General features: G+C 47.3%; 1 protein-coding gene and 1 long non-coding RNA gene across 7 annotated transcripts; one reads left to right on the forward strand and one right to left on the reverse strand.

The window, feature by feature from the left end:
- Positions 1–24,657: 24,657 nt before the first annotated feature.
- On the forward strand, positions 24,658–47,538 carry VEGFA (vascular endothelial growth factor A). 6 transcript variants are annotated; one of them, XM_051783282.1, is made up of 9 exons: positions 24,658–25,363; positions 31,211–31,262; positions 36,343–36,539; positions 38,282–38,358; positions 38,773–38,805; positions 38,969–39,100; positions 41,518–41,589; positions 42,715–42,846; positions 44,911–47,538. In XM_051783282.1, exons 1-9 carry the CDS (start codon positions 25,298–25,300, stop codon positions 44,930–44,932), a joined length of 783 nt encoding a protein of 260 aa, XP_051639242.1. In that variant the 5' UTR covers positions 24,658–25,297; the 3' UTR covers positions 44,933–47,538. The 6 variants fall into 6 exon arrangements, with proteins under 6 accessions (XP_051639242.1, XP_051639243.1, XP_051639244.1 ...); XM_051783285.1 differs by lacking the exon at positions 24,658–25,363 and adding an exon at positions 28,739–29,227; XM_051783283.1 differs by lacking the exon at positions 38,969–39,100.
- LOC127469225 (uncharacterized) lies at positions 28,615–31,167 on the reverse strand. Its single transcript, XR_007903903.1, has 3 exons — positions 30,370–31,167; positions 30,164–30,300; positions 28,615–28,739 (listed from the first exon to the last, which is right to left on the reverse strand). It is a non-coding gene; the product is annotated as an uncharacterized LOC127469225 (long non-coding RNA).
- Positions 47,539–70,595: the final 23,057 nt, after the last annotated feature.

Genomic DNA, 70,595 nt, shown 5'->3' on the forward strand with positions numbered 1-70,595 from the left:
ATACCAGGTGACTACAATAGTTATGCAAAAGGCACAGGGAACATCAAGACCACTTTGCTGAACTGTTTAGAGCTGTTCAGGAATAGATCCATTTCCACCTTCAAGCTGAACTCTTTGTTATGTTCTAAGATAGAAGTGAGGTTTTGCAAAGCACCCCACTGTGCGTGGTTTTCAATGCCTGTGGGCTGACAGACATGCAGGACCATAGGAGGTCTTGGTTTGTCTGGCATTCTTTGAAATAGTTTGTGACCATATTTGGGGACATTCGATTTCTCTAATTTATCTGAATGCAAAACCAGTAACAAATTAAACCACTTGGAACTCCTGAATCATTAAAGTAACAGAAAGGAGACATCTCCTGGCTTCATTTGGGAAACCCATCCTTCCTTCTTGGTGAAAATTTTGTTCCAAGCTCTTTCTAAAAGCTTTTTAATAAGCTACTCCACAAACAACTAATCATCCTACCCCAATCTGTGCTTTCTTTCTTTTTTTCTTTCTTTCTTTTAAACAGGCTGTTGGTGCAAGTGATGTCAGGATCAAATTTGTTGTTAGCATGGAATATAGAAGAGCCCATAGCTGTGCAGGGAGAACAGCCAGGAAAGGCTTGAGCAGCAGAGGCCAAGAAGGGGAGATTAAGACTGACAGCTTGTGGAAATGAGAAGCTCAGATCCATAAGGGATGAAGGAATGGCATGCAGTGCTATCAGATGAGACCCCTGTTTGCTTGCTAATACTGCACTTTTATCTCTCTTTGAGCCCTGGGAACAACTTCAGGGATCACTGAAATGTGGCTCTGCAAAGCTAGGAGGGAAATTGTGAACAGGAAAATCTTACCTTTAAGAAGTGATTTCCAGGAAGAGATTCCAGAACAGGCTCAGCTGTGCAATACAGTATGTGTGTCAGCTCCTCCAAATTAAAATGAGCTAAGAAATAAGTAAGGCACATTATTTTCTCTCTTTAGTTCTGTAGAATTTTGTTTAGGTTCTTTTTCCTGCTGTTCTGAAAGCATAGTTTTGTTTTAACCCATGCTTTGTGAAATTCTGCGTGCTTTTGCTGCCTGAGTAGAACGTTATAACTGTGAGTGGTTAGGTCTGATTGAAATCTTCTCTGTGTTCAGGTGTAATTAACATGCCAACCTCAAGAAGCTGGCCAATGGCCAACACGCTCTGCAGCACTGCTAACATCTGTCACCCTGGCTTGTCAGGAATCAGAGATGTTTCTTTCCCCAGAAGCCAAAGAGCTTTACTGACATCAGGACTCTGCGTGGTCCAGAAGGGAGAAACAAGTCCCCAAGACCGGTCATTATTCTCAAGGACATCATTTGGTGGGGTCCTCTTGACTTACTTCCCACCCAGTCTCTATTGCTCTTCTGCTCTCATCACAGGGCAAAGCAGAAAGGGCAGAAATGTTTCTCTTGTGTCTGAACTCGCAGAACATTTAAAATTTGGGTGAGTGCCTAGATGGGATGGGTTCGGGATGATCCCATTCTGCATTACGATTCCAGGCAGGGCAGAGTATGCGCTCACACTGCTTGCTGGGATGTGTGGAGTCACTGCTCAGATGGCTGCAATAATGTGGTACAGGTTGCCTGGTTTACTTGTGTATTGTCTTATATGGTCCCCATCACTACAATGTCTGAGCAACATATCTTATAAAGCAGAGGAGTTGGTAACCAAGGGATCCCTGTTTATTAAAGTCAGGGTGATGCAGACAGATGCACACATTAGCATCCTTTTATCATCACCTATGGCCCAGAGATGCCTATCTTGAAACTCCAGAGGGTAGTACATCCATTGCTAGGCTTTGCATGTTCCCTACACTAACTGGTCCCTGATTGGGTTGCTTCAGATAGCAATGGTGAATGAGAGGGATGTGTAGGCCCTGGTGCCTCCAAGGCTCCTCCAAGGTACTCTTAGTTTCACAAAAGACACCTCTGGGACCACAGGCGAGTATCTGGCTTCTCAGGAAGCTGAATGTTGCTCTCTAGTACCCTCTAGGGTTCAGAAGACACAGGACCTGGGAACACTTGGATGTGGGATGGAGTCCACAGGAGCAGAGCCACGGATTGGGCAAGAGTGCGGAGGAGACACACTGGTCACCTCACAACTACTCCCATCCAAAGGGCTCTAAAGTACTGTGTTTGGCAGGGGTGTAACTGGTCCTTGTCTTGCAGGCCAGCCTGAGGCCCTCACATCACCTCTGTCCCACCTGCAGGGCTGACCCAAGCAGCAGATGGGAGGGAGTGACTCACCACCCCACAGCCAAGTCACTGAATCATAGCATTTAGAAGCAGAGGCGTGGTAAGGATACTTGGTCTAAATCCCAACTCTAAAACAATGAGCCTGAGGGGTCTTTATTGTCCATCACAGCGCAGACAATAATATTTTTGTTACCAGAGCAATTGCCAGTGGGATGTGGGGACAGCAGCCCTCTGCGTACCAGAAGGCACAAGAAAATATTGCTCAAAAGTTGTGTCATGTTTTGGATTGCTAGTCTTGATTTATTGCTTCTCCCTGCCTCTGGGGATGCAGTGTTGAGGCAATCCAGGAGTAAGGATGCTGCATTTTTGGAGCACAGTCAGGGCTGGACCGTTAGCATTATTTGTAAACACAGCTTAGTTCTTCTCACCAGGAATAAAATCCACTTATCCTGCAAACAAAGCTTGTTCAACTGCAGGCCCCTTACACTGCCACTTCCTGTTTCTCCCCTATTTCCTAAGAAGAAGATAAACTTAATCCTGTTCATATTTCAATGATAGCTAACTTTTTACTCCCTTTTCCACTTTTCTTGTGTTTGGACTTATAGCCATGAGACCAACTCTACGCTTCTCTACATTTGTTCCTTCCTAGAAAAAGCGGGTTGGAGGTGTTCCCAGGAAAATTCAGCCCCAGCTCAAAGCAATAAAAAAGATGTCTCTGAGCTGTCTCTTTTCCTTTACAGAGTCTCCAGGAGGAGTGTCTGCCTCTGGTCTTGGGGGAGAATATACTGGGAAAGAGGTTTATGGGGAAAGAATAAGGGAATGCCTGGGAGGAAAGTGGCAAGAGGTTTTGCTGTAGGCTAGCAAGGAGGGAGAGTACTGGAGCGGGCTGAGCTCAGCCCCTGCTATAGAAGGACACCCCACATGCCACCAGCAGGACCTATTTGGATGCAGGCTTTAAGGAAGTCAGATGGATGGGCTGCTGTCCTTGAAAAGATGGGGTTGCTGAGTCATCATTCTGGTGAGGCTAAGAGAGGGAAATGTAGGATCTGTATTAAGCCTCCTGTCCTGGGGAAAGAAGGACGAAGGAGGGTTATGGCTTATCTAGAGGTATTACATCCCCCATGGTTCAGGGCAGCTGAGGCAAACAACATACAGCTAGATCTCAGTTGTTTGAGGGGCAGCTTGAAGAGAAGGAGAAAGCCACAGTGGGAGAGAGCAACCTGAAAACTCAATGCAAGCTGGGGTGCAACACACGGTAGAGCCTACCCTGACATGAACAGGAGCAGACTGCTTGCTTCCATGCCATGTACCTCAGTGAACAACTTGCCAAGGTGTGAAAGACCCTGCCATGATACAGGAGACAGAGTTGGGTCTGAGCCTTGAAACTGAAGAAATTAGATGCGTAACAGGAGGGAAGCAACACTGAGAAAGAACGAACTTGAAACCATGGAAACGGGTCTCCCCCCTCCTTCACTTCACTCCCATCTGTATTTCCCAGAATAGATACTGAACTCTGGTTTCTTTTGATGAGACAGGCATTTGGGTCAGTGCAGTTGTGAGTAAAATAGTTATTGCCAGGCTAGGTGAAGCAAAGAAGCAAAACACTAAAGGTCTTCCTTGCTTCTCCTCCTGAAGCTGCCTCATCATCTAGAGGCAAATTAACAGTCCCTCTGGGTCACAAAGTCAGAGGCAGGGATTAGTATGAAGAGCTTCTAGGCAAACAGCCTAACTTCCATCATCTCCTGCTTATCTTGTTTGGTGCCAGTGATTCATTTTCTCAGCTACAGATCTATTGGCCTTTTGAGCAAAATCCTGACATTTTAGCTTGGCGTCAGAATTTCCCTCAAGATTTTGTTTCTAAGTGCATATAGACCCCACTGCCCATATCACAGATCCAGTAAGATTTCAGCAGCCACTCCACCCACTGCTGTTCACATGCATGAGGAGAAATCTGCACCCTAAACTTTTAAGTCTGGTAGGGCTGGGGAATGTAAGTGTGAATGGTGTCGGGTGGGTAAATTGAGAGAAATATGGAAGGTAACTGATGAGGGAAAGGGCAGCTAAAACCAAGGACGAGGGACAGAGGGAAATGGAGGAGGAAAACCTGAGTATGAATACGTGGAAGAGATTACTGAGGCCCTCTTGGATTCAGCCTTTAGAAGTGGTGTGTTCATCCATAACTACTGAAAATGATCAGTTATGCTCATGCAATATTTGAAGAAGAGGGCGGCACTGATGGGTGTCTTGCTTGAAACTGTACAAGGGTAACACTGGACTCCTGGGAATGGCCACCTGGAGGGGTTATGGTGACTGCAGTGACCATAAGTCCTCCTTTTCCTCTGCTTGGCTTACACTAGCCAAACATCAAGCACAAAAATTGTTCCACCACAGCCTCTCCTTCCCCCACTAAAAAAAAGAAATCATCTGTTCAGAACAGCCTCTTCATTCTGATGCACCAAAATAAGTATACCACTAAGGAGACAGATATATAATCCATTAAAAAGCTCTGTACTCATTCATCTCCATCCCCAAGTATGAGATGCAGAGAAGAGGAATCTCCTTCTGAGGAGGTGAAAGGATAAAATCAAAGACCAATGAAACAATCTGAAGATGAGACTGGGGATACAGTGAGAGATGTCTCCACAAGCACGGAGGAAACATTCCTCCTGGAGATCATCAGATAGACACATATCTGCTTTGGGATGTACCAGATCCTTCTGGTACATCCTGCAGACAAATATCTAGAGGGGGGTAATTTCTAGCTAAATGAGGTTCCAAACTGAGGTGAGTAGTTTTCTCTCTAAGCAAGGAAGGAGAACACACTCTTGCTTATTTCAAGGACTCTGGTACTCAAGAGAGGTAATGAGAACAAGGAGAGCTCCTGCATACGAAGACAAACCATACTTAACACCAAACACACTCTGTTCTTGGCAGTGCTTGAGCTTCAGCTGTGTTGAGATCAGGCTCAGCTGCACCCCTTTGCAGTAATTGCTAGTGCAGATATGCAGCATACGCAGCGCTGGGACTTTGTGAGGAACACAGCCGCTTAGATGGATGCTCAGATTGCAAAACTCCATACTGAGCCCTCCCGTTGGTTCCAGGAAGTTTAGTGTACAAAGCGTTTTCAAAAGCTTTCATCATGATAGACACTACAGGGGGCTGAGGAATAAGCCTGTGATCACACTAACCTGTGCAAGCTGGGGATCTGTGGAAAATATTATTTCTGGTGTATGGAAAGGGAGCCTTCCTTCCTGCAGTGGTATTTCTGGCATGGTTACAACCCCAGAAGCAGCAGAGAGATCCTGGCTGGAATGTCGTGGGCATCTTGATACTGGAGAGAGCAATAAAACTGGCTAAAAAGCTCTGTTTTATGTAAGAGCAAGCAAGTGCTACAGGTGCCTTGCCAAGTCAAAATACAACTGGGTTTATGGCCTTGTTTGTTTGTTGACATTGTGTGATCAGGACAAGAAAGAAAAATGGGAAGAGGGAATGGTTTGCATGTTTCTAAGACAGAGACAACAAAGTTGTTGCCTTGGTGTTTTCCTTGATTTTGATGTATGTTTCAGAACCAACAGATGTCCCATGTCTAAATTTACAGAGTTATTGTTAACAAAGATACTGTCCTTTCCCTGTGTTTATTAGATGCCAATATTAAGAAAAAGAAATTAATCCTTTCATTTAAATCCCTACATGCTATTCTCTTTTTCTTATGATGTAAGAACTGACAGTAGTTCTCACACCATCTCTTGATTTTCAGCTTAAAGGAGTCTAAGTACAGAAAAGAAAAGAAATCACTCCTTTTGAAATTCTATTAAAGCATTATTAAACATCTACCTCTTAAAGTCTATAAATTCAAACAGGTTTTCTTTGGAGGTTAAGTTTAAAACATTCTTAAAAGTTGATGCTGTAATTCAGAAATTTAGAGGAAGAATCACATTTAGAGGCAACCAGAGGCTTTGAGCACTTGTTTTTCCCTGCTTGTGATCCCCTTTATCCTTTTTTTCCCCTTCATATCGTTTCTGTTCTAGTTTTTAATTCCTTATGGAGGTCAGACATTTGAGGCATCCAATTCTGATTGATTGCCGTGGAAATAGCGATGAGGCAAAAGTGAGAGCAGTGACATCATGGGAGAAACAGATGGCAAGAGCTGATGAACTTCTAAGAAACAAAGACACTTCTGCCAATAAGTGTTCCTAGAGAACAAGAAAAACAAAACTGAGAAAAGCAATCCTAGTTCATAATGTAAAGAGAGAGTGCATTATTAAGGAAATTACTCCTTACCAGTAGACTGTCTGAAAGGAAGAAGAACTAGTACTGTGAATGGCTTTTTGGACTCCTCTAGGCCTTTAACTCAAACTAAATTAAAGCAGTGTTGAATACTTGAAGAGCAGAGAGTAGGAGATCATTCAGGGTGCAAAATCTCCCAGACACTTCCACATTATTTCTAAGATTGTTTGGAGCACGAAACTCACAAAAAACCTCCCTCTTTGCTCAGGCATCTTTGGAACATTTGCTTTTAGGGAACAAGACTCCCCACAACAAACCAGGCTTTGCAGTTTTGGAGTGGTATTGGTGTCTTTAATAACCTCTTTGAGATGCTGACATTGTGTAAATGTAATTAAATTTGGAAAGGATTATGGATAAAGTGACAGTCAGCCCTGCTAATAAAGAAAGGATAAACCAGGAATATGCACCAATGTTTGTCTGTTGTCTTCTAGTGTGAAGAACATGAAGAAATAGTTGATTTGGGGAGGAGGGTGGCAAGGCTTTTGAGTTTCATTATACCACCTGTCATAATACTGGCACTGCAATTACTCTAGTGTCTAAATATGAGACTATTTTGTGATTACAAGCTTGATTAAAAGCCTGCTATCCAAGGTTTCTGTTCTGTCTCTAGCTGCATGATCAGTAGGGGTAGTAGTTGCGATGTCTACTTTTCACTTGATTTGGAGAGGATCTGAGTGTAATGAGTAATGAAGGCAATTGAGTTGATACACCTTTTTGATATAAATTTAGAGATGATGAAGTATTTTACCTCACATTACTTTGGGGAAGTATGAGCTGGCATTATGGAAGACTGCATCTTATTGGCATATGCTTAGTGACACCAGACAAGCATCTCTTCCCTTGAATGAAGTTTGCCGTGAAGTCATTCTTCCTCTTGCTGAGACAGGGCAATCTGATTCCACTGATGGCAGCAGAAATACTTGAACTGAAGTTGTTGGGTTTAAGGCTGAGGCTTAAGCCTAGCTGTCTTCAGGTGAGTGAGTAGATACCTCAAAGAAGGACTAAAGGGTTGTAATTCCTTCATAGAAAATACCCTTTCTTTTTTTCTACTACTATTTGATCACATCATGGAAAACACATAGATATTACTTCATGCACTACAAAGATCCAAATCCCAGTGACTATTGAAGTGCCTTTCTATTAGGCACTTTGAGGATCATACACTTTCATCTCCCTTAACTTTTGATGTTTATGTTTGAACTTTTGCTCTAGGCAAACTTTATAGCCAATGGAAAGAGATAGGCACTTCCAGGACTTGGTTCATCTGAGCGCTTTTCAACATCTACCTTAAAATGAGATTACCCATGCCCCAGAATGCCTGTTTCTCTCTGCTGACTGTTAAAGTAAGTCTAGACGTCTAGCTCTGATGTAAATGCCAACATCTGGACAAGTTTATCCCACCAGGTTTGTCCCCTGGTAAAATCCAGTACAGAGAAGAGTGAGGCTGAAGAGAAATCCAGGGAGAAAATGATAAAGTGATCAAATTCCCACACCAATTCAAGGCCAGTAAGGATCAGAATCGGTGCAGAGGCCTGACTCACCCCCTTATCTATGGGTTTGTTGGGAAGAATTTTTAGATTTCAGAGGGAGGAGACCAGAGGATCTGAATGTTTTGACAGGATTTGTGGAAATAAGCTAGTAAGTATTGGCCCTGTATGTAAATGAAGTTATCCCATTAGCCTAAACTCTATGATAGTCTTCTGGCTTTAAAACATGAGCTGTTATATGCAAAGGATCTGAACATTGTGGGGAAAAAAAACAAAGAGAGAAAAGAGGAAAAATAGTACAAAGGAAAAAAAAAAAAAATAAAAAAAAGCTTTTGTGTTCTAGAGGAACACAGAGCCGCTATGGGCTAGGTCATCCAGTGACAACTGTCCTCCTTATCCACAACCAGAGCAAAAAAGCAGTGCTAGGTGGTGTGTCACCAAAGAAAACCGCTTCTTTTATCAGATCCCTCAGAACAAAGGAGCCTGTAGATAGCTGTTTTCTCACATACTTGAGAATACTTGACGATTTTTAAATTTCTTTCTTTTCTACCTCTACTCATCAAACCAACAGACACTGAATTCTGTCTCTTTAAATTTGGTCCCTTGAGATACTGGAGCTTTAGAGTTACTGAACGTGACCAAGACAGCATAACACACTGTTTACTGTTCACTCATACATATTTTTCTTGTTCTTCTTTTAAAATTTCCCTCTCAAACATTAAAGATGCATCTGTTCTTAAATTTTCAGTGTCCTGTTGCTGCTTGCAAAGACAATTACTATTTTGTGTGAGGAACGCCCTCTGTGTGACTGTAGTATATATTTATTACTGAGTTTACTGTAATAAAGTCAGTTAAAATTCATTTAGTGCAAGGACTAGAATATCAGTGTAGCTGGTGGAAAGTGAACCAGCAACAAATGTCCTACATAGGTGTATTCATATATGACTTGTTATAAAATACAGCATAAAATACAAGAGGAAGAATGTTGCTGTAATTAAAAACAAAGGACTGGAAGCAAGAATATCTGGTTTCTTCTTTTGACTGTGTCACAGACGCTCTGTGTGGCTCTGGAAGGATCACTTCTCTCTTTCGTGGGTTTCCCCATCTGGAAAACAGTCTAATGATACCTTCCAAAAAGGTGCTTGAGAAGCATGACTCATTAATATTTTTAAATATCCAGGGATCAAAGGGCCTGTAGATATACAATGTAACATATTATTATGCTGCTGGGTTTTGCCAATTTCCCTTCTCTGTAAGGATGAGCTCTTTGAATTTATTGCTTTTGACCCGGGAAAATGGCCCCACGGGACCCTGTGTTTTTATTGACTCCAGATGAAGTTTTCTCATGTTTACAAATAAAGCGATAACTTACTGACCTCCAATGCCCACCACACAAGCCCGTCCTTGGATCTGGCTCCCAAAGATATTCTCCCTGGTGCATGGCAATAAGCAAAATGCCACATTTTTGGTGAGCAGAATCAGTTTTCTCTCTCACAGCTGGATGGCTCCTGTGGGGATAGCACAGAGGGAAATACAGTGGGTGGGAGTTTCAAGAGTAAGAAGCACAAGGCAGGCACAGGGAGCTCAGCTCTGACATAAGGAATGGTCACGGCTACAGACATTTTGCAGACCATGATATGACGCTGTTCTAGTAACGATTAGGCCTGTTTTCCCTGTCCTGGGATGCAGACAGTTTTCAGTTGTTCTTAGGAGGCAGGCAAATCACTTCTGCAGCTGCTTTGCTGAGCCAGAAGAGCCAGAAAGCAGCTATTGCAAAATGTTTTCTCTAACTGAAGAGAATGTATCACCAAACCAAAAGGGTCTTGAAAATAACACCAGAGTTATAAAGTTCCAGCTATTTGAGTATGAGAGAGAGTCTGAACGTGCTGGAGTCTACTGGTAGATAACATTTCCAGAGAGTGATCCTGCATATTTACAGTCAAAATGTTTCATCAGCCCTTAAAAGACAGAATTTACTTCAAAATTTACTTATCGTTATTTTGTTCTTTGGGGACAGCTGAAAAAGTTTTCAATCTGGTAAGACAAATGGGTAGCTTTTACTTACTGGAAAGCTTATGTCTTTTGGAGGTGGATGGAAACTGTTTCGCTTAAAATAAAGTGTGTGAGCATTTCAGATATAGCTGTATTTCTCCAAATGCACTGTATGACCCACTAGAGAAGAAAGAAGTGTGATGGCCTAAAGCCAACATTGGCTAAATTAGGGACAGAAGTTTTACTCAGGGGAAAACTGCTTTAGTTTTGGGTAATTTTAAAAAAAATTATTATTCAAAAATGTTAGCTTCATGGGAACAAGAGGTTGCAGGAGAGGCCAGGGCTGGCCACTTTGAGCAGGAAATTATTAACGATTCTTATCTTCTGGAATTTGAGTAGATTTGGTTGGTGATCTTTATAGAACAATATTTATCTTTCCCTGGTGGACTTTCTCTTTCTTTCCACCACCTATCAGAATTATAACCTGGCGTTCTGCATGAGTGGTCTTGTAACTGTGAGCCGAGGGACCCAGGAGCAAAGACAATAGAATTACAGTTATGGTTGGCAAATTGTAAAAACTTTTTATTTTAAGGTTGGATGGTAATTACAGGAGATTGGGTTTTCTGATTACTCAGAGTCCTTCAGTCCCCTTTCCCATGTGAGTCTTTGCCTGTACAGAGCTGCAAGAAATTGCATGGAGTGAGACTTTTTTTATATGCTGTTAATGTGATTTAAGATTTCGGCGTGTTTTTCCCCTCCCCGTGTTCTATGTTTATGAAGGAGAGGAAAAACACAAAGGTTCTTTGGAGATCATCTGATGTTCAAAACTTTCTCATTCAAATTCATGTCTTCTTCAATCTCTCAACTGCCTATGGCAAAATTTCTTCTTTTCTTCCTACACCACCTTATCTGTCCTTCCTCACTGCATTATCTTGTCCCATAAATATCCCAGAATCTGTATGTTTGTATGACTTTTTCTTACACTATCTTGAGCTATTCCTGCTGCATATGCAATAGTGAATGATAACACAAACTGATGGTGGTTTCTACTTTTTGTATATAAATGTGTCTAATCCCAGTTGTTGGAAGAAGTTGCTCTTCCCTTTTTAAAAATTGGTAGTGTTGTATGGGCTAACAGTGTGAGAAGTGTCCTACCACAGAGGAAAGCAGTGCTGGATTCCTTACCAGATAGGCCAGAGATATACTAAAAGTTTAACTTATCACTTGTGTGGGGCTGTCCTGTCCCTGTTACAGCAAGGTCTGTCGTCCCTGCTTTGTTTAGGGTGGTTTGTTGTGATGTACAGCCCACAGACTAGATTGCACACTGGCCTGTTGTATTGGTAGGCATATCAGAGTCCTTTTGTGCAAAAGCCTGGGATGTGTTTTTCCTGATGAACCAAGTTCTGAAAGAGAGATTAGTTTGGGGTAGAGGGGAAGCTTCAGCAAGAGTTGCAGTCTCATTTTTTCTCGAGCCTCAGCTCTCTCTAACAGGAGTATAATCCTGCTTTTCTTCTTTGGAGTTCAGCAGCCTTGGCCCAAAGTCCTCCACATTCGAAGAAAATGCTCAGAGTAGCTTCAGTGTGCTCAGGGTCTGGCCTTCTAATGGCCTGATGGGATCTGGGGAGCACAAGAAATATGAGGTGCAAGGCCAGTTGCACTTCACTCTGGAATTTTTCCATCTTCTCGCAGCTAGAATACATTTCCCGGAAAGCCCAACCAACATGCCCCTCCATTAGCTGCATGTTAATTATTACCAGCTATGTCAGAATGGAACACTTTGCTCGTTTTTCTCCTTAATCCCTATCTTCAGCAGAAAAGTCTTCAAAGAGTGTCTGTCAGGAGGAGACAGGCCATTCCTTTGAGTTAGCACTCCTCTATCTGGCTTCTCTGTAATAACAACAACAGCAATACCAATACGTTAATTTTTAGCGATCTCTTTCTGCTGGTGTTATTACTGTACCGTGAGAGGGTGCAGGTAATGAGATTGCACTTCCGCTTCCAGCTATGACTCACGGAAGGTGTTAATGACATTCCTGTTCACACACCTGCCCAATGGCCCTCCTTCGATGCTGTTGAGTGTTTCCTACAGTGGCATTTGCAGAGAGAGGCTTCCCTGGCTCGGGTGACTCTGTTTACACAGGCTTCATTTTCTCGCTAGCATCAGCCAAAAAGAGGCATTCCTCATTGCTCCCCTCATCCAGCCTGAAACTCATGCCCTGTCGAAACACGTGGATGAAGGATATTTAATCCCACGTACCTCCAGGCACCGGATCAGGTGCCATTGTGCTGTTTTTTGGTATTTCACCTCCAGCATCTGAAGTAACCAGAAAGCTAATGGAGTCAGAAAAGGGGCAGGCTGCAGCGGCCCAGCGCGCTGTGACCAGCAGGGGGGAGTGTGGGCAGCACGAAAATCCAGTCGCTTCCCCCTTCGGGGGAAAGAAGACCAACCCACTAAAAATGGTAGAAGGGTTTGAATGCCGGTGCAGGAGGCGGGTATCTGTGCTGGGTCCCTTCTCTGCTCTGCCATAAACCTGGAGTATGACACGGGCAAGTTGATCATCATGGGAGTTGCCTTACCTGCTCAAAAGTTGCCTTTAGCTGCCCCAAAATTGCCTGTGACTCAAGTCTCAGGCAGTTGCATAGCTGCTGTAGGTAGCTGAAGAGAGAGACAGAGGCGCCTTTCCAGGTGTCTGTAAGGTCTTTCTCCAGAGACATCCCTTGGGATTGAACAGTAGGAGTAGAGTAGGGAGGAATGTGGAGACTTGGGCACAACAGGACAGGAATGGAGCTGTGGGGAGCCAGGAGTGGCCTGTGAGATTTTGAACCTTGTGGAAAGCAAGAGGGAAGGCAATGAAGCAGACTGTTGCTTCTGGCTACAGCAATGAAGAAGGAAAAGAGGCTGTCAGGAAGGGAATCACTACTGGATGTGGAGAAACAGCGCTGACTGACCAGCAGGAAGGGATGAATCCCTATTGCAATCAGAGCAAGCAACAAATACACCCACAGAACCTGACTTTTATAACAGATTTAGAAACATAGGTCAGAAGGGACTGCAGTGATAATATCATATATATGTATATACCATATATATATATATAACACCTGCCAAAGAATCATCCTGAATTTGTCCCTGTTTCAATTAAGGAGAAACATTAAAGCTGTTTTCTAGAAAATAAATGGCAGAAAGATTTCCAGTTTTCGAAAAATCCACCAGAGCTTCTTGTAATTTTCCTCAGTTATATTATTGCCTCATTTCTAATCTCCAAGATCGCCTTGCATCATTTTCCCTCATTGGATCTTTTAAAATTTTCAACTACTAGACCAAAGAGAACCTTGTTATTGCATTGCTGGAGTATAAGGACTCTTATATGCCATTACTAAATGACCCATGACCTTCTCTTTCATCCAATGAATAAGCTGTGCCCTGACAAGTTACTCCATGGCATCTTTTCCAGTGCTGCAGTCATCCTCTGGCTTTTCTCAACACCCTTCTTACTCCTCCCTGCCCATGCAGTGATGCCAGTAGCAGTATTCTTGGTTCTAAAGGCTGGGATAATGCAACCTCCCTTTTCCTGTTTAATATTTCCTGTTTTGCAGCCCAGGATCTTGTTGCCCTTGACACTGTATTTCACCCTGTCAGATACTTCCATGACCTCCAAGTCGTCTCCAGATTTTTGGCTTGCTTGGGTAGAAATCCCTTTCTGGTAGGAGGGCTCCTGCTTTCTGTTACAGCTGTGAGACATACATTTATACACTAAAATGCACTGTGTTTGCATAACCCAGGCAATCAGTATTGTTCTGCAGCAAAGACATCCTCTTCATTACTTAATAGTTCCATCTTTACACCATCTTCAGACTTCAGTAGGAATCATTTTGTTCACCTTTCTGAGTTGGAATTTGAATGAGCTGGGCCAAAAGCACCACCTGCCAAACAGTGACTCTTCACTTACAATATCACTTCCTAAGACCTACTAGTTACCCAGTTTTTAATCCTTTTAATAAGATCCATATATATTTTCTATCGTCATATGGCATGAACTAGAAAGGCCTGAAGAAATCAAATAAATTACATTAACCCTTTTACCTCTGTCAGGCAAACTCATAATCTCAGTGATAAAAGCTGTCATTATTCTAATTTGATCCATTTTCTGTCCATCTAGACTTATTGATACGAATTATGCTATGCCCTTTAATTCATTCTTTCTAATTGAAAAGCACAGGAATGGAGACTTCACCAGGTCTCTGGGTATCTTGCTGCAGTGCTACACAACATTCCTTACTTACTGTAATACTGGTACAATGCCACCTTGTTTCTAGGCACATGAAACTTGTTTTCCCAAACTTATTGAAGCCCCTCAGAGTCTTTTTCTGCCAGGTCTTTTTAGAGTTTTTCAGGATTTTTTCTTTTTTGGTGTGTGTTCAATCTAAATCATTGCCTTCAGGTGTCTTACACTTCTGTTACATTTGTAAAAAACCCCGTAGTCCCTACTGAGAAGAAAATATGTGTCGTCACTGTCCAAAGTCTACAACAGTCATATTTGTTGGCTACCACTGTTCTCTGTATCATTATTGGATAATTATTTCACCAGTATTTCCAGAAAATAATTGTCTAGAATTGTTTTATTATATCCTTTCGTTTTACTCTGCTCAGAAAAGCTGTCTTACTGCACTAAAATATCCTGTCCACAAATATCCTACTGTGCTTTTGCTCCCCCTATCAACTTTATACAGTTGCAAACAATGAAATCATATTAATTATTGGTAATAGTTTCTCTCTTTCCCCCCATATATACATACACACAAATCCATACAGAGATCGACATCTATATATTCAATTATTGCTTTAGTTCCCCACCAAACCAGCCTTCTTTCTCAATTGTGATCTTTCAGCACCAATAAAAATATTGTTTCCTAACTATTCAATTTTTTCTGTTTGTGTTTCTCTCCCATCTCATTTAGCTCAAAGCTGAACTGTTTTCTGCTTTGGAAACCAGCCTTTTTAATACTCCAGGTTTGTACATTAGCAGTTTGGACTTTATTCTGTTTGCCCATAACAAATCACATTGAGTCATGCTCATTTGACTCAACTGATCAATAATTCATTTTTAGTTCTGTAGCTAGTAGTCTTGCTCTAGCACAGAATACCAATATGAATGAGTTTTCACCAAAGGAAAGTGTTTTGAAAGGTCCACTCTGCCTCCTTCTACCCCACTCTGATTTAGTTCTGCCTGCAGACGTGTGTACTAGCTCTTGTGGGATCACCTTCCATCTCAGCCTAGACATGTGACTAGTGCTGGTCAGAGTAAACATGCACTAGTTACAAGTCTTCTGGGATGCAACTGACTGTTTTGGTCTGAATCCTGCAGTGCTTTGGAGTTGGACATGCTTTGGTGCCTTCAGTACAGGAGCAGCCAGCAATAAACCACCCTAGACAGTTTTTTCCTGTTTACCAGAAGGTGACTGTCCCCAAAGTGTCTGCAATGATCCTCTGAAAGAAGGCACAGAGACGCTGTGCTGGCTGGCTCCAGCTGTGTGCTTGGGGGCCTCCAGCTACCTGTTGTCCATCAGTGTGCAGAGACATCCATGTGGCCCACATCCTGATTTTTATCTGGTTTCTGCTACCTGGCCACTTCTGGTGAGGAGATTGCTTCTGCGCTGGGGGTCTGCCTTAGTGATGATCCCATCAGAGACCTTTGTTCTCTCATGTGTCTGGATACATACAGGTGGGATGCCAGGAGAGAAGTGCCAACATGATCCTCTCAGTCATCCACTTGACGGGATGAGCCCCAGACCTGGGACAACCGGTTGCTGACCAATAGCTGCTCTCTGAAGCACACATGCACGTTGTTGGAGAAAAATGCAGCCAGCTCAGGCAACCTCAGCAGCTGCTTAATGAATCTTGACTCAGAACACCAAACCTTTGAGCAGTTTAAATTGGTGCTGGCTGATGCAGTTCCTTTGTTTCCACAGCTCAGTCCAGAGCAAAATGAAAGGCAAGTGCTTTTGACCAAAACCTGGCATGAGCCTTCAGCCCCTAGCCTCAGCCCTCTGCCCCATAGGATGCTGTCCAGCAGCAAGGCCAGTCTGCACATGGTCTGCACCTGGGTCAAGACTGCATGTTACTAAAGAAGACAACTCCCTTGGCAACCACTTCATTCTTCAAAATGGTAGCCCTTGGGCTTCACAATGTCTCTTAGTGAGTTGAAGGTGCTGTTACATTGAAAACTGACAGATTGTCCTCTTCCCATGGACTCCTCCAGGCACAATGCCTTGAGTGAAGAGCTACAGACCTTCCACCCGCACCTCCTCTAGGCAAGCTCTGCATCATCTCCTCATCATGCACTCTCTGCCCAGCCCAGTCTTGTGTGCTCACACCTCTCCTCAGTTCTGGAAAGGGCAGGAACAAGGGTACATGCACAGCAGATGTGTTCAACAGTGAAAGAATTAAAGTGCAGAAAAAGTTATTTCTGTTCTCAAGGTCACCTCTTCCCTTCAAAGACTCTATAGCCACCTTTCTTTCAAACAGAAAAGGGCAGCTAAATCACAGGCACAAATGGTGCTTCAGCAGAGCTTTGCATCTGGAGCCCTTCACCACTGCAGTGTCCTTCTGTTGAGTACTGTAAAGGATCAAAGCAAACTCCCCAGGTGAAATGCAGTGAAATGTGTCAGTGTGCAAAGAGGAGAGCTAGCCAATGTGTTGGAGGTGAGACTGCTGGTCTCCAGAGCAGGGCTAGCTAGCCAGGCATGGCACTTCATGAAACACTCTTACTCTTGCATTGAGTTTGCTGGCTGGCTTCATTTGCTTAATTGTTTGTGTTCACAGATAGCACTGGGTTGTGCAACCATTTTCTTTGAAAATGTAATTCAGCTAGTGTTATTTCAGCTAACTGGGCTGATGTCGAATGAAGCAAAAGTTGTTTTGCTGACAGCCCTGGTCCCCAGCCAGTGACATGTACTTGGTATGTTGCCTCAGAAAGCAGTTGTCTTGTCCCGATGTCGAGTGTGTCCTGGGGCCCAGAACAGCACAGCACTGTGCGTGGCAGCTGTGAGACATAAAAACCAACCTCTCCAAAAGTAATGGCACGCAACTCCAGCTGTGGCATAAAGATGTTTTGAATAGGCAAGAGAGGCTTGGGTTTGCCATCCAAGTGTCCGGGTCATGAGCCCTAAAAGGTAAAATGACTTAAGCATTTCTTTAGTTCAGGGTAGAGAGGGTGTTTTGGGGCTTCTGAATCTTTTGAGGGTGTACATGAGAAAGGAAGATGGAAAGAAATGGCATGCTGTTGCTTCTAAAGGGTAAGGGAAGCTTTATTGCAACTGGCCTGCTGCTCTTGTATTTGTAATTTTGTTGAGTCTGGACATGGGCTACCACATATCCGCATTTCTGTAAGAATTGTTTTATGAGTTACTTTCAGGGAAGAAAAACTGTTAGGTGCTTCATAGCAAGTGTTTTTTGGAGCAAGGGCTATGTATTTCCCTTTGCTAGGAAAGTGGCTTGATCTTATTCTGAATGCTGCTACCTCACATTGTAATGACAAGACAGCACTACCCTGTCCAGGTTTGGAGTGCTGCCCTGATGGTCCTGTGCTGCCCTGCAACATAATACAGATGGATACTAGTCCACTCACAATGTAACTCCTGTGAAACATCCAAGAAGGGGACGGGGTAAACCTGCACTGTGTTTTTTTGCTACCAGAATAGAAACAATATGTTAGTTTCCCTGACTATTTACAAACTCACATCCCTTCCTCTGTCCATCTGCCTTTGAAAGAGTTAATATCGAACATTTGGGAATACAGATAGTATATTTGGGAATACAGATAATATTGAAAAGCAACTTCTCTATCAAACTATAGATGTCAGAATCCAAGCTCTTTGACCTATAGTTTAGTTCCAGAAGAACCATTTCTTTTCAGATGAGCAGAAAATAAGCTGGAAATGATGAAACATTATATATTTGAACTTTAATTTTGTTGATGGATGGCATTTGTACAAGTAGCTGCCCCTATGGTTTTTGTTTTAAATCATCTGGGCTTTTAATATTGACCTTTCTGTGAATTGGTGACATCAGAAAACCTATTACCCAATTCAGATTTTGCCAATCTTCTTCAAAAGTAGCTTTATTTATGAATATCATATTAGCGAGAAAGGGAGCCTTTCTGACACTCAGGCATTTTAAGCCTTGGCTACATTTTGTCCTACTGGTGTAAGTACAGTTTTCCCAGAACTGAGACTAGTGAAGTGTTGTCTCAAGTTGAAGCTATTTTGGACAAAGTTCCTTCTTCCGAGATTTGGCCTCAGAACTTGGTTTTGAAATGCTAAGAGGAAAAAGGAATTTGGAAAATTATAATTAGCAAGGAGGAGGCTGATGAGCTTGGCCAAGGATGAGGAAGACTCTTTCAAATTCTGTTCTCGAGAAATGCTAGACAGGCTGCATTTCAGTTCCAGAGCTGAGAAGTGCTCCCCTAGGAGCCTGAGAGCTGGAGAATTTAGGAACCCTCTAACAGCCTATTTGCCCTAACTTTGATCTTTAATTAGCTGGAGTATTGCCCAGCCTTTTTTAGAGTGTGAAGGCGTGGCTCTGGGCAGAGAGCTACCAAGGTGTGTGGTCATCTGTAGAGTCTAAAGACAGAAGGAATTTAAGAAAACTCCCCTGCTTCGAGAAACCAAATGTGCTCTCATGAAATTGCCCACTGAACTGTATTCAATACGCTCTTCTTAAGGTCCTGGCAAAACTGAAACACAATCTTGTGTAAACTGTGATTGAAAAGAGTTATAAAATTTCCATTTATCCAAAACAATTTGTAGAGTCTGTTATTTAAAAAAATTGTATGTTTTTGCAGTGTAGAGCCAGACATTAATATGTCTCTGAGATGGAAGCCTTACAATTGTATTTATGGTTTGTGGTTTATACATCAGAGAATAATCTAGTATTAAAGTATGAAAATACTTAACTGGCATCCAGTTGCAGATTTGACTGGAGCATCCTTTGGTTGGGCTTTATAGCCTGCACAATTGAGTGGGCAGGATCTCCTGGAGAGATCAGGTCCCAGGTCATTCGTGGAGGTGAGAATGGGATGATCACATTACTTGTGGGAAAGCGGGTGGGAGGAGGAAATGGTGCAAGGAGGTCTTGAGTCACCTGTGGGAAAGTGGTGTTTGGGGACTGGGAGGTTCCCTACCTCAGACTCTAATTACTGGGGGAGAGGGGTAGGTATTGCTTTGGTGCATATACATTTCATGTCCCTTTGGTACCCTGGGATGGGAAACCACAAATGAGCGGCCAGTAGCTGCTCCCTGGCTTTTCACTCTAGGGAAGTTATAACTCCCAAATCTGCCCCTTTCATTGTAGAGGGGTTTCTGAGTCTCACCAAGCAGATCTGAGAGGAGGTTGGGCCAGCACTTGTTGGCACCATGCCTGTGTGGCCAGCAGTAATCCCACATTTCCTGAAGGGAGGCAGGAGGGGTTTCTCCTACCTTTGAAGGAGAAGGAGGCTTCTGGGTTTCTGCTGCAGCTTCTTCCTTCTAGGGGAGCACTGACGAGTCAGAGGTCAGAGAAAAGATGATTTGTGACAAAGTATATCCATGATCCTGTTTCTGTGTCCCCAGCATTTAAGCTGACTGTCAAGTCTATGGGCAGGAGGGATTTTTTCCTTGATCAGGTAGACACTACCCGTTGGCATTTGCTACCTTTCTCTTTGGAGTTGACAACTTCTGATAGTTGTGTGAGGCACTGGTGCAAACCACAGCCTGCCACTGCTGGGACTTTGGAGAGAGCCTTGCCCTCTTCTCTTTTTGTGGTGCATCATGTTTGTGGTATTTGGTCTTTGCTACAGTTCTGAAGTGCGGTGAGAGGGCTGGGAGGGACTTCGTGGCCCATGGCACACAGAATAGATGTTTTGCAGGTTCCTCTGGACTGAAGTCCCATTTGCTTGTCTTTGCAGGCAACTGTACATGCTGACTGTCCCACTTCTGAGTCCCTCTGTTACTGTGGTAACTCCTTCGGTGTGTCGTTGATGTGATTCTGATTTGATTGTTGCATAAATTTATTTATTGTTCAAGTCAATATTGCTAAACACCACTTGATTTTCAGGGGAGAGATAGGCATACTTGAGTTTAGTTTTATTTTTGTTACCAAAATGTTGAAATCTGAGATCAAGCCATACCTCCTTAAACAAGCAACATATGTCCAGCACCTGGGACAAACTTCAGATGATCAACCTCAAACAATAGAACAGTTTTCCTGAAATTAGCCTTTGGTTCTTACACCCATAGCCATGAAAACACCCATTCCCTCCACTCAGAATGTAAAATATGAGCTCCAGGACAAATGATAGTAAATGAGTCCAAATGTATTCTCTCCTCCAGGAAATGATTTAATAAGTAAGGCTGCCCCATCAGATGCTTCTCCGGGGAATGTGATGTAAGTGTAAGTGAAGTACTATCACAATAAGTGTGTGTGCATATTCCTACCAGCTCTCTTAGCTGGGGAAATGTAAGTTGGGGTCAAGATGACTGTACCCTTAGGCTGACATTACATATAGTTTTGGCAGGAAGAGCTGTTTTGAGTACCTTGATCACTCTGTAGATGTTAAAACAATCCTGCTGGTGGTTGAGGACCTGTCCTGTTACCTATCACTGCCTCTGCTGCTTGCTGCAAAAGGATGATACAGGGATTCAGTCACAGACAGGAAGATAGAGAATACGGGAAGGGAAGCAACTCATGACCTGCTGTGATTATTGACTATGGGAGAAGCACCCAGGGTACAAAATCAGCCCAGAAGGACAGAATAAGTAATGGTACTGTGTATTTGTGAACATTTTTCTCCCTTTCCAGAAGCTGAATATCTTTGGGAAACTCCTGAGTGACAGAGGTGAGTGAAACTGCCAGTGGGTGGTGCATGGGCATCTCTAATGCTTGCAAATCGAGCAGAGCACTGCCCTTGCCCGTCACATGTATTCTATTTATGCCACAGTAGAGGGAGCGTTGGCAAAGTATCTTAGAGGAGCAACCTTTTGTTATACCTACAGCTGCTCCTTTCCCTGTTAGTGCAACTGATACAAAAATAATCACAATAATAAGGATCATGCAGTTAATTGATTCATCATCTTGTCATCACTGCAGCCAATTCGGCCATAGCTTGGTTACTGCATCTTGTGTTCCTGTGATTTCTTATAACGAAAGAACCACCTGAAATATCTCAGGACGTTTAAGTTTTGTTCACCTGGCTACTTCTCTCAACAGCTCACTCCACTCTGGCCTTTTTTCCATGTCTGCTAGAAGGCCGTATCGAGATGTTGATTTTTCTTGTGCTGTCCTCCATGCTCAGCACTGAGGAACTGTGTTTGAAATCAGTGAGTGAGCTGTGTGTTAAGAAATAGCTCTGGCACTAAAATGTCTAAAATTACTCTTTGTTTCTCTGACTTCTCTCCTAATTTGGATTATCCAAATCTAGATTCCCCCCAGACTTGCCCACAAGATAGAATACTAAGGAAATATTGTTTTGTTTTGGTTGTTTTTTGACGTCCATATTTCTCACATTTCCTGTTCCAATTTCAAACTGGGTCTGAACTCCTCTACCAACATTACTCCGGCTGTTATTCTGGGGATCTGAGAGAGGGGATAAAAAATAAACAAAGTGCAGGTGATGCGTTTCTTGCCACAGGTTCTCCTGGACGAGTCGGTAAAAAGTTACTGACATTTGTCTCTTTTCAGGTTAAATAGAGGGATTAGACAAAGGGTACTACTAACATGGGACAAGGTATTAAAAAATGGATGCCTAAATTTAGACTTCTAATTTTGTATTTTGAACCCCTCAACAAGGGCTTGATCTTATGCCCTTTGAAGTCAATGCTAAAGCTTCCACTGAATTCAATCTACAAGATGAAGTTCTAAATTATGGTCGGGTTCTTAAAAGTTCTCAGCATCCCACAGCTCCAAAAAGTCATCACCCAGCCTCTTTGCAAATCACGCGTCTTCCCTTAAGTGCCTAAACATGGAGCTTACGCTTTTAGATATTCCATATTTAAAATCCTGCCTGTTGATGCTGTCTTTCTTTCTGTCTCAGGGGCCATGGACATGGGAAAGACAACAAGGCTAATAAAGAAGTGTAGCCAGGACAGAGATTGATTTGCTTTTTTGGTGAGCAGTACTTAGCACGAACACTGAAGATTCATTCTATAGCAATGTCAGTATTTATTATGGTGTAACGGTAACATGGAAGGCACATGAACGTCCTTGCTGGTGCCAGAATTCAGCAAGTACATGATCATTTGCACAAACTTAACTATATTGCTCTCCTGGTAACAAGATGTTGGCAGGTGGAAAGATCACAGGATCCAGATGAAACATAAAACGAGATGAGCAATCCTGTAGTGGTAATTTTAGAAGCTGGGTTCTGTACATTATTTACAGTACATTGTGGCTTTAAGATTATAAGGCTGCCCCTTGCCACTCGTAGATTAAATCTTTTCTGTGAGGTTTCTGTGGGGGACTTAAAGCAGTGCAGCAATTGGAGAGATTTTGTGCATCCAGAGGAGTGTTAGAGTTGCAAGTTGTTCATGGTAGAGCTACCATCATTCATAAAACACTCACCTAGCAGGAGAGAAAAAGGTACCTAGGACCTTCCACCAAATAAAAAGTACTGAGTGAGTTATCTGCTTGCTGCTGGTCTGAAGTGCAGAGGCCTGGCATAAAGAGGGAGCTGTTCACAGTGAACTGGGACAGAGTCGGAAGCGGTTTCTACCTCCAGGAACTTTAATTTAACTTTACCTTCAGTTAATGAAATATCCCCTCTTTTTCCTGGGGGAGGTTGAAGTCTCCCTGTTTCTTGGAAGACATTTTTGGCAATTGCATTCTGAACATGGGAAACTCCAATTATTTTGGATGGGTAATTATTTCCTCAGAAACCCTCTGCAACAATTTGTTAAAAAACTATAGAGAAAGTAAAGGAGAAGGGATTATTTTGCAATATTTGAACAACACCCACCACTCCTCTGTAGAAATGTAATCCCTGAGTGGAAAGGGATTATATCCTCCTCCAGGCTTTTGACTGGGCTGGATTTCTCCCCTTGCCCAGATGGAAGGCTGTGGGCACAAGGGGTGTGGGGTGTGACTCTACATCTGGGGCAGCAGAGGGGCTGGACAGGAGCTGCTCCTTGCTCAGGCAGACCTGTCACTCATCTCCCAGCCTTCCTCGGGATTAGTGTGACTAGGGTGACATCCTCGCATACTGCGCCAAGGGGTGAGAAAAAATCTTTAAAAATTAAACAAAGGGAAGAACAGGTCTAAGATCTACTGAAAGCAAAGATTTTTATTTTGGGGGGTTTTGTTTCATGTATTTCTCTCAGCCAGCAGGTGCCTCTATAGAGCCAATGCTTTGCCTGTATCAGTAGGAGCCTGTGGCACAGCACTGGAATACCTGCTTTCGAATGATAATACAGCCTTTTCTTTCTTCGGTGTCTTTTTCTCCTTCCCCTTCCTCCAGTCCATAGTAAGCCCCAGGATCTGCCAGTCTGGAATTCCACTCTATCTGCCACCTAAAGTCCTTGGAGGACGATAGCAGGAGAAAGATTTATATATGTTGACACACACATGTTGTTACTACATATACCGTATGAGGAAATTTTGTGAGTGACAGGAGCAAAGGAGCTTGGTTGGGGAATACCTGCGCTAAACCCAGCGAGCAAAGCTGCCTCTTTGCCCTCCAAATACCTTCCCAGAAAGCAGAGTGGCGTTCGTGTGGCAAAACCTTCACCCCTTTCAGTACGACACCCTTCTGTACACCAGGGCACCACACAGCCAGCACAGGCAGGCCTCTGAGATAAGGGGAGATGGCACTGGGTTAAGAGAAATAAAACCCAAATGAGAATAATCCCCCCTTCAGCCCTTTAACACATAGGTGCTAGGACATCACGGTATCCGAAAAGCCAAGCCCTGGGGGGGGGTGGTGGTGGTGGTGGTAGATGATTGGCTGTGACTACAATTTGTCCCCCGCTGCTCCCTCTCCCCAAATGGCTGTGCTGGACTTTGGAGTAATTCCCACGGGCAAGGTGAATTTTGACCCGAACATGCATCCATCGGCAGGGCAGAAAGGGTGGAGGAAGCAGGGCTCGCGGGGCAGCCGCCGTGGGAAGGAAGGGCAGGGAGGCTGCGGTCCCCCATGGGGCGACGGCGGAGGGCGGCGGAGGGGGGCAACGCACCCCTCTACCTCCGTGGCCTTTTCTCCCAGCTCAGAGATGGGAGGGGAGAGGGAGGGGAATAGGCAGGGAGGGGTGGGACTTCGCCGGAGCGTCTCTCCCCGCGGCAGCGCCGAGCAGTTGCAGAGCGCCGGCGACCGGGCGGTGGGCAGGGCGCTGCGCGGAGCCGCCGCTGGAGTGCGCGGAGCGGGGCTGCCGCCGCGCCGGGGGCGAGGAGTGCACCGCGCGCCGGCGAGGGACAGCGCGCCGCGGGAGCAGCCCTCCCCGGGCACCGGGACCTGCTGTTGGCTTGCCGCCTTGCTTTACCCTCTCGTTTAATTTATTTTCCCCCACTTATACTTTGATCCGCTGGGATTTTTTTTTTCCTCCCTTTCCTACAGAGCCTCCTCACGCCCCAGTTCCCTCCCTCTCTAGCCAGTTTGGATTTTTTTTCTTCCTTTTTTTTTCCCCCCCCATATATTACTATTCTGATTTTTTTTTTTTTTTAAGCGGTGGAAAAAGTGAGGGAGAGAGAGACAGAAACAGAGAGGACAGGAGGAAAACGCTCTGTTCGTCCCCTCCGCCACCGCCACCCCGACTTGTGGAGAGGGGTCGGGCCGAGCGGCTGTGGGATCAGCCCCTTTCCCCTGGGGAGGCGACCCCGGCTCGGGGAGCCGCCGGAGGTACCCGCCGCGAAGAGGGGGCTCAGGAAAAGAGATGCATTGAAAGTTTCCGCGCAAACTTTGGCGTCAGTGCGCGAAACCGAGCGAGCGCGGCGCGGGTGCCTGCCTGCCCCGACGCGGGGAGAGCGGCCGCGGACGGGCGCCGCTGTGGAGCTCGGACTGCCCGGCGGCGGGGGCCGGGCGTCGGCGGGGCGGCCGCGGAGCCTGCGCTCGGCCCGGCGGAGCGCCCACGGAAAGCAGCAGCGGGGGCCGGCGGAGAGCCGGGCTTATGGAGGGGTGAAACCGGAGACCCCGAAGAGGAACCCCCCTTCCCCCGGAACCTTTCGCAGCGCCCGGCCGGCGGCACCCCAGGAGGCGGCGGCGGCGGGCACGGAGGAGGCGCGGGCGAGAGCGCGGCGGGGCGGCGGCGGCGGCGGGGCGGCGGCGAGGCGGAGCGCGGCAGGCCCCGCTCCGCGGCGTGCGCCGGCAACCATGAACTTTCTGCTCACTTGGATCCACTGGGGGCTGGCGGCGCTGCTCTATCTCCAGAGCGCGGAGGTAAGCGGCGGGACGGGGGCTTTTGTGCCACGCGTACCGGAGGGGGTGGGAGGGCAGACGGCCGAAAATACTTTTTTACCCCCTCTTTTTGTTTTCTTGTCCCCCCTCTGCCTCCCACCTGCTCGGTGCGGTGCCGCCACCCTGTCGGCGCCGGGTGCGGGTGGGTGCCCGCAGCGCAGGCACGTGTGCGTGCGGTGCTGCAGCTGGGGGGACAGCGCTGCCCGGATCTCCGCGGGCCTCCGGGGCAGCCGGCAGCGCCATACGGAGTGTCCGCGCACATGTGCGCGGCGCGGGGCTCCCGGGGCGGCGCGGCCGGGGGGTCCCGCCGGGGCCGGGGCGCTGCGGCTGGCGGGGCGCGGGGCACGGAGGCAGCGCGCTGGCTTCTTGCATCAGCCTCGCCTCCCGTCCTCGGGTCTCCTGACATTGCAAAAGGGTGTTTCGGCGGTATTTGCCTTGGGTCCCAGCTCGGGTTCGTACCGCCGAGTGGAGTTCAAAATGCCTAGATGGAAAAACAAATAGAGATCAAAGGGGACAAAATGGATCCTGATTTTCTTCCAGATTGGGATAAAAAAATTAATCAAAATACATATCTCCTGCACCGAGATTACAAAACCATGGATTTTTCTTTTCTCTTCCTCTTCAGTCACTTTTACCTCATTGTCATTCCTGACGGATTAGAAACCAACTCTTTCTCCTTTTCTTTCTCTTTTTAAAGAAAAAAGAAAGGCAGCTTCCTGTGCAAACCTGTCCTATAAATCTGTTTTCTAAAGAGTCAAGAGGGCTGTGTTGCCAAGAGATATTAAGGGGTTTAGACAGAGTGCCCACGTGAAAGTGGCTGTTCGTGAGGCAGGCATGGATTACGTTTTAAAGGTTATAACAGGTTAGTTCTCTCCTGCCATTTCTCCTCGGCACTTGGAGAGAGCGTGGGCCAGATCATCTCCCATAATCATGAAAATAAACGTCGCTTGCAAAGTAATCAGTTATTCACATTGTTTGTTCAGCACCGATGCTGGAAGGCAACTCCCCAATTAGGAGCCATTTCAGCTGTAACTGAAGTCATGCAAGCACTGCACGCTTTGTTTCTAGCCTGTTATATCTCTACTTTATCCAGTGACAGCCGCACATTAGGCTGTGCTGGATGGGAACTGAGGCGCAGCTCTCACTTGAGTGTGGCACAGAGCAGCTCCGTGCTGCCTGCCTGCTAGATTTGGCTTGTGGGACAATGTTTTTCGTTCTCCAAGACTTTTTCCACAGTCACCCAGGACAGGGTTTTTTTTGCCTCCCAGCTCCTCAGCAAACTTGTACAGTAGCATCTGTTCCCCAGCTATAGGTTAGACAACTGTATCAGTGTCTAGTGATAATACCTTTTAACCCTCCCCTTGTTCCTTCTCCCCTCCCCTTCCTCTTCCCCAGAAGAGGAAACGGCGGATCAGGTAGAGTCTAGATGTATCTGTCCTCAGGAGCTGCATAAAAGCCTCATGCTGCCTTTTCTCCCAGGCTAGAGGACGGTGCAGATGAGAAAATAGGGAGTATAATGGTGGGAAAAAAAGGTAGGGAAAAATTACAGGGGTTTGGGGGTAAATGTTGCAGGAACACATGCATGAGAGATTGGTAGAGGTTCGGGTACCTGGATGATGTGGGCCATGTAAGTGCTCAGGCAGATTGACGGTGAGGTCTGCCCTTCGGTTCTGTCCTTATTTGTCCGTTGATCGTCCGGGCACCACGGTGATGGGAACGTTAGAAATACCAGCAGATCTCACGTAGGCAGCTTGACGATGACTCTGGGCATGGCAGAAGGCATGACTCTTCACGCCGGGACTAGGGTTTTGTGCTTTGATGATAATATTTATCTGTACTGTTAATCTGGCTGTCATACTGAATAAAACCTATCTAGCTAGCCAGGCGCGTTAGAGAGCATTAAATTAAAGCTCTGGCAGAGTCTGAGTTGGGAAGGCAGGGTCCAGCATGTGGTGGGCAGCTTTCCTGGAAGTGAAGGAAGAGGGATGCTGGAATCAAGGTGTTCCTCTGATGAAGGTGGCAGGGGGATGACTCCTTACTGAGGGAGTTGTTACAGTCACTCCTGCAGCAAGACTGGGATGGTGGGAAATTATTTCATAGTTGGGTCTGGGTAGTGCTGATGCCACAGGTGTCTGCCTCCAGTGGTGGTGATAGCCTCTCTGTGCAGGAGAGGGAGGGAAAGGTGCTTTTGCAGTGCTACCCTCCCAGCTGATTGACTCTGCTGAGCTGTACTGAACAGTCCTCATGCCCCGTGGGATCAGAGAGGTTACATTGTTGTCTCCTTCCAGTCACCCATTTCCTAAAGAATGGGGGACAGTTGGTCATTCCCCATCTTCCTTTCTCTGCGGGTTTTGCTGGCAGCCTGGTGACAAGTAACCCCTGACGAGGGTCTGGGAGTCTTCTCTCCTGCAGTGAACAGTGGAGAGACCTGGATATACCAAGTGTATTGCCACAGGCAACAGGCAGCGATTAGACACTGAGGGAGGGAGAGCAAGCCTGTGACTAGACTGCTAATGATCGCACACCCACCAGGCTCCCTGCCTTTGGTGTGCCTCTGCACCAGGCCACAATGGGGAGCCACCAGAACCTGCTTCCCCAGCCTGTAGGCAGCCGGGACGCAGCGGGTCACCTTCCCCAGAGCCGTTCCAGGCCCATGGTCTGAGGACAGGCTGGGAACAGGAGCGCTCCTGTGGGAGCAGGGGAGAGGGAAGCCCGTGCTGCCACGTGAGGGGTTCACTGATTCCTGAGCAACCTCAAACCCATTTTCCTGTCTGTTCTGTTCTGTCAGAGGTGCCTCAGCTGTGCTGGCAGTTTCTGGGATTACTGACCTCTGTCTGCATGTACAATGGAGAAGGAGTGTAGTGAGTCCCGTCCCCCCCTCCTCTAAGTAGAAACCTCTGAGAATTTCTAGTGCCTAAGACGAAAAGTGCCTTAACTCCTGTCCCAGAGTCCCTCTCAAAGTGGATGGATTGTTTGTTCCAGTCCTAAACAGTTACAAAGCTCTTTTAATGAGGCTGCACAGATTAGGGGGAGGGGAAGGGAGAGAAAGAGAGCTGGTGGTGGTGGTGAGGGGATGGTTAGAGAGGAATGACTTGATTAACCTTTTCTCTCCCTTCAGAGAAAAACTTGCTCCCTTAGGGGAGAAGGAAGACAGGGAAGGTACAGACACACGGATGGTGTGAAGTGGGTTTATTTCTTAGGGAGGGTTTTACTCCACAGCAGGAATGTACATTAGCTGCGACCTGCAAAGGGCACAGAAAGAAGCTTCCTCTTTGTCAGCCTCGTTCCTGGGGTCATTTATCCCACTCTCAAGGCCAGGCCAGGGGTTACTTCCACACTTCTGTGAAATGTTGAAAATCTGTTGGAAAGAAATTGAGTTACAGAACTGTTGGGTAATGCTAAAAGCCAGCAGAGGAGAATGTGACCTTCAGGCTACCACCGAAGGGCACATTGGGCCTGCTTGTCCCATGGAATGTTTTTGGTTCCCCATTGCCCTGTCTGATATGTAGCAGACTGGTTTAAAGTGAGGCACAAAACTCCCTTCACCTGCTGTTCTAGTGGACGTGCTTTGAGGGCACTAGCCACAGGTGAAAGGCACTGCTGAAAGGGCAGAAAAGTTTCTTGGAATAGCGAGCAGAGAGTGTGTTACTGATAGTTCTGGGAAACCTTTCTAGTTTCTGCTGAGAGTGCTGCTGGGAATGCTCAGAAGCTCTCTGCACACTTTGCACTGATCTCATTGCCCATCCTTGATGTGGGATCACATCCCAGGTCTAGGTGAGCACTGGAAGACTGTTCGGGCTCTTGCTCCACTACATTGCGGCAGGGCAAGGTGCTGGCTAGGCACAAGTGAGCAGTAAAAGCGTGTGGCTTGCTTCTGCTTCTCATTACTTGTACACCATGAGTGTTTGCATCTGAGGAGGTGGTGGGCTTGGCAGCCCGCTGGACAGCCTTGCATAGAGAATGGGTGAAAATGTCCCTCAAGGTGACTCCGAGCTCATTTTGCTCAGTCTGTCATGGTCATTTTGTGTGTGAACCAAAAATCCCTCTGCGAAAAGTCTTGGGGGCATTGTGACTTGGATAAACTGACTTGGCTCGTGATCCTCTTCCTGTGCCGTAGCAGATTGAGGCTTTTCTGCCCTTGATGCGGTTTTCCTTTTACCCATAGATTGTCAGGCGCTGAGTGGCTTTGGAAGGCCGCTGCAACCTCCGCTGCCTCCATTTTGTTTGTGCTGTTGCAGTGACCTTTACACTTCAGGAATGAAACTGTTTCTAGGAACCTGCTTTTTAAAGTTTTGTCACAGCACTGAGGTTCGGCACACAGCCCCCTCCTCCCCAGAGAAGAAACAGATCCACGCATGGGGAGGTTCAGGTCTGGGCTGGTGAGTTATGCCCATGTACAGAAAGACTTTGGTTGAAATGAGAAGCAAGTTTGGTCAGGGGAACCTTAGGTAAAGGGAATCATGCACAGACACAAAGGAATGTCTGGGAGAGGGGCTTCTAGCTTGCTCTCTTGCCCCCTTCTTTTAAAAGCTGACACTTTGGGCAGCTCGGATGCTGGTGCCGCCCTGTGCACGGAGCTGCCTAGAAGACCATAGGTGGCTGATTCACATTATGAGCTTGGGGTGGACTTGGCCTTCTTAATTCAGCTCTGTCTTTGGCTGTGAGATCAGAGGGCATTTTTCTAAGCCTAAAAGCTTTGTGTGTATCACCATGCTCCTTTTGGGCCTCTGGTGAAAGGCAGCAAGTTCTGGGGTGGATGGCATCACACAGGTGGCAGCGTACCTCCGGAGAAGTGAAGAATGCTGGGCATTTTTCGTTTTGGTTCAGAACAGAACAGCAGGGGGAAACCTGACGGCTGGAAAGTTACGTCAGAGGTAAAGCCCTCACGAATAGCAGGAGGAGTGGAGTTCTTGTTTCACCTGGAATTAAAAAGACTTCCTTAGTAAAGTGGTGTAATGCTTTTCCATACAGATCTGGGGGTTGGTTACCTGTCACCACAGCTGCCTGCGTCAGTGGTTTGGAAATGCCCCTTGTCCCAAGAGGCAGCAGGAGTGAATGCGGAGCTTGCGGCCTTTCTGATTCCCGTCCAGGGGAAGCCGCGGGGAGCGCAGGAATGAGATCGACGCGGGGGCTGGAGACCGGGACCGTTAGGCGAGAGAGAGCGCGCCTCACCCTCCCTTCCAGCAGAGAGGAAGGAAACCTGGGCGGTTTGGCTGCGTCTGTCGGCAAAGTGGTGCTGTCACAGTTAATCGCCCTGACACCCGGCCAGATGCCGACACCTCGGTGGCCACCACTGCTGGGCGATAGACATGTGTGACATTGAGAGGGGAGAGATGCCCTTTCACGCCTGGCCGCCCTTCTCCTCCCCTCTGCTGGGTTCCCCTTTACGGGAGGAAGCGGTGCCCAGGCCCACCAGTCGTGTCGGCGGCAGCAGGTCACCCCTGTTACTTTTCTCCTCCGGGCTCAGATTTGCTCCCGGTGTTTGCCCGCAGTTACTGACAGCGGCTCCCGGGGACGCGTGTCTCCGTTTGGGGGCCTCTCTCGGGCCCGCCGCACCGCCTTGCCAGCCCCGTCCCCAGCCCGCGGCCCTGCCGCCCGTCCCTCTCTCGGTTCCCCGGGGGACGGGGGAACAAAAGGTCCCTCTGTGCCCGCCGGGGCGGCCAGCGGGGAGCGGCTCCGCCTCGGGGGCGCACTCTAGCGCCGGGGCTCCCTCCGCCTCTCCGCCGGCGGCGGGACCGGGGCCCTCGGCCCCTCCCCGGGATTTTCCCCCAGCGCCCCGGGACCGCGTCATGGTTCCGTGTTGTGACTGATTCTGTGTTGTCTTTGCAGTTGTCGAAAGCTGCGCCTGCCCTGGGGGACGGGGAGCGGAAACCCAATGAAGGTAAGCGCTGGGCGGCTTCCCGGCGGGCGGGGGCGGGCGGGGGCAGGAGCCCCCAGAGCCGCTGGCGGGCAACACCGGCACCTCACGGGGAGCGGGCGCAGGGGGCAGACGGCGGGAGGCGCCGCCGCCATCGGCCCCTTCGTGGCGGCTGCACCGCCCCACGCCGCGGGCCCGGGCCGGATCGAGGCCGCCGGGGCGGCCGCGGAGCCTGGGCGGGCAGCAGGGCTGGCCCAGCCCGCTGCTGGCTTACCACAACTCAGAGGGAAACTGCGTGCGTGCGTGCGCTAGTGCACATACGCACGCTCATTTATATATATATATACACACACACACGGGCGCGCACACAAAGAGCTGGGTAGCAGCGAGCAGTTTGCTGGGGATTCGCCACAGTGCTGTAGGAAGGGATTTGTCGTCTTGCGCTGCCCACCTCTTTCCCGGGGGCGCTGGCAATGCCCGTCTGGGTGGCCAGGGCTGATCCCCAAACAAAGGCCAGAGCAGAAGCCAACGGCCCCCAGGCAGCAGGTCCCCGGGGGGAGAGGAGGAGAAAAGGGCCATCCAGGATGATTTTTTGGTCTCATGCTTCCCGATAGCCCCAGTCAGGATATTGCTGGGTGCTGTACAAAGCCAGGCTCGAAAAATACACCTTTTTACTCCGATTGGAGCTAGCAGGCTTTGCGGGTGCAGGGGACAGCAGTGTGATCTTATGGGTTCTGTTTAATTCATTCCTGGTGGTCCAGTACAGATGGGACCACTGCCTGATAGGAAATGAGGTGGTGCCTCTGCAGCCGTTGTGATTTTGTGTTTCTCCAGCTGCCCAAAGGCCAGGCTGTGGAAATGTTCTCTGCCTTGTTGGTTTGTGAAAGTAAATGTAGATCAGAAGGGTAGTCAGCCCTCTGGGGTTGGTCAGAGATGCCTCCTGCAAACAACTTGTCTAGTGGAGCCCTGCGTGTGTCAGGAGGTTGGCTTTCTGTCCACAGTCCTCAGTTCAGCAGTGGGGTAAAAGGGCTGTGGACTTTGGAACCTTCAGGCTGAGGTGATCATCAGGTGCTTTAGGACCATCCTGACTGTGTTTTCCCCTTACTTTCGTAGCAGAGCAGGTCACTCGTTGCATGGCAGAGTCTGGCTAGTGTCTTGCAGGGTCCCCACAGGCTGTGACCTTCAGCGTTATTCCAGCCAGAGGTCAGCAGAGGGCTCCAGCAGTGTGGCTCCAGATTGGCTTTTTTTTTTTTTCTTTTTTTTTTCCCCTTAGGTAGCAGTCAGTTTCAATTTCTGTAACTTTATTGGTGTGACAGACTGCATGTGTGTTGCCAGAGGTTTGTGGCAGGCTGTGTTTGCGATAGGTGTCCATTTTGCATGGGTGAAGTTTCTGATTTGCTGGCAGGCTGCTGCCTGTTGCGCTTGACCCTTGCTCCTGCTGAAGTCAACAGAAGAAGGTTCAGTGCCTCCAGAGGGATCAAGATGGAGCCTGCTGTGAGGCTTATTTTGGTAACCAGTCCTCTGCTGTTGATAGAAAAGAGCTAGTGTCCTCATCTCTGCCATTCGTTGTGTCCGACAAATCCCTCCTGGGGAGGGGAAGAATCAAACAGAATTAACTTCTGTCACAAGAAGGCTGATGGAATTGCAGGAGAAGTTGGTCTGGCAGTATAAGTGGTGAGACTTAGGTGTATTGTCTTTGTGCTATTTCTGGTTCTGCAATGATCGGTGAGCTAGAAGTCAGGACTCCTGGCATTACCTTCTGTCCTGCTGTTTGACGTTAGAGGTCCTGTCTCTATACCTCAGCTTCTCCTTTGTGAAGAGGAGACAGGGATGAGCCTCTGTTACACAAGGACAGTCGTGTAGTTCCTTCTGCTGAAGCTCTTGGGGGCTTTGGGTTTGGTGCGAAAGGTGGTTTTGTGTCTTTGGCCATTTTGTGCTTGCTCTGAGATTTCAAGTCGTGACAGGTCTTTATTTGGGATGAACTTACTCTGGTTGGAGACTGTAATTTTAACTTCAGCCCCTACCCTTTTGTGCTCAAGAGAGCCTTCCACATGTTTTGTGGCACGGGAAGTTGTAGAGGAGTCAGACAAACACTCTTTGTTCCATGAGAAAAGATTTTCTGGTATAAATAAAGGAAACCACCAGCACTTGTGGCTGCACTTTTATTTTTAAAAGAACAGCGTGTCTGTGTTGCTCCTAAGCCATTGATGGGGAGGGAGGCAGAATGATCATAGACTTTCTCCTTTTCTAGTCCAGCATGTTCCCACTCGACTGCTCCAAATTTGGACTGAATCCTGCCTGCTGTGTCTGTGTCTGCCTCGAAGAGTTAATGTGGGCTCTGACTGAGTTTTAACCTTGCTTCCCTCTCCATTCACAATGAAGAACCTCTGACTCAAATCTGGAGGTGTTTTGCAGGGTAGGGGTGTGGGTTAATTGCAGGATTAACTTCTAACGTGGGCTGAAGCCCAAATTGCAGGAAGGGAGCAAGCCAAGTGGTGTTAGTCCTTTGGTGACCTTCCTGTGCTTCCCCATGAAAGACAGACCTTCTTCCGTCCCTGACACGGCTAATGGAAAGGAAACACAGACTGAATCAGCCTGGCAAAGTGTGGAATATGACTCCCAGTACATAGGGGTAGAAGTGTAGGTATGGTAGCAGGGGCAGGGCTTTGCTGTGGGGATGGCTGTACCTCAGTCATGTGCTCCAGTTTGGTTTGGGTGCTAACTGCGCAAATGAACTATGGAGTGTGGCACAGTCTCCATGTGCAATGTCTTGCTCTGTGTCCAGCTAAATCAAGGCAACATACCTTTCTTGGCAGGATTTTCTGACTGGCAGCTAGGGAAAGATTTCCTGATTCCTTTTCAGAGGCTGATTCAGACTTTATAAAATCATCATGTGTTAAAGTAAAGGTGAAAACTCCTGGATTCTTTATGGGAAGGATTTGGTCTTGTCATATCTTCCAGATCGCAAGTATAGTTGTTGGGGTGCAGCGGTGAAAGTAAAGGCTCTGCAAAAGAAGTTGAATGTGCTGTTCTGTGACCAATCTGTAGTCTGGACTCTCTGGTGTAATCCAGCTGCTTGGGTAGTGCAAACATTTAAAAAAGTGTGTAAGGCATTGATCAGTTTCACTTCAGCTTTCTACTCTGTTTTGGTTTCTGCCTTCTTTATGTCCCAGACTGGTGTGGTGGGGAGCATTTGATCTGTACAGGCAACTGATGCTTTCCCTCTCTCTTACCTTCCATCCCTCCCCTTGATGTAGATCTGTAAGCATTTTTATCCAGAACTGTGCCTTTTCTGCCAGAGTTCCCAGATCCTTTCTGCTGGCACAATGTGAATAATCAACAGTGCAATTCAGCAACTGTCATTGTGCCTGCAGAATTTCCCACATATTAAATTGTTCAACTTGTTGGAACATAGGCAGTAACTAAGGTCACTCTGAAGGGGAACAGGAAGAATGAGGTAGCCACAGACAAGATAGGAGAATAGATGGGAGATATACTGCACTTAGGGGAGGAGGGAAGAGGAAGGGAAGGAACGGGGAACAGAAACATGCTGTCTTCTAGACAAGGAATACCAACAAGCAGTCCATGCCTGCCAGGCTACATTTCCCTTTCACAGACCACTTTCTCTTTTAATAGCCACTCACGCTCTCTGGCACTTCAAACTCCTTGGATGGAAGCTCCTCCCCTCTTGTACCTGCTCTCATCACTTCAGCACTGGGGCACTGTCAGCCCTGCATGACCTAGAATTAACTTTCAACAATTAACTACGGGCTGTGAGCTCCAAGCCCTGAAGCTTTTGCATTTTTGTGGCAAAGTAACCTTTATGCCAGTTTGTCACAAGTTCAGGGCACTTTAGAAACGCTTACTGGAGACCATTATTTTCCATGATGCAAGCAGTTTGCTCTTATCACTCTGAGTTATCAACCTTGGTGCTGTAGGACTCTGCATACTGTACAGGTGGATCATTATAGTGCATAACAGCATGGGGCAGGTACTATCTCTTTGTGTGTACTCTTATCCTGTGCTCCATTTGAGACATCCTCTGTTGCCAGCATGCTGGTAGAGCTAGGAGGCCTGGAGGGCTCCAGGTACTTGCTGTTTGCAGTAGTGTGCTAGCACCTGAGTTTTGTGCGTGTGTATTTATCTATCCTATCTCTCATCTCTTTAAATCTCTCCAACCCTTGACCAAGCAGCAAAATGAAGCTTTGGCAAGAGACTGGGAAACATTGAGAAATGCTTGTGAAATCAGTGCAGATCGCAAGCAGTTAATGTTTGCTCCATTTGTAGGGAAGGCACGGGATAATGGCAGATCCACCCTGTTCCTTCTCCCACACTGTCTCATTGTGGTTCAGTAGCCAAATATATAGTCTAGTTAATCCTGGGGGTCCTGTGGGCTTGCTTTGAGTCTTTCAGTGAGTGACTTGATTCCTCGGTCTGGGAAAGTGGTCAGCGTGGAGACACGGAGGCTGTGACTTGTAGGGTGCTGTTGTGGTTCAGAAGTGGCCTGCTGAGGTGCATGTTCTGCGTGGGCAAAAGAAGTAACTGACAGCAAGAGTGAATATACATAGCTGCATGGTTCAGAACCTCTGTTCTTGAAAGCGTCTCTGTGCCAAGGTCTGTACGAGGGATCCTTCTGGCTTATTCCCTTGCCTTCTAAAACCCACTGAGGCATCCACTGGCTGTTTTGAAAGGGGGTAAAGGGCAAAGGGGTGAAGGGCCTTAATCCATAGTGCAGATCATCTGCTGCAGCTTCAGGTGCTTTTTGGCTGATATGCTTAGTGGCAGCATCCCAGGAGTATGGGGAATAACAGAGAAGGGGTTTGGGAAGAGTCACCTGTGGCACGCATCAGGGAGACAAATACTGAGGGTCTCTTGTCTATCTTGCTGCTGCTTGAAGCAGCTTTAGGAAGAGATTGTCTGTTTCTCTTCCCCACTTATGTGTGTGTGTATGTAGGGCACAGACAAAGGACTTAGGCCTGCAAGACTGTTAGTGAAAAGCACAGGGTAGTTGTGTTGCAACTGTCTGGCTCATTTTAAGGGGCAAAGCACTAGACATTCTTGAGCTAAGTTTTCATTAACTTATTCCCTCCATTCCTCCTTTTAGTTATCAAATTCCTGGAAGTCTACGAGCGCAGCTTCTGCAGGACAATTGAGACCCTGGTGGACATTTTCCAGGAGTACCCTGATGAGGTGGAGTACATATTCAAGCCATCCTGTGTGCCTCTGATGAGATGTGCGGGTTGCTGCGGCGATGAGGGCCTAGAATGTGTCCCTGTGGATGTGTACAACGTCACAATGGAGGTGAGGGCCCAACTTGCAATCTGCCATGCTTGATTGGAAGGAAGCAAGTCAGCCATCACAACCACTCTAAGTCCCACCTCCCAGCTAATTCAGAGGAAGGACAGCCTACCCCAGGGAAACCCTCTCCTGACCCTGGTGCCCAGTGTTACACCATGCAGGGCTAAAAGATGAGTTGCCTGTGTCTGTCTAAGGCTAAGAGGAGAATCTGGTTTTGGCTCTTGTCCAAATACAGTAACTAGGAGGATGCAAAGCAGCATTTCTGCAAAGGAGCACTTTGTGCTTAGAGAATGCAAAGGAGCATTTCCAGTGGTATTACCTCTGAGTTCCCAAAGAAGATACTCTTTGGGCCTTTGCTCCACTTTAACTCTGCATTTGGTACATACAGCTGTTGTTCTGAAGGCAGCTGAGTAGTGCAAAAGGGGAGAACCTGTCAGTACTCTCTCCTGCAGGGCATTTGAGGTCAGCCTGTACCAGGGGTGCAGGGGATTTGTGTCATTAGCTATGCTGGCACAGCAGGGATGAAAGGGGCTCTAAGAAACACACTGCTTCAGTGTCAAGTGTAAAAGCCTTTCTGCCTCTGGGCATCTTCCTCCTTTGTTTGGAGGCTGTTGAATTCATTCCTTGGAAGAGACAGAGATGGCCATGATTGCAAAGGCTGGGCAAGTGGGGAAGATGCAAACTGCTTTAGAGAGCTTTATTACTGCCCTTTTCTGTCAGCCTGGATCCCAGCTTGTGTCCAAAATGGTGCTGGTGCCCGTTATCTATAACTCACAGCTCCCTCATCTACTTTTGTCCCTCAGGCTCTTGAACAGCCACGGTAAATATTACCAACACTTTTTGATATCGATGAGAGATTTGCAGTGCTGAGTGATTACCCAGCAGGCTCTTTTTACTTGTTGTTTGAGCTGTATTTAAACTCTGTTGGAGAACCAGTCTGTCCCTTTCCATGGTTCCCCATACTGCTTTTCCCCTTGTGGGCTCCAGCCTGGACCAGAGCATACTAGCATGATGTAGCTAGGGATGGTTTTCTTCCTACCATTCCTTGCTGAACTGCAGTTCTTGGCTGGTATGCCTGCATGCCTGTAAAGGGTCAGAGGCTCTTAAGCAGATCTCTGGTGAAAATGCTAGAGTGGTCCGGACATGTTCTGGGTTGAGAGACTGTGACAATATTACATATCTTCTAATATAACTTCCCTGGAGGCACCTGGGATTGGGGGCTGGGTAATGTCTGGCTCTGCAGGGCTCTTTTAAGCACAGATCTTCAGATTTATTTTGTGTGTTGAGTCGCTGAGAAAGTGAGATGTCAGCTGGGAAGGTATGGCCTAGGGAAAAGGAGTCAGATATGCTTTGGACCTGTGTGTTAGACTGAAGTACTGCTTCTGTGTGAGCAGACTGGATGTTCTCTTACTGCTGCTCTAACATCAACCGGGGATGGCTCAGTGAGAACCTTGCTATGGTGTTATGCCCTCTCCCATGCCTGTCTCCAAGGCAGTCCACTAGTGCTGGCACCTGGCAAGCATGAGCAAACAGAGCTTTGGCACAAGTCTGGTGTTGCTGCTGCTTGCTTGTGATCAAAGGCCTTCCCTGACTAGGAGAACAGGGCCTCAAAGCTAGCTCAAACTCTGCCATGCTTTTCCCATGAGCACCAGGGGTGCAAATGCTTTGCTGTGCAGCAGGCTGCTTTGGAGTTGTGAATATGAAGACTGAATGGGCAGTGACCCTCTCTGTTTCTTTCATTCCAGATCATGAGAATTAAACCCCATCAGAGTCAGCACATATCACACATGAGCTTCTTACAGCACAGTAAATGTGACTGCAGGTGAGAATGGAGCAGCACTGGTTCCTCTTGCAATAAACTTATTCTGAGCCTTTGCTTTTTTCTGCCTTTGGGTTGGGACTGTTGTTCAGAGGCTTCTGCAGTCTCCTCACTTGGTTTGCAGTGGGATGGCCAAGCCTGGGAAAAGAAATCCTTTGCTGGCAGGGCTCCTCCATCTCTAGCTATCACAGGTGGACAGTGCTAGTCTGCAACCTGGGGTCTTTTGGCACTGGTTGCCAGTGAGGTGCAACAGGAGAGCAAACACTTTGAGACGGATGACTTAACCTGTGCCATGGGCATCCTACAATGCTGACTGAACATGTTTTTCCCTGGACTTGGTGGGAACTGGGGATAATACTGGAAGTATACGTGGTAAGCTCTTTTCTAATGAGGCCTTTGTTCTCTCTTCCCCCACAGACCAAAGAAAGATGTCAAAAACAAACAAGAAAAGTAAGTGACAAGCCTTTCCTCCTTCCTCTTTTGGTGGTTGGTTGGTGTTTCCTTGCCCCACTGCCCCTTGCCCTTTTCTTTGGTTGGAGATACTTACTTTGAGAAGGTGTTTTTGGAAATGGCGTATGGTAGTGCATGGAGCAACACTCTGAATCCATTCCAGGTGGGCACAGAAACCCAGATCTGATGGTCCTTCCTTCATACCCCATGACCCATGGCCATGGCAGTCATTCCTAATGCATTATCCCAAGTCAGGGAAATGCCGTCATGTCTGTCCTACCAGTATGGATTCAAGGTGCAGCCCCCATTCTCCCTTCCCTCTTTCTGGGGTGTTTCTGGTTACTGCAAATCACTGCCTTTCTTTATTATTAATTTTTTTCTTGCTGCTTGAGTGAGTACTTGCTGGCTTCTTTCACAGCAGCTTGGGTAGGAACTTTGCTGGCTATAGGGAGAGGTGGCAATAAAGGCCTGGTGAGGCAGGACTGATGCCATGCAGGATGTGACACTGGTTTTGGTTGGGTGGGGACCTGGGAGGGTATGAAGGGAGGTGGATGTCCTTGCTGGGTCTTGGCGGAGGCTTTCATAAGGGTTTTTTGCAATCTGATGGATTTGCTCCGGTGATGTGAAGGAGGCTAAGGCACAACCTTCCCTTTACTTCTTCCCCAAAGTAAAGAGGTTGTGGAAGTAGAAATATAAGCTCTCATCCTGCAGTAGTCTGAGGAATGAGCACAAAATGTGAAACACTGTCGAAAAGAAGGAATGACCTCTCTGGGTGAGAGGGTCAGCTGGACTGCGCATGACTGGGAAAGCAACTCTGCCATTTAGAGGTGCGGAGTTGGAAAGAAAGAGGTGAATATTTGGAGATGAGGCTGAAACAGAGACAGAGGGAGCAAACAGGAGAGTGAGAGAACTTCTTTCACCCCTCTCCTGGTGGTTGTATATTTCTAGCTGCCTTCCAGCCTCTCCTCCTCCCCCTGGAAATCTGCTCCTGGCTGCATCGGGCTGTGTGCAGCCAACACTCCTCTGTGCGCAGGGCCGTGTTGGGGGCGGTTGGTCTGTGTGGCACTGTGGTTTGAAGGTGTGCAAGAGTTTGGTTTGTGTGAACTCTGGTGAGGATGGGGTGTGGGTGTAGCAGCCAGCTCCAACTGTGTTGCATTCACTTTCCTCTTCTAACAGCACCTTGCCTGCTCTTTGCTGGTTTTGCACTCCCCAGGGAAGGAAGGGAAGGGATGGGAGAGGCTGGTGTACTTTGATTTGTGCTGGATTGAAAGTCGTTATATTGGTACCCCTCTCCTCCCTCCAGGTTGATTTTTCTCCCCTCACCATCTCCCTGTGACTCCTGCCTGACATGTAGGGCAGAACCAGGATTGAGCTGATGCTCTGACACTTGTTCCAGTGAGATGACTTGAACAGGGCCTAGGAAACACCTATGGTGCTTTCTCTTCTGCCTCTCAATTCCCTTTGACAGCTCTCTCCCGAGGTAGGCTGCAACAGGGAAGGAGGGAGCCTTTGCAGAAGTGCCTCAGCGCTGGGACTCATTTGCCTGAGAAGCCCTAGTGCTTTGCCTAGGGCGTTCTCCTTGGATGTCTCTCCCTTGGTCCTGTGCTAGTGTGGCTCAAGGAGCAGCACAGGCTCCAGCCTCCCTTGCTCCGTGTGCTCTCAATGGCCCATAGGGATCCATGGTTAGTGTCCAGGACTGCATGTCCTAGCCCTTGCCTGTCCCAGCTCCTGCCCAAGAGTCAGAGGCAACTGGTGAATTTCTCAGAATGGAGTGAATACCTTGGCTCCATCTGCTTGTCTGTCTGGCAGATCCTTGTGGAAGGTGACAGGAAGGAAAGGAGGGAAGAACTGAAAACTGCTTGCTGGTTATCTCCTGAGTAGAATAACTAAGTCAGTTTTCTCCCTCTTTCCCCTTCAGTACTCAGGATGGAGACTGCCAGAGGGGATGTTTCAGACATTCCAGTAGGGTGTCCTGGAGTCCTCTGAACCACAGGCAGGAAGTGGGGTGGATGAGCAAAGCCTTCAGGTTAGATAGCCCTCTCCCACACAGCAGTGCTGTGAAGACCAGATCTCTCCCCTTGTCTGTGGGTTGCTGAGGCCAGGCTCCCATCCCAAGGCAGCATTGCCACCAGCCTTGCAGCAGAGCTGTTGGGGCTCAGCTGCTGCCTAGACCCAGTGCCAGGCAGTGCATCAGGTCAGAGTGGTTTCCTTTTCCCTGGAGAGAACCCTTTCACTCAGGTTGCCTCTTGCCGATTGGTGTGCGCCCGTGCTTGTTGCCTGGAATGGTTGTCTGCGCTCACTGCGGTTGCGTGATGCTTTCACCAAGCTTTCTGTTCCTTCTCCCTCACCCCCTGTCCCTTTCCCACTGCCCCTCTCAGAGGGGGCAGGTGCCCATCTGAGTCTTCAGCAGATCCACCTCTGCTCGCAGCAGCTCTGCTGGAGGTGGTCTCTGCTGAGTACCCTGGTTTTGGCTTGGCTGTGGTGCTGACCGGAGCGCCGGAGGGCCAGTGAATGTGTGTGCAAGGTGGAGATCTGTGCTTCGGCCCTGGGATTTACCCTCCAGTCCTGCCTCATGTGCTGCTCCCCTCCCAGCAAGGCACATGGCTGTATTTTTTTTCTCTTCTTCCTTGCGTTTTCTTCCATTTTCTCTCTCTCTCCCTTTCTTTCTCCCCCTCTCTCTCTTTCTCTTTTTTTTTTTTGTTTTTCTTCCAGAAAATCAAAGCGAGGAAAGGGGAAGGGTCAAAAGAGAAAGCGCAAGAAAGGCCGGTACAAACCACTCAGCTTGTACGTTTGTGTCCTCTGCTTGTAGCGTCTCTTCCCTCCCTCTCCCCAGACCAATCTGCCTGCTTGCTGCTCACTCGAATCTCACCCTCCCCTCCCAGTCACTGGTGGGCCGCAGATCCTGCAGGGGCGGCACTGGTGGCAGCACCGCTCTGGCACTAAGGCTGTCTCAGGGAAGGCGGCTCTAGCTTGCTTGGCTCTCTAATCATCAGTGGCGACTATTTTCCCAAGGCACAAGAGTGCGGGTAGATGGGCGAGTGCCTTGCACCTCTTCATGCCTTCCAACTCACCTGCTTTCCCCCATTCGTCTTGTGCCCTCACTGCTATGGCGACTGGTGACAGGCAGGCTGGCATCTGCCATGCATGTGTGTGTGTACGTGTGTGCGCACGTGTGAGTGTGTGTCTGGTGGAGTCACAGGTGGAGAGGAGAGGTGGGACAGCGGGAAGCTGGAGAGGGGGTGCTGGGGAACTGGGGCGGGCGTGCTCTCTGTTGTTTTTTTTTTTTGTTTCTCTCTTTCTGCTGGATTTGGTGGCTTCTCTCTCACTGTCTCTCTCACTGTCTCTTTTGTTCTGCCTCTCTTATGGTGATTCACAAAATTCTGCATTGTTAATTCACGGCTCCTCTGTAGGAGACTCCTAGGTGGCAAGGTTGAGATGGGGCTTACAAAAAGGAGGGCAGTGCCAGCTGCAGGGGTAAGCTACTTTCCAGGGGAGCAGAGACCCTGTGTATCTAAAACTCATTTAGTCACTGGCCTCTTTCTACTCAAATAGCCCACTTCAGAGAACTTCTTTCATTGATATGTCAGTAGCTGGCTGGGACCTCTCACCTTCCCATCCTTGCTTTCCCCTTCTTCCTCCCTCTGGCCTGAGCCGATGGATCCAATGCAGCATTTGTGAATACTGTGCAGAAGGCCTGTTTTCTTTCTCTTTACGCTAATGCAAGGGGGTGCTGTCCTGGGGCTGTCGGAGTGCTGCTGGAAAATCCACCAGCCTGCGACACTCCAGTGGGCAGCATGGGGGCTGCGGGAGGGGGCAAGGGGATTGCTTTGATGTTTAGGGTGTTGCATGTGTATTTTCTTTCTGCTGAAGCGCTGTAGCTTAGACATCTTTCCTTTTGCCTTTTTGCAGTCACTGTGAGCCTTGCTCAGAGAGGAGAAAGCACTTGTTTGTACAAGATCCCCAGACCTGTAAATGTTCCTGCAAATTCACAGACTCACGTTGCAAGTCGAGGCAGCTTGAGTTAAACGAGCGCACTTGCAGGTTTGTGTCCTGAAGGATGAAACACACAAAGAGAAAGAGAGAGAAAGAGAAAGAGGGGGGGAGCTTGCTTCCTGCTGACTTCTGGCACCAGTGCTATATGGTTACTTCTTTTCTCTGTCCTACATGGGCCAGAGGGCAGAGGGGCTAACTGGGATGAGGACAGATTTTCCCTGGTTCAGAGGGCAGCTGTGCGTTTCAGATGTGCTGTCAGGACTTGGACGGGGACGGCTCCCTGAGACAAGGCATTTCTTTCTCAGGTATCCTGTGTCGTAGAACAAGATAATGGAGTTCATGTTGCTGAGGTAGCCAGGGGAAGATCTGTAGCCCTCTGTACATTATCTGTACGCGACTCTGAGCATACTGTTGGACAAAGACAAATCCTTGACTGACTAGGATTTAATCACCCCTGTCTTCCAAGCCCTTTTTCTGCGGCTTGTAGATGAGATGCTCTGCTGTGTGCAGAATGAGGAAAGCCACCAGGAGCCTCCCTCAAGGCCGTGCCTACATTTTCCTTTGCCTCTTTGTTCTTCTAAAATCCAGGGAGACCAGCCTATCCTCTTGCACTGTGCTCACAGTTCCCTGTCCATGTCCTGTCCAGAGCTGTGGTTTGAGGGGCAGCATTCAGGTCTGTGACATGGGATACAGCAGGATTAAGTCTGTCTCTGGGTGAAGGCAGAGATGAGTATTGAGGTGTGAGGTGGGAGATGCAAAAGCACTGTGGGGTTGGTGTTTTTTTAAAGACCTATGCTGTGCATGTGTCATCTGAGGACTGTCACACACCATCTGTGGCATAGACACATGCAGAAACTGATTCTTGTTTCCCATCTGAGCACTTCGGTGAACTCAGTGGGGTATCTTGACTCGCACAAGGTATGTGTGCATCTCTGGTGTAGGATCATCCAACCTGTCTAGAGAGAGACATAGAAATGGGGTTGCTAATGAGCCCTTGGCTCTGACTCTGAACTCAGATCCTTTCCACAGAGATCTAGGAGATGAAAATGCTTTGTGCCCAAACCAGAGAGGCCTTGGCACTGCCAGGGTGGTAGAAACTGCTCTGTATACAGAGAATTTTTCTGAGATGCTTTAATTTCAGTGGGAGAGTAATGGATGGAGGGGCCAGAATAGAGCAACTTCTGGAGTTAAACTTCTCCTAGTGAGCAAAACCCCTGAAGCCTGAGACCTTTGACCTTTTTCCTCCTGCTGCTGTCCCAAAGCCCAGAATAGCTGAAAATTACCCCACAAAGTTTGAAGGGTGAGAAATAGTAACAAATACAAAGAAAAGCCAAACAATAGCCCAAGAAGTCATGATGACAGAAGGGGTTTACTAATTTCGCTGTGATGGGATAATTGGCACTAAGGGAGGTTGGTGTGTTGGCCAGAAAAATAGGAAGGAGTCATAGGAGTGGTTAGATTTTCAGTTTCCGGATAAAAAGCTGATTAAGCTGAAGTTCCTCATGCTCTTTCTTAGATTTAGAATTGGGCCCAATGGGGGAGGGCAAATTCTCATTTCTCCTGCTGCTTCTTCAGGCTGCTGCTGTTCTCTGGTGCTAACCCGTGCTCATGGCAGCTAGTGGAATGAAAGACACTTACTTTTCACCTTCTTGCCTGCATGAGGCCTTGTTGGCTGCATTGCTTCCGACCCAAACAAGAGGCTAGGTGGAGAGCTGAGGGGTTGTGTCCTTCTGCATGCATTGCTTAGCCTTGTTTTTCTGTGTGTTTGTGTGTATTTGTGTGCGCATGGTGTGAAAGGGTGCAAACAAAACACTCAGCTCATCTGTGAGGAAGCCACTGATTCTGCTCCTAAATTTACCCCTGTATGAGTATCTCCCCCCACTCCGTATAGGTGAGCCTGGGGGAGTAGAATTCATCGACTGATTCGTGGGACTGAGATTCTCAGCTGATTTGCCCCATCTGCACAGCATTTCACCCCACCAGTGACATCATGCCATGTCTTAACACCATGTGCTCTTAAACACAGTAGCCACCCCTTCTCTGTCCTACTTGCACCCTCATCACAAAAATTAACCCCATTCTCTTTTTCTCCTTCCCTCTCCTCTTTGACAGATGTGAAAAACCGAGACGGTGAGCAGCGGAAAAGAAGGGGGAACAGCCCTGTTTCTGGAGCCTGATTTCTCGCCTGGACAGAAAAAAACAAAACACTAATCCAAATGAACCCTAAAAATGAAGGATCGGTAGAGCACAGCACTTTCAGTACGGACGATGGACTCCGGAAGGAACATTCCCCAAGGCACCCGCCGCACAGAATTCACCTTTGGGTTTTGAACTGTTTTATTTTATTTTTCTTTTCATGCTGCTAAATAACAGAGCCAGGAAGACTTATAGGGGTGTATTTGATGGGGTTTCCCATGCATACATATATATGTGTGTATACATGCATATACATATATATATATGTATATATATTTTAACCACATCTATATATACATATATGTATATCTTAACCACACACACACACATATATATATATAATATATATATATACTGATTATTTTTTTTAACATTGCTAATGTTATTGGTGTCTTCACTGGATAATACTCGACTGCTGTGGACACAAGCGGGCTACTTGGGGCATAAGAAACAAGCTAAGACTGGACTGAGTAGAAGCGCTGGGTGTAAACTTCTTAACTCTAACTGACTTGTGCGGCCTCCGCTGTTTCTCTGTAGAGTGTGCTGTACCACAAACCACCTTCTCCTTGCCTGGGACAGGGAGGAGAGGTGATGGAGAGGATGGGCAGGGAGTTCCAAAGAGCGGCATCCTAGGGTGGTGCGATGGGTCAAAGGCCAAGGAAATGGCCGTCTCCGTGATCAAGGATTCCTCCTCCCCTCTCTTCCCCCAACCTTCGCCCTTACTCGTCTCATAATCTGCCTGCCTTGATGGGACATGGGATGTCAGTGTACATTTTGCGTTGACTTTATTTGCTATAGAAACTTTGCCAGAGAGACGTGCTGGCTTCTCTTAAGGATGGTGGGCAGCTGATGCACACTAACTTTCCATTCACGGAAGTATCACAGGAGTCTAGATTTCCCGCCCTTGGTGGCTGCAAAAGGACACAAGGTCTACAGTGTGCTGAAGCAAGAATGGGGACCGGTGCATAGCCACACAGTTGTTCAGCACTGTCTGCTTTCTTCATGCACAGAGCTGCCACTCAAGAGCATCCAAGATGCTTACGGAACATTTCTGGAAAGGGATATTAATCAAAAGTATATACACAGTAGGGGGTGTGTGTGCATATGTATGTGAAAGTACGCATTTGTGTCTGTGTGTATGTATGTATGTGTGTATGTGTTTTTCTCTCTTTTTTATATATATATATTTATTTTTATACATATATATATATAAAAAAATAATATATTTGTATGCCAAGATTGAAGGGGGAAAAAAGAAAGGAACTTTTGCTGCCTTCAGTTTGCGTGCCCAGTGTGAATGACCCTTAAGAACGTCAAGACTTTTTTTTTATGACATACTGTAAATATCAGACCCCTTTTCCACGTCTTGAGCTGGGGAATCAAAAGTGAAGGCAGGCAGAGTCCCTTAGCCATGTCATGAGAATCTTGGCTATGTGTGTATCGGCAATATACACTGTGGTGTATGTGAAACCCACCTTACACATGCGCGCACACACACACACCCCCCTGAAAGTGTGTTTGTACATCTATGTGGATATATATAATCTAGTTCTGTGATTAAAATTATTATTATTAATAATAATAATCAAAAAGGTACTCGGTCTGTGTCAGAATGCTGCCAAACGTCATCTGCAATACTGTTTTCAACGCCTGATAATGTACAACACGGAAAGCTTCCAAAAAGACAAGACAGTCTAAAAACAGACTCACAACAAGCGACTACTAACCACTAGGATCTCCCCATCCAACCGATGGCTTTCAGAAGGAGAGAAAACACATGGGTGGGTGCTTGCATCTGCAATGTATAATACTCATGCTGCATCGTGCGCAAGACAGAGGCTTCCGATCGGGGGGAGGGAAGAGAAAGTGTTTTATATACTTATTTAATATCCCTTTTTAAATTAGAAATTAAACAGATAATTTAATTAAAGAGTAGGGATTTTTCAGTATTCTTTGTTAATATTTAATTTCAACTATTTATAAGCCGTACCTTTTTTTTTTTTTATTTGTACTTGTTGTGTATAAATTTAACCTTCCTGTTGTCCCATCCCTTATCTCCCCAATTGTTGGCAGAGTCAGTAGCATGTTATGGGCAGTTATTTAATTAATTTCTCTAACACCTACCCCTACACATTCCTATTGAGACAAGGGTTAGATATACATCTACATACTATATATATATTTGGCTATGTGTTTGTATATATATATATGTTTATGTATATGTGTGATTCGGATTAAATAGACGCTACGATTTTTTTATATATGTAAAAAGAAGAAGCAGGAAAAATAGAAAATTCTACATCTTGAATCTCTCTCCTTTTTAATTTTAATATTTGTTATCATTTTATTTATTGGTGCTACTGTTTATCTGTAATAATTGCGGGGAAAAAAGATATTAACACTACATATTGTGTCTAGTGAATTTTTTCAAGATATTCCTTAGTACATATTTATTTTTAAACAAAAAAATTACAGATATATCTTAAAAAACGACGACGACGACGACAAACAAACTTTTTTTTGTATTAAAGAATTTAATTCTGATCTTGATTTCCTTTGCCTTCTCCTTCTACCTTGCATCCTGGTTTTCTTCCATTGTGTAACAGCTCCTCCAGTATTGCCTCTGGAGGCTACAGGGCATCAGCAACCTGCTAGTTGGACTCCTGGATTTGGGCACAGAGCCTCCAAAAGCATCTAGGTACCAAAGCCCGTAGAAATGACTGGGAGGTAGGCACCAGAATCCCTGTGTGGAGCTCAGCCCGAGTTCCCTGCTTGGTGAGAAGAGGGTGGTCTGATGGGCAGGACCGAGGGGGCAGAACTCCTGGGTTCCTTCCCAACCTGATGCCAAGGAGTGTGGTGATGGTCCCAACCCTGCCTCTGTCTTGTCCAGGAGCCAAGCCCTGTGAGCTGGGCACTATACAGGCGATCCCGGTGGAGCTTACAATCCAAGATGAAAGTAAGGCTCTGAGCCTGTTCTTCCTGGTAATGGACTTGGTGTTTGCAGTTGGAGCAGTGTGTATGTAACCTGCTGTCAGTAATGGTTTGGCATGACCTCCTCATCCTGGACAGCACTGAACAAAAACCAGCTCTGACCATGCTCATCACTTCATGAGGGATTTTGATACTGTTGCATCTTTTATGATGTGCTTTGGTGTCTTTGGAGGAAAAGCTCTTCAACAGCAGTGTCATTCCCTCGTCAGCCATGGAGATGAGTGTGTCATGTGTCAGTCATCTGGCCACGCTGGAAAGGAGCACGCAGGATGTTCCTGGATGTCTGGGAGGTGACTCACTCAGGTTAATTCAGACCACCGAGTTCATGGCTGCATTGTCCTGCTCTTGCAAAGGTAAAGGATCTGGCTTTTATTTTGGATGAACTCAGGTAGCTCAACAGGTGGATCTGCAGTCACTTCCTCTGCAGAGAGCAGTGCGGAGAAAAGAGGATGAATACTTGAGGATGCTCTGGTTCACTGTTCAGTAACATCTTGTGGAGTACAGCAGTGAGGTGAGAAGGGGAGCAAGGGCCGCCTGGATGTTGCTGCGTGAGGAACCCAAGGAGTTGCTTCCTTTGCATATTCACCACTGTGGATTTTGGTTTGTGTGGATCTATGGACTGTTTTGCAGATGGCTGTGCAAGATGATGAATACAGTGTGCCTATCCTCAGGAGACCTGCACTGTCTCTATATGACCTGGGAAATGTTTACAAGTCATCAAATTGGAAAGATTGAAACTGGCAGGTCAGTGTTGCTCCCCTGGGCTGAGCTGGATGTGAAATCTCAGCAAAATGTGACCCAGGTCTCCCAGATGGATGAGTCAGTGGGTTCCTACTGTCAGTCACAACACATCAAACCCTGCCCACCAATGACAAGCTGGGCTGGCTGCTCCTGGTGCCTGGAGGACAGGAGCTCTTTTTCTACCTCTAAGGACTCAGGAGAAATAGCATATCTGCAGAGCCAGGTGACCTGGTAGCTACCTCCTCCATGACACAGGCTGTGCCTGGCTGGATGGCACATTTCAGCTGGGACAACTCAAAGAATTTGTTTGTGTGGCTGCAGCAGAACCAAGGTAGCTGCCTCAAACAACTGAAGCAAGAACCTGCCCGAACCAGCTCTTAATGAGGGACCTGGGGCCCTAGAAGCAGTCCAGCTCTTCTCCTTTATCCTTCAGGGTTGATATAACTGGGATGTCACCTCTCATGAGGAGAGTAATTATAGCTTGGTGTTGGAAGTGGGCTCAGGCTGGCTGGAGAGGCTGTATGCGATTGAGGCCCCTGCTTCTGGAAGAGCTGGGATGCAGGAGTGCATTGCCCCTCACCCTGCCCAGAGTTCTCACCTGGCTTGCCTGTGCCCTGTCCCGAGGTGAGGTGAGGACACAGGGAGGGAGGCCAGGTTTTCAGGCTGGCACTCTAATCTCGGCATACAGCCTTTCACCCTGCGTGCGAGAAAGGCTTCTGGTCACATCCATGTTTTGGTTGCTGGCTAATTAAAATGCTATCTTCAGGCAGCTGGCTGGTGCTTTCCTCGTGCCTCCCACATTTATTCTGTGGGATTCAAAAAGCGGAGGCACCATGAAAGGCAGAAAAGGGTGTCCTGGACAGACAGACACAACAGAAAACCCCACTGGCAATGGAATAATGTGTTGGAAACCCGGTCCTTCTCTCACTCTTAGCACCTGCTAGCTGGTTTAACCCCTTGTTGCTGATGTCCTCTGCTCTGGTTTGTAAGTTAGCCAGGCTTTGCTTGGGCTCCACCACCAGCTGCAGTGTCTATGTTAGAAATGCCTATAAAGCTCCTGTCCTTCAGCGTGGTCCCTCAAAGGACTTTGGAAACCCAAAGGAAATTCATTCCACAGGCCGTGTCCTCCACTGTCTGCCCGTGGGAGCTTTGGTAGTGAGAGATGGGTATTTTTATCGTAGACCACGTGGTGAGTGTACAGGCAGTCTCTCTGTGCTTGGGATGCCTGAAATTCAAGGCTAATCCCAATCATCCAGCACAAGGTCTGCAGTCCCAGTCTGTGCAAACACCATGCTTGCTCCCAGGTCCCCATTCGGGGCTAGGGCACTGTGGCCTCAGTGGCACTGTGCCACCCCACAGGCCACTGCTGACCCCCCCCCGCTGTGCCCCACAGCACCCGATGCCGTGCATGATGGGGTGGCTGAGCTGCTGGCCATCCCAGAGGAACCAGGCGCTCATGCCTGGACCTCCAGCCAAGTACTCCATATCTCATAAGAGGTGGCGAGTTGTGGATAAGAGCAGGGAGGTGAAATACCCTGCACCAGCAATGAAGGAGGGTGTGAAAGGAATGCAAAGAGCGCCTGACTGCAGCTTTGGGGGAGGCTTGCCCTTCGGTGTGGGGAGCTGGGAGGGCCTTGGGGGTTTTGCATTCAGGAGGGGACAAAGTTCAGGTTCTCCTTCAAACGTCAGTGTTTTGCTGGCTGCCTACACCAGGGTAGTATCTCCCAGAGGTGCAGCTCGCTGTGCGTGTGAGATGATTACAGACTTATTCAGGGAAATGGGCTTGTTGGGCAAGTGCCACCTATTTACCTGCCCAAGGCTGGCCTCCCAAGGCCAAAAAAGCCTTTCCATAAGGATTTCTTTAAACTTCCTGCCTGAGCCACCTCCATACCTTCAGGCAGGCAATGCTGCACAGTGACAACTCTTAGGAAACATCTGCAGTTCTGGGCTATAGTACATTGTGATACAGGGCTAATCTTGCTGGTTCATGCTTTTATTTTTACTTTGCCATTTCAGATGCCCCAAGCACTTGTTTGGGGATGAAAAAAAAGCACAATCCCTCACTAGCCTGAGAGTGCCCAAGCATCTCTTTAGGCATCAGGGCTGCCCACTGCAACCTGCTGCCATAGGCTTTTCTATGTGTTTAGTACCAGGTAGCTCTGCTGCCCACCCCCACTGTGCTGCCTGTCTCCTGGCCAAGCCTGGTGCATGCAGCAGGGGGAAGGCATGCTACAAGCCTAATGCCAGCACGGCAGGGGTTTACTTCGGGGGTTCTTTGACACCTCCTTTGCCAGCTATTCTGAGAGCTGTTGGTGCACTCCATGCTTGTAGTGTGTTGCGTGGTGGGACCCGGGCTGGGAAAGGCATCTGGTTCTGCTCAGCCCCCTACCAGGACTGCTGATGAGTGGCAATTCCTGCTGAACATTCCCCAGGGAGACTCGTGTAATGCCATAACAATCTGGGATGCTGGTCAGGATGTCTCGCTCCCAGGCTGTGTGGTAACTTGGAGGTGAGAAGCTTTGGCACTGGATGCCATTACCTCTGAATCTTGGTCAAATGGGTCTGAAGTGTGCAGGAAGGGTGTGATTCACACAAGCCCTTGGGCCTTTCATGTACAACTATGGAAGAGCGTGGCATACAACCCCATTCAGTGGGAGCATTATCTAATCAAAAAGGAGGGAGACCTAACCCCTTAGCTGCAAGCCCTATGCACAGTTTGGGAGAGGCAGCACAAGATGAGCAAAAGGATCAACTTAAGCAAATAATTCAGTTTCATCGCCTCTTCAGAGATTTTAAGGCCAGAAGCATGACCTGTCTGAGACCTTTGCCTTCATTTGCCGATAACTCGTACTTGAGCTGTGGTGTACACTTTGGAAAGACATCCAAGCTGCTGTCTCATTTCCTGGTCTTCCTGTCCTCACATAACAGAGAACCTGCTGGCACTGGAGGCAGCCTGTGCCATGAACATATGGATACCCAGGGAGTATACGTTTGTGTCATTGGCCTCTTCTCCAGAAGCGTGGCTCCCACCAGCACCCCTCCCTGCCCCTCCTGCCTGCCCTCAGCTCTGACACCATGAATGCAGAAGCGAAAGCCCCCATAGAGCTTTATGTTGGACTCAATCCTTTCAAAGAAACACCTCATCTGACTACTGAGAAAACTGTGCAGGAACTAACTTCTGGAAATTCAACTTCCTGTCAATCACCTCCACTTTTTGTCTTTACAGCTTGAATTGAGGAGGAGATTACATTTCTCCTCCAAGTCCCCTTCCTTATGTTGGGCAACTTGCTAGAAGGTTCAAGCCTTCTTTTTTTGCACTGCAAGAACCTCACATCTGGGAGAAGCTGGACACTCCTGAGCAGATCTTCTGAGTTTCTTCTAAGGTGTTATTGCTCCTGGAGATAAGGAGCCAACTCCTACTTACTTTGATTCATGTCACTACTGGAAGTGTGGCAAATGGGGGTCAACAGCACTGAATCTGATTGTTTACAGTCTTCACAGGCATAATAAATTATGAGTCATAGGATCATCCTGAGTTATTTGGTGACTAATATGAGGCTGGTCTTGAGGCTGAGGGCCAATTTCTTGTTGCAGTATTGGCTTCCCAGAGCTCTCTGTTGTGGACGTGCAGCGTAGACCTAGTCAATACAGAGCAGCTAGGAGAACTGGCTGAGCTGCCAGAGGAGGTGCTGATGAGTCAGGGAGTGGCACTGCCCTCTGCACCAGTAGTGGCTGGTGGCTGGATGTACAGTGCAAGAGGCTGTGACTTTTATGAGTCACTTTGTGGGACTGAGTGTGATCCACACCCCTGCGGAATTGCTGGGACGAGTCACAGAGTCAGAGACATCCCAAAAGGAACAATTTGTGCAGTTAGGTTGTCTTGTCAACCAGCTGCAAATGTGCTGCTGTTCTGAATATGTTTGTCTTTGTGCGGGTCGTACCCCACAGCCTAACCTGTTGCACTGTCTGGACTCTATCCTTGTCTTTACCCTCTGTTTTCTCTGATTTAATTTCACCCTTAAGTTAGGTTTGCAAATGTATCAATAGGTGTGTTCCCTTTCTCTCTGATATAGACCCCTCAGAAGCTTGTGGAATCTCATTACATCTCCTCTGCAGACATTTCTTGGCCAGTGACATAAAATGGTTCTTCAAACCCCATGGCATCAGCTCATTGAGCTCTGCCCTCAATCATTCTTGTGTTTTATATCCCAACATCTTTCATATATAACAATAATATTCCTTTTGGCTCAAAAGTTGTCTACTGCTGAACACTCTCAAAGTTGGATCCCTCCAGAACTATAGAAAAGCAAACAGGCTACTGGCTCTAAACATATCCCCTTGTGTCTCTCTCTGGATGCATTTCTCCATGGTTGCTCTTTGCCAACCTCTTCTGGCAGTTCTGCTTTCCAAGGTGTCCCCTCCCCCCACAAAGCCGCTTTGCCCCAGCAACATTAGCTTATCTTTTCCCAAGTTAAATCTCATTTTGTTTCCTGCTCATTTCTAATCTCTCTAAATCCTTTTGGAGGATTTCTCAGTTTGCACTGGAATTTGCAATCACTTCTGCTGGAGGTGCCAGCTTGGGGAGTTCATGGGAGACCCTTCTCCTTGGTGCTGCTGAGCCAGGAGTGTGCTGTGGCTCCCAGTGCTGGGGTAGTGGTGGTGATGTCCACAGTGTGGGCACATGTGCAGTCCTTCACATAGCTGTGTTCAATTACCTGGTGAGTTGTTTTTTTCCCTCACCATTGGATAGGAATTGCCTAGCACAGCTGAAGGAACAGTGGGAGTCAGTTGGCCCTGATCTGTAGAGCCAAGCAGAGGTGTGGGAGGAGTGGAAGCTGGGTTCAGTTCCCAGCTGGGTCACTGAGGCTTTGCTTTCCCTCCCTTGCCTTGATTTTTCCATGCATAAGGCAAATTCCACCTTCCTTTTTGGGACCTTTGACAGATGTCAAGTGCCACTTACTGCTTCTTATTTTATTGCCTATTGGTAGAAGGCTTCCCATCTTGCTGAAACTGTTAGGGTTCTCTGTATACCTTCCCCAAAAGCAGCTAAGTCACCATCCTCTCACCACCCAGTCCCAGCCGCAGTCATATCTCCCTGCTCCTCTCCATCATTTGAGAGAGAACCTCAACAGGTATTTTGGTACCGATAGCACCTCATTCCATATGCTCTATAGGAAGGGGATAGGAGCAAATAGGGTAGGGGGGTGGAGGGAAGGGGAAACAGCAAGACACAGCTCAGGAGGGGCTTTGCTATCTGGAAGAGGTAGGGCACAGTGCAAGGGTGAGGAGGATGGAAGGTACGGGATACCCTGTGAGGTGCAAGGATGAGGAGGAATAGGCTGGCTGTGTCTCAGGAGTGAGGTGTGGCAGGTCTGAGATTATCTGGCAGCCCCAGGCACAGTGAACCCTCCCAGTTATGAAACCTTCTGCACTCCCATGGACACATTTCTCACTGGTGTGAGTTGCTTTGAGTGCTCGAAAACTAATGGTTAGGGTTTGCGGGAGTGCCTGAGCTGCCAGCCTCTCCAGCACCTGGGGACCTTCCCTGGGCAGCCCCTTGGCCTCACCATGCCACAGAGAGCCCTGTTCCAGAAAGGGCAGTTGTGAGATGCTGCATGGCTTCCTCTATGGCTATGGAGGTGAAGAGGCAGCTGCTAGAGCTCATCATAGCAAACATTGAAAATCTTGTGCTAATTACACCAGCACAAGAGCCATGTGGTGTTCAAGACTACCTGCTTTTAGTCAAACCAAAAAGATTTTGGCCCTTCATGCTCCTGAAAAAATAAAATTCAAGACCCAAATATACTAGAAAAGCTTGGAAGGCAAGTGTGCCCAGATTGCGTTAGTTTTCAAACCACTGCAGGGTTCAGCTGGGCAGGTGATTTGCCAGCAAAGACTTTCCTTCCTAGCCTTAAATCCTGCCAGTGATTCCCCTTGGGCATGCTTCAGACTCTGCTCATCAGGTTCTCGCCATATCCCTTTACATCCTGGTTCCATTCTATTTTTAATCCACTCCCCATCTTCTGGTGTTGTCAATCTCAGACCTTTCCTAAGCCTGGAAGAGGGTTGTATATACATCCTTCTCTTGCTGCAGATATTTTAGAATTTCTCACCCAGTTTTATGTCACTTGAGTCCTGTTTACCTCTTCGGTAGTAGATACACACAAAACTCAGGCATCCCATCAGGAGTATCCACAGCAACTGCTGAATATTTTTTCCAGAGGGGACCTTCCACAACTATTGGTGAAAGGGTGAAGGTTTGGCTGTTCTGTGTGTATCTCGGAGCCATTTCAGAGGGTTGTTGCACAGCTTCACACCAAAGTATCTTCATATTTCCTTTAAGCACCTCAGACATCCCAGCACAATGAGCCAAACCCATTAGCTCCTCATCTCTGGTGTCCTTGAATCACTCAAAGGTGACCAGAGCACTGGCACCCTGCAGCTTCCTCATTGGAGGCTCTGCTCTGAGCAGTGAATTTTCACTTTTTCTTTAATCACATCACCAAGTTTTAATGCCCAGCAAGAACTTTGACCCTTATCCAGGGATTAGTTGTTATCCTTAAGAGCTTTCTGCGCCAAGCCTTATAAAAGAACTCCAGCTCTGGAGAATGTGGGCAAATCATGTCCACCGGGTTAATTTTCTTTATTAGCTGACTACCTCGTTTTTCTGTCCACAGCCCTCAGACATTGTCTCCTCACTCCAGGAGAAGGGCCATTCCCATCAGTTCACAGGAAGTTCACTGCTGGGATCCTTGTTACCATCAAGCCACCCTCAGCAAGAAGGGGAAATCTTGGCCTTGGTGAAATTAAGGGAAAAATGTTATGTTCCCTCATCAGGCTGTTTCGCATCCCACCCCAGCACAATTAGGCAGTGATGGAGGGCTGCCAGACAGATCCTATAAAGAAGCAAAATGTTTTAAATAGGGGCCATAGAGGTAGCTTTCCTCGTATCTCTACCACAGCCTATTTCAAGTATAGTCCTGTCTACTGAGCAGGGTTTTAGTAAGGCATAAAAGGGGATTTCTGTGCTGGTTATTGGCTGTTATTTTTCATGTGTGTGTAAGGTACTTGGATGTGGCAAAACTGGGAGCACAGTGTGTTTTGCTCTAAGTAATTAGAGACAGGACTCACAGGTATATTCTGGCTGCTTTCAGCCTTTCCCGTGACAGAAAGCAGCTGCACACCCAGCATTAGCCAATCTGCTAATAGGCTGTGTCACAAGACACAGCATCACCATGTCTCACAAAGCAACTGCATTGTCCTCTGTAAGCTTATTGTGAGAAATATCACGGGAACACCACCAAATCATGTCCCGCAGACTGTTCCAGACTAAACATCCACGGCCTGGCTCCCTGACCTGGATTGGGGTCCTTGAGAGAGTAGAGGAGGCACCTCACTTTCACTGTGCTGAGAGCACAAGAAGTCCATGCACTCAGTCAGCATCTCTTTGCAGACCTGCCTGTGTGCACAGACCCTGTGCATCCAGAGACTCCTCATTTTCTTGTTCAGATAATAAGTGTGTAAAACATGCTAGTGACAAGAATCATGTCTATGGGTACCTCTGAACTAGGTCCTTGGCTCTCCCAGCCCAGGTGGCCAGGCAGAGTGAGCCCTGTACACGAAAACAGTGGAACCTTTGAGTCCAGGATGCTGGCTAACACTGGATGACTGGTCTCTACCTCACTGAGGATGAGGGAGCGTGGGTAAAGATGGAAGGCAGAGTAATGATGGGAAACCTGCCTGGGGGCTACTACCAAGAACAAAGGGAGTTTTGGATAGGATCTTTTAGCCAAGACAAACCAAAGCTGCAGCCTCTATGGAAGATTATTTTACCAAATCCTCTTTATTGTCTTGATGTAAAAGAAACTCAGTAAAATTTACAGTGTTGTGCAGTACAGGTGATTCTGTACCTTGATACTATGCCAGGGCTGGGAGTCCTGAGTTCTCTTCCCAACTCTGTCCCTTGCTTGCTAATTAGAGCGGTGTCAATCACTACTCTGGCCTGTGCCTCAGTTTCCGCATCTGTTAGTGGTGATAACAGTACAGTAATGATAACAGTACTGAGTTGCCCTGGGGCATGATCTGTAAGTGAATTAATGGTGAGGAGTTAAAGAATTAATTGGTAACCTCTGTTGAGTGCTCAGAGATTCCATGATAGTGGGCAGCGAGTGGCGAGCCGAAGTTGTGCGTGCTGTGCAATGCATGGCTTTTGCTTACATAGCAGTCTGTCCCTGCATCTTTACTCCTTTCTCTGTGACTCCAAAGGAAAGTCACACTTTGATTAGGACAAGCGCTCATCGCTCATGTAATATTATTTTCAGGTGTGCAGCAGGATGAAGCAGCCTCCCAGATGCAACTATCTTCCACTGAAGCAATATATAAAGAGATTATCCAGGATAACATTCTCTAGGAGACCCTTGTGTGTTGCATGTGATGACAAAGAGGAGGGAAAAAAGTAGGAGAAACAGAGCAAAGTGGGATGTTGCTTGTAGCACACTAGTGTTGTAGTGTTCTGTAGTATTCTAACCATAAACTAGATAAAAACTAGAGAACACAGCTCTCAGGAGAGACACACGGAGAGTGTGAACCATCACATAAAATTGCTGGGAGGGTAAGATCAAGGACTGGAAAGAAATGTCTGCTGAAAGGTGGATATGGCCTCCAACTCCATAGTATGAACTGTGAGCCTAGAGAATGACAACTGCTTATTCTGTTTCAAGTTTTTTCAGTCTCTGAGCCCCTGTCTGTCCTTCAGGGGTGTTTCAGAGCTCTTCAGAGAAGCTGGGTGTGTAGATCTCTGCAGAACACCCAGCAAAGTGTCCTACTTCATTACTTCTTCTGGTTCACTAAGATGTAGTCACCAGATCTGTGGAGATCTCTGGAACACAGGCAAAAGATCACCCTTCATGGATCATTTCACCTCTCTAAACCTCAACTTCCTTCCCTGTGAAACAGGGATGTTAAAACCAACATCATCCTGAACAGCAACTTGGTGCCTGGAGCCTGGCAGGGACCATGGGGCAGGAGCAATGGTCAGGGACAGAGCTGGGGGCCCACATGTAGGTCTGAGGTCCCAGAAGACCAGGACTCTTCATAGACAGTGTGCCTGAGCCTCCAGCACAGCTGAATGAAGGCACTGAGGAGAAAACGGGTGCTCAGCACTGGCATGTCTGCTCTGCACCCATTTGCACAGGCTGCACTGTGTGTTATGCCGGTCACCTCAGGGAGCTGGGGTGCTGCTGTCCATGGGGGCTGTCCTGTGCCTCAGGTCAGGATGCTACGCTTGTAATCCACTCCTCTTCACACAGCAGGTCCTTGAGGCAGCTGAGCATCCCGTATGCCCATGGCTTCTGCCAAAGATGGGGCCTCTCTCCCCTGAGAATGAAGCAATGTGGCAATGCTCTCAGACCTTGGCTTGTAACAGCAGTAACCTCCGAGCTGCTGACTGTTGCTCAGCAATAAACACCACTCGTGCTATTAATAAACACTATCTGTCAGCCTTGGTATTTTTAATGCCAGGACACTGTGCCCTGGCCTGCGGAGTCACTCAGAGACTGAAGGCTGGATTCAGAGAGAAGTTTAAACTGCTGTAAGGTGCTGCATTGTGTAGCCCTGTGGCGTGTGCCTGTTGCAAGGTGGAAGGTCTCTCTTCTCCTTGGTGTGTTAAACAGGATCCAAGTTCCTCCCCTCAAGGGATTTCCTCTCCCGCCCTTTGCAGTCCCAGAACACTGACACTTACAGACAGGCTCTACCCACTCGTATAGACTGGGATAGATCTAACAGGATCTTTGGACCCATGTGAGTCAGTGAAAAACTTCAGCTTCTTCCCCGTGATGCGCCAGTACATTCAGCTGAATCAGCAAGGGAATGCTGCCTACTCAGACTGTGTCTTTGGACTCACAGTCCTGCTATAGGAGGTTTCACGCACCAGCTTTAGAAGTGCTCCCTGTGCACAGAGGTTGTCAAGAAAGTCCTGATGGTATTGATGCCTCTGAATGCTGCACATGGATACTGCCTACCATAAGACTTCTCTGGCAGCCTGGAAGAAAAATAGGAAGGAAAAGGAAAATGAAACATCTATGGGGGCTGATCATGTACTGTAGCTCCTGGCTACTTCCAGCTGGCTGCAGTGTGAGCCATCCCTGCATCGAGCTGGTGTGTTCTCTGCTGGGATTAGTCTATGCCCGGGGGGGTTGAAGGGGATTGGTATGAAACTGCGAGGAGGTCTGCATATGAGAAGGTCCGATGCCACAGGAAAGAGCTGGTTTCACCTTCAGCCTCAGTGTTTGGCCCTGGAAGCGCAGCTGGGGTGGCGGGTGGGTGGCTCCTCCTGTGCTCAGGGGCAGGGAGCGGGGCTGTGGGCGCTGGCGAACCAGGGTGGGGTGCGAGTGATGTCAGAGGGGAGCAGCGCGGCCCCGACGCTGGCTGCTGCTGGGGGCACGGCGGGCTCTCAGGCTGGGGCTGCACCTCAGGGGTGCTTCACCCTTCGCCACGGCAAGGGCAGCTGCCGAGGATTTTGGAGAGGTCGTAGGGGAGGAACGGCCAAGCAAACAGTGAGCTGGCCGAGCAAACAGCTGCCAAAGTGAAACAATCGGGTCCCGTTCTGGTAAAGCTCAGCAAATACTGCGTAAAACCTGCTGCTGGCAGTGGTGCTTGCCCTAGTCATCAGGTGTAGCACTCTCAGAGGGCAGATACAGAACAATCTGGGGAGGCAGAGAGAAGTTGTGCAAGAGAAAGCTCTGGCCAGCGTGACTCAACACTCATTAGCAGTGGCACACCTACGAGAAGCTCATTAACTCAAAGGAAGAAGCTCAAGTACCTTATTTCTTCTTTTTGTTGTAAATCATCTCTTTTATCACGTGCACATCTCAGTGTCTGCAGAGAGGGCAGCAGAGACAGAAGCGCTGGGTATTGCAATCCCTGGTTCTTGGAGCTGCACAGCATTTCTGGAGAATTAGTCCTTGGCCGGAAGAGCTTTCAGCATCACTGGAAGCAAGTTATTATAATGGAGCATACATGGCCAGGGGAGAGGGAGATGGGAGTAACAAAGATAATTCTTTACCCAGTCACTTAAAGACCCTTTAAATTCTCCCCAAGCCTGTCTCCAGCCCCCTCCTCACCCCCTTGCCCCTGCTCTTTCTGTGCCCCTCTCTCCTGCCTCATGGCCCTTGTAAGCCCAATTCCCCCCAGCCTGATGCGCTTGTCAGTGGTGTGATCCAAAACACATTTCTCAACCGCTGCCTTGGACTCCTATTTCTTCGGAGCCATCCACCCTGATGTCTGCAACCTCTTATAAAGGCTGAAGTAGCCAAAGGACAGCACTGCCCCTGCTCTCTGTACAGCCCTGCATTGGGCTGACTGTGTCCGTAGCACAGTTGTAGGTCTGCGCCTGGGAGATGCCCTCAGCTTTTAGGTTCAAGCTGTGCTCTCTGAACACCATCCACATGCCAACTTGCCCTTGCCTGCTGGCTAGTTTCTTGGATGTGCCCTTGAAGAAAGTATCAAACTAGAGAGGGAGGTGACTTCTGTATGTGTAGATAGAAATACCCTGACCTGGAGATGTGTGCAGAGGGGAGACACAAGCAGAAAGCATGTCTGCAGTATGTTTCACTGACACTGCTGTCCCTTGCTGGTACATCACTGGGAAAATGGCTCCTTTTTTTCTGCTACCATTGAAGACACCAAAACGTAGGTTTACCCTGAAGTGCTTAGTGCACAGCTTTAGTACTGGCCATGGAATAAAACTCCCTTAAGTCACTTCTCCATTAATATTTTATAGGGAGATAGCTAAATCCAGTCATCCGTTGGGTATGTCTGCATTGCATTCCAGAGGTGGGATTGCAGCTTGGTAAACAGATCCTGATGAGCTTGGGTTTTAATCTGAGTTTTAACCTTGTTTTCTGTCTCTCAGCATGGGTTTACACCATATAGTGGTTTTACACAGTGAGGTATCTGGATTGCAGCTTAGGCCAAGCTTGGCTGTCTGCTGCCCATACTCTCTGATGAGTCCCCATCTAGTTTAAAACTGGTCAGGGATGTCTTCCCAAACCATCCTCATGATTTTGGGCTGCTCTTTTGGCACTTTATATCACTGTCAAACTCCTACCACATCCTCCAGTCCAGAGCCACCCCGAGAGCTTCCCTCCTGCCCTGCTGCTCCTAATAAGTGTCTGAGCTTTTGAGCTTGTTGGTTTGGACTAATGCAGGTAGCCCTCTTACAATTTGGTAAAAGAGGCTGCACTGCAAAAGCAGGGGCTCCAGAAGGTGTGCTGCCTGCTGCAGGGGAGAAAGATGGTATCAGCCCTCTGTGCCAAATGCGGCTTTGCTGTTCTAGACTGTTATCTGCTTCAAAGGGGACAGGTGACCTTGCCCCATCCTTCCTCCCCTGTGTCCCTTTCCCACCCTCGCAGTGCCCACAGCAAGTCTTTTGGAGGGGTCTTCTCTCTCAGAAGCACCATCCTAGGCCCACTGTCTTTTATCTGATTCAGATTAAGTTTCTTTCTGCTTTTCTCTTCTCGCTGTTGACACACAGAAGAGTGATACCCCCACAGGGATGTGCTCCAAATGATGTCAGTTTTGATTTATTATTGTTTAATATCACATTGCTTACTCCTGCCATTGCATGGAGTTAGCTCAGTTTGGGAAAGACTGCCCTTCTTCAGACAGGACAGATGGTCTGAAAATTAATTTTTTCCCTTGCCTAACTAAATATTCAAGGCGGGCTGTTCTGTCATCAGAGCTTTGCTTAGGCAAGATCTTTCCTTGGCAGAAGTGGTGGGGGAGAAGGGGAAGAGCAAGAGGGGGATAAGTGCACTCTACCACAGTTGAGGTTTCTCAGTTTGTCTCCTTGTCTCCCCTCCACAGAGTCTCCTTCCACTCCTGCCAGTTTCCCAGTTGTTTAATTCAGAGTTGCGTGTGGGATGGGGCCAGTACCAGACACTGCAGGGAAAAGGGGCACGAAATATGGCTGCAGGTAATTACAAAGCAACTTACTCAGATTAGGCTTTTTGCCTTAATCTGTCAGTCAGGGCTGGCTTGCATTCTGTAGAAAGAGGGCTTAGATCTCTTACGCTTTTATTCTATCTCGTGTAGCTCTGGATGTTCTTTTTTATGCATTGAAACGTCTAATACTTTTGTGCTTCCTGCGAAGATCTTGGCCTCCCTGATGACAATGATTTCCATCTGTGCTCTCCCTCAGATCATTTCCAGGCTCCTTTTGGTGAGCATGTGGTATCACGGTGCTGCGAGCTCCTGTTTTGTGAATGAGCTCAAGAGTTTGCTGGGAAGACTGCTTGAGGTCTTGCTGCTTCGCAAGCTCCACAAAGCTCAGCTCCCTGTCCTGCAGTTGGCCTGGTCAGTGTAAATGGATCCTCATCAGTGTAGCTGGGTTCTGTTGTGCTTCTAGCCAGAGTGATGAGCCAAATTGCCGGAACTGCCGTTCAGAACAGGGATTAGAAGGTAAGAGGAGAGGAAGATGCCCAGAACCACATGCTTAAGGCCAGCTCCAGTTTCCATCCTAGCTGGAATGCTACCTGACACACACTTTACTCCTCCAATGTTCACCAGGCAAAAAAGAACACTGCATTTATTGGCACTACCACTTTTAGTATGAAGCTCTCAAATGCATAGACCTATACCGTCTCAAAATGTTTGCTTATTTTGTTTGGCCTCAATCCTAGAGGACATAACTGTGGGTTTCCGAATATTTAAGGCCAATGCGTTATTTATAAGCCATGTCAGAAACATCCTGAGCATGTGGATTTTTAGTGAGGAGAGTCTGGGTTTGGTATGCCAGCACACCTCAGGTTTGCCATTCTGCAGTGCTGTCTCTGGTGATTGCATTTGAGGTTAGCAATGTCTGTAGCGGCGCTAGTCTCATGACATTCTCTTCTTATTGTGTTCAATCTACTGGCAAACAGCAATGAAATAAGGCGGCGGGTAGCAAAAAATCAAGTGAGACCTTGTATGCTTCTGTATCCCTTGCAGTGCCCCCGTTTAAGCTCCCGGCAGCCATCACACCCCTCCTCTCTACTCTCCTTTGGCCCTTAACAGAGCCCTCACCTTTTTTTTCTGAGATGGCAACCACTGTCCTTAGCATAGCACCCAACCTGGAACCAGGTCCCCAGGGAGGACCAAGAGACAGAGAACTGAGCCTGCTCCTTTGAGTACTCCTCTCTCCCCTGTCTTTCGTGGTGTTTAAACAGCGCTCATCTCCATGCTAGCTGCCACATCACTCATCTTCAGCCGCCTTTCCTCTGGGATACATGATCCCTGCAGCATGACTGCCTGACAATCAGCTGAGAGCCAAAGCGGCTCCTGTGGCCCACATTTTCCTTCTGCAGGAGCAATTAGGCTGCTCCAAGACCGTCTTCAGTAGGCTGATGTTATCTCCACCATGACGCAGGCAAGCAGCCCTAAGCCCTTGCAATAACTATGCCAGGGTCACTGTCTCCCTGCTGCCTGTGTGCCTCTACCTGTGAGATAGGCTGAGCTCCAGAACTCTTCCAGCTATCTTCAGCTAGCGGGCAAATCCTTTCCTTTAGCAGCACCGAAGCTTGAGAAAGCCTTTCTGCTCTGTGCTTGAGTCAAGCCTTCAAGGCTTTTTGGACAGGAGAGGCCTCTCTCACTTCCTGCAAAAGCCACACTTTTCCTGGCATGCTGAGACCAGGGAGGCACTCTGGCTGGTTCTGTTGGGGAGACCCTTAGCTTTCCAACCAAACTACAGAAGGTCTGAGATTTTCCTGCCCGCTAATTGAGAGAAGATAAAAGTTTGTGTCAGGGATGCCTGCTCCTGCTGATACTGTCGTATTCAGAGAGTCTGCTCTGCTCGGGTGTTAATTGTGTCTTGGAGTGCTCCCAGCTGCTCTGTGTTACTGCTCAGGGAGAGACGATCTCTACCCTGGAAAGCTTTTGCCTAATTAAACAAGACAGATAGGGAGGAAAACAGAAAGAAGGAAGTGACAAAAGCCTTGCCCAGGGCCACGTGTTGGGTGAGTCGTAGGACATGAAGCCAGGTCTCGTGATTTCTTGCACTATGGGTACACATTACCTCTGCGACAGGGCTCCAGCACAGCATGATACCAGAGCCACCCCAGAGTCCACCTTCTACTGGATTAGAGTACGGCCTTCCCCTGAACTCACAGGCTGCATGAGGGTACTTTCCTATCTTGGCACAAACCCCAGCTTGGCAGAGAAGGCCAGGCCTGGCTATGGGTGTGCATGGGAAGACAAGGAGGTGAGTTCTGGCCAGACAGCAGCCCCCGAGAGCAGATGGAGGACTGGGGCACTGTTTGCAGTGGGTGGTGACATCTGGGAAAATGAGGGGTCTGTGGTCCAGGGCTAGAAGGTGGCGTGGCTGATGCTGGTGATAAACTCACAGGCCCATGAGTGGTGTGGTGAGCCATTCCCATGTACTGGTGGCGGGTCCCCTTGTCCAGAGAGATTGCAATATTGATCACTAAGCCTGAGGTCACCTCTCTGAGGCTGTGGTGTCTGATGCTGCATCAGTCACCAGAGAGAGACCAGGGCCAAGCTCCATTCAGGGCACTGGTCCCATTGTGCTCTGTTCCTGACTAATGTGGAATTTGTCATGGGCCAAAGAGGCTGAGGAATGGCACCAAAACTACCTGTCTTGCCTTGAATGGCTCCTAAGTTAAAATAAACAGACTACCACCTATGCTTCTCTGTATGCCGTGGAACACATTTCATAGGTCAGTGAGACCCCTCAGCCCTGCCCTGATCCCACATTGGCTCTATCCTGTATCATCCAGTTTTGCTGAAGAGTTGAGGGGTTTGAGTGATGGGACACAGAAAGAGACCAGTCCAGGTCTGTTTCCCCTTCTTGCTGAGCTATTTTATTCTTCTACCCATGATTATTCGGGGTGCATCAAGATCTTTAGTTTTACATCCTAGAAGAACATGTTATATCTTGTGGTGACTGCAAGTTCTTTAAACAGCAAGCCAGGGTCTTGCAAAGAAGGGGAAGGGCAGGGGTGAAAGAAAATTACCCTGAACTGTGAGACACTGAGTGGAAGAAAGATCCTTATTTCAACTGTTTTAGCAGAATTTATTCTAGATACCAGCAACCACTCGGGAGTTGCTTGCTGCTCCTCAGATCCCTGAAGCATGAATGGGACAGTAGGTAACTTAGGAATGATGTGTTTCCAGTGAGCTGGGAGGACCATGGCTACTGGGCTTTGGATTCAGCCTGATCTGCAAGCCATTTTAGCACATACACGCTCACATGTTATTGCCCACAGGATTTTACATTAGTGTGACTCCTTTTGCCGTGTTCAGCTATTTCTGATGTATGGGATCACCTGGCATTTGGCTTACGGGCTTTGTTCATTGAGGTAAGTCAGCTGGGGCAAGAAACGAGGGATTTCACCTTTCTCCCTGATTAGATGAACCAGTTCAATGCAATTAAGCAGCTTAGCTCAAGGCAACAGAAGCCATTATCGCTGGGCTCCTCTTCTCTGCTTGAACTCTGTTATCCATGTTAAAAATGTCAGAGAAAAAAAAATTTTCCTTCTCTCCCTGGCGTCTCCCTGGCGCTGGCTGAGTGGCAGGTGCATATCTGAGATACCTCTATGTGCATCTATCTGATCATCTTCTCTTCCCACTTCAGGCTGTCTCATTTGAGGTGGGGTTGGAGTTGGTCTCATGAGAGAGCAAGAACACCTGGCCAGGTGTGACTCTCAGCCCTCCTTGTGGAAAACCTCTTTGTTTGGCAACCTTCCTACCTTTTAGGGAAAGAACTCATCTTGGCTGCTGAAGGCAGCATGCAAAACTCTCCACCTGCCCCTTAGGAAACAGCAAGGGTTAAGAAGTCCTTCTCTGAGTTCTTTGTGCTTCTTCATCCTTTGTCTCCACTAGGTGTGCAGCAGAGCAGAGGGGATGCCTGTGGAAGGCATGTAAAACACTCCAGTTTCGGGATAATCCTGTGACTTTTTATCTGAGCCTGGTCTTGACATGTACTGCAGGGTTGGGAGGGGTTTTGCAGATTGGCGTAAATATTACAAGGATTATTGTCTTCTGCTTACAAACATTCATGCTGCAGTCCCACTCCCCCTTATTTGGGCAAAAAATGTGTAACATTCAAAGAAAAACAGATACATAGAAGCATTCATGTATGTACACACAAATGTACCCATGCAACGCACAGAACCAATCCCTATACCTATACCCAAACACAACTGATGCTTGAGGGCAGGGTGTGTTCACTCCTGTTCGAAACCACAAACCATCTCTTCCTTCACAGATGGTCCCTGGTTGATTTCCTATTTACCCAGTAAGCATGCACCTGTTATTCAGACAGGTTTCCCAGTAATAACTCATTGTGGGTTTTCACATTCAGGTGCTATTATCACCCATTCATGTATTAATAAAGAGAACTAATGGCCTGTTTTCAGAAAAAAAATCTCTTTCAAGTGAAGATGCCTCTAATCCATCTTGCTAGTTAGAAAGTCCTCAGTGTCCATTCGGCAAAACAAGAGTTATGGTCTGGTGGTTGCTTCCAGCTAAATAGCCTAAGAAGGTGTCCCATGCTCTCTGAAATGGATGTGGGCATTTCCATAGCACTTCAAACATCATTTTGCTACTGGCTGTGAAATGTTCCTGCGGGAGATGTTGGCATATATCATAGCAGCTGCAGCGTATGATGCTTTGGAGAACAGGATAGCAGAGCTTGAGAGTCAGGGCATGGATGGCAGAGTCTGAACCCAGGCAGGAAAGAGCAGGGAGATCTGTGGAGGTAAAATAACCCACTGGATGCTGAAGCACATAACCTCCAACAACACAGACTACTGTGGACATAATTAAACCACATGGTGACACCTTTCTCTTTCTTCTAAGAGATATGAATCTCACACTTTCACACTGGGAGAAGACCAGAATGAACTGGTTGGGCTTCAAGGTGAGCAGCTGTGGAGGATTAGGTAGGAATATAAGCTCTTATCCTCATGAAATACCTCTGATTAGAATTGAAGGTCTCATCCCATTCCTTGAAGAGATTGCATGAGATCTAATAGCAAAGCTGCAGCAATGAGCAACAGAATTTGCTGCCAAATGGGGAGACCTCTGGGCTGACAGGAGAGCTTTCTGGTGGGCTAGATAACTGTCTGCAGGAGCAAAGGACAATCACAATTCCCACCTTCTGTCTCACATATGAGGGTACTTCAAAGCTGCTTTCTCTGGCTATGATACCTGGTGAGCAAAATGGAACACTTGTATTACCTGCATGCTTCTGCATGTGGGAGAGGAATGAGGAAAGGAGTCCCATAGGGCATATGTTAGTCAGATTGCCTCAGGTGCTACTAGGAGGTTTTCAGATACCACCACAAAATGTTTGTGTAAGAGAGGGAGCAACTCCAAGTTTCCATTACTGTGGGCTGGGGACCATGGCTGCTGGTGTGGAGTCTGACATTTGGGTAAGAGTCATTAAAGCATCAGAAATGGGAGAAATGTCTGGTCCTATAAAAAGGAGGGCCTCTTTTTGTGAAGTGATGTCAGGAGAGGGCTTAATTTTTCACTTTAGCAGGTAGTACGTCATCCTGGGACAGGCAATGATGGATTAATTTCTGAAGTTGCTTGTCCCTGTGTTTCTGCAAACACAAATATTCCCCCAATGCTTTTACAACACAGAGAGGAAAGTGACTTCATGGCATTCCTTTTCTGACTGTTTCTCTGACATGTGCTTTCTAAACATAGATCTAAAAATCAGAAAGCACCAGGAGAATTATGGGTTTCTACACCCTATTGTGCTTTATAATAATTATAATTATTGTAAATACGGCTCAGACACTGTAATTTTCTGCTCTCCATTGGGTCTTTCTTTTTCATTTTCTTCTTCTTTTTATGACTGTTTTCTAAGAAAGTTTTCATATGTCACCTTATAGATGGGAAATGGCAGAGTCAGCTCTTAAAATAAAAGGAGAGGAGTGGCTTGGAGGGATGCAGAAGGGATTGATGAGAAGGGAGTGAGGAGAGAGAAATGTCATATAGTCTGTGGTGAGGGCACCAGTGGTGACAATCAGGAGACCTAGTGCAGTATCTAACCTAACACCAACTTGCTGTGTGATTATAGGCTCCATCTTTGTACCTATTTTTGGTTGTGGAGGCCTTCTCTTGTCTCTTATCTCATTGCTTGGCTCAGTAACTATTTGATCATAAACTTAGAGATGCTAAGCACTTCTCACATTCAATGTCTGGTTGAAGTTGTTATAAGAAGATATGGTAAGATATTTGAATAGGTGTAGTTTTTGTGGCATTGTTGAAGTACAGTCAGGAAAAGCTGGTTTACACTATGGGTAGAGGTACTCTATGATGTAGACTCTGGTCTTGTTCCCTGTGAGTGTCCAGACAGAGACGTGGCTGAGATGTGTCTTCCTGCTCAGGCAAGGGGGACATATCAGGTCTTATATCTGCGGACATGAAGGCATGGGGTAGAGTGGAGAGAGGTTCAGAATCAAGTATATCTGGGATTTGTCCCACCAGGAAATCAGAATGTGGCCAGGCTATGGACTTAGATGGGTAAAGTGGAAAATGCTCCTACATCTCAGAGAACAGACACATATAATGTCACCTGGAGATTTGCACAGGAGTGGTGAGGAAAGGAAAGATGGAGCAAACAGCATCGGGGGAAAGACAAATCCAGATACCCTGGAGTCAGGCAAGAGAGTTTACACTGAATTCAGACTGAACTTAAAGAATTAGAAAGAAAACAGGAAAAGATGGGTTAAGGGTGGATAACATCTGGGTGCTAGAATGCAGAGGACAGCAGAAAACCAGCAAAAATATCTGTGGGATGTAGAGAATAGGAAAGAGGAAGACAGGCAAAGGAGAGATCATCTGGAATAAGAATCAGTATTTTAAAATATGGAAATGAGTTGAAACATCATCACCAGAAACACTGCAGAGATTCAGACTGAACTGCAATAACTTATCCAACTTTTGTCCTAACAGAATAGAGAAGTCTCTCACTGAGAGCTTGGATTTCTTCCCTTCCTCAGGAGTCTCCACTGGAGACTTCCAAAGGAAACTGAAGAGCAGAAAGGTGTACCCTGCCACACAACATGGGGAACCTTGGGTTTATACAATTTTAAAGCAAATGGAGGAGTCTTTCTGGGTGACTTTTTACCAAGAGTGTAAGGTTTACAGTGTGGACTATGGGTGTGAGAGATGTAGGTATTATTCTGCCAGTGAAAAAAGAAGATTGCAGCTGCTGAGGGGACTCAGGCTTTTGGCTTCTAGTTCCAGACTTGAGAAGGGATTGACTGTAGCCTGAAAGTGAAAAGTGGGTTAGTGGAGTTTTCCTCTAACTCTAACTGCCTTTTCCACTAACTGCCTTTTCCACTGTCCTACAGCAACGTACTGAATCACTCTCTTAGTATAGCAACACCAATTAATTGCCTCACAGATGGTTTCCTTGATACTGAATTTATTGTTTGCAAAGTGCCCAGAAATCTGCTGCTGAAAGGTGATTTGGAGGAATATTATCCCTCTACTATATGGGGCAGGAACTTCTTACAGAAAGGTTTGTGTATTTGCCTCAAGCCATTCATAAATACACTGCTGTTTCAGGCAATGCAATAGGCTGAGCAGAGCCCTGTGCATTGAAAGGAACATTTGCCATAGTATTTGGAAATAAGTCAATTGTCTGCTATCTGCATTTCTTACAAATACCACAGATTCCTTACGTTTGTGCCTCCACCATTCCAAGCTGTTGCTTTGACTTGCTAATAGGTTTCTGTTGTAAAAAAACTCATGTGTGCTTTTTTTTTTTTTTTTTAATGGAGCTAGCAGTCAGATGTTACTTTGTGCCCAAAGAGACAGCAAGAACATGGAGTCTGCTGGATTCCAGAAGGAAAGGTATGTAGGGATCCTGGAGGGAAAACTGCCAGGCAGGTATTTACGAAAAGGTGATCTGGTTGGATTCAAGAATGTACTACATGTGCTTATTTGGTGTCAATTGACAGTTTCATTGAATTCATTGGAGCTATGCTGATTTATAACTACTGAGGGTTTAGACAATTCTACATAAACAACCCTAATGAAGCTGCTTTCAAGGCAGCAAGAATTAGTCCAAGGAGATAAATCTTGATAAGCTATAGATCCCTGACAATTGTCTTCTAAATTCTGCTCTTTTTTGTCAGTGTAAAGAATGTATGGAGCTTTCCTGATCCAGATTCAACCAACTCACTTTCCATTACTCTCAGCTTTGCTGATGCAACTCCTCAAGCCTGTGTTGAGTCAGTGATCATAATTAAAAAGAAACAGAAAACATAAAGAGATGGGCATTACCACAAGCGACTGCATCAGGTGAGAGACAGTGTATGGAGCTAGGTTCATGTGCCAAATTCTGGTTTGACCCACAGAGAAATATACAGCAATGGAGTGAGGTCACTGAGCCTTGCACTCTAAACTTGGAATTGGCTGACTTTCCAAGAGATAGGCATTACCTTATTCAGCAGTTGCCAAGGCTTGCGGAAGAGAGGACTGGGACAAAAGTTATGGCTGGTACTGAGCAGATATTAGAAGAAAGCTGGACTAGAAGTGCCTTTGGATCCCTGGGTGCATGCACAGGTAAGGATTTAGCCACTCAGACAGCAGCCATTCTTTATGGGCTTACATCACCTTCCCCACAGACCTGCTTGTGGTGTAGCAGCAACACTCAGCAGCTGTTTCCCAGCAGTGGGTGGAGGATGACTGGTATGTTACCCACCACTCTTCATTGCAAGACTGCCAGAGGGCTGTGCGGCACCTGCTGCACCTCTCTGGGCCCTGGGCATTGGTTTTGCAAGACTTAACGTGGGCCCCAGGGCAATGCATGTTGCTGAGAGGACTCAAAGAAGGAAGAGCATGAGGTTCTC

The sequence above is a fragment of the Manacus candei genome, unplaced genomic scaffold (genome assembly GCF_025592945.1).
Source record: "Manacus candei isolate 608988 ecotype Guabito, Panama unplaced genomic scaffold, ASM2559294v1 h1tg000017l, whole genome shotgun sequence".
NCBI lineage: Eukaryota > Metazoa > Chordata > Aves > Passeriformes > Pipridae > Manacus > Manacus candei.

Coding starts and splice junctions, on each gene's coding strand:
- VEGFA (XM_051783282.1), top strand. CDS start 25,298: ATGAACTTTCTGCTCACTTGGATCCACTGGGGGCTGGCGGCGCTGCTC. Junction 38,359..38,772: donor CACAGTAAATGTGACTGCAG/GTGAGAATGGAG, acceptor CTTCCCCCACAG/ACCAAAGAAAGATGTCAAAA. Junction 39,101..41,517: donor CCTACCAGTATGGATTCAAG/GTGCAGCCCCCA, acceptor TTTTTCTTCCAG/AAAATCAAAGCGAGGAAAGG.